This window comes from Chelonia mydas, chromosome 23 (genome assembly GCF_015237465.2).
Source record: "Chelonia mydas isolate rCheMyd1 chromosome 23, rCheMyd1.pri.v2, whole genome shotgun sequence".
NCBI classification, from domain to species: domain Eukaryota; kingdom Metazoa; phylum Chordata; order Testudines; family Cheloniidae; genus Chelonia; species Chelonia mydas.
The window spans coordinates 10918178-10990266 of NC_051263.2; the positions used below are offsets into that span (position 1 = coordinate 10918178).

General features: G+C 45.4%; 1 protein-coding gene and 1 long non-coding RNA gene across 2 annotated transcripts; one reads left to right on the forward strand and one right to left on the reverse strand.

Moving 5' to 3' along the window:
• Positions 1-13986: 13986 nt before the first annotated feature.
• On the reverse strand, positions 13987-47193 carry LOC102936554 (butyrophilin subfamily 3 member A1). Its single transcript, XM_043534771.1, has 11 exons — positions 47038-47193; positions 39686-39794; positions 35292-35639; positions 33783-34058; positions 32166-32267; positions 30697-30753; positions 27486-27512; positions 25658-25684; positions 20417-20437; positions 18773-18799; positions 13987-18089 (listed from the first exon to the last, which is right to left on the reverse strand). Exons 2-11 carry the CDS (start codon positions 39753-39755, stop codon positions 16993-16995), a joined length of 2052 nt encoding a protein of 683 aa, XP_043390706.1. The 5' UTR covers positions 39756-39794; positions 47038-47193; the 3' UTR covers positions 13987-16992.
• A 1274-nt stretch (positions 47194-48467) lies between these two features.
• Positions 48468-52765, forward strand: LOC119564913. Its single transcript, XR_005223692.2, has 3 exons — positions 48468-48811; positions 49938-49999; positions 52303-52765. It is a non-coding gene; the product is annotated as an uncharacterized LOC119564913 (long non-coding RNA).
• Positions 52766-72089: the final 19324 nt, after the last annotated feature.

Genomic DNA, 72089 nt, shown 5'->3' on the forward strand with positions numbered 1-72089 from the left:
ATCACTGGAGGTGTCACTTTCTTTTCCTGAGGTTGTATCTAGGTTCCCTTTTGGAGCTTGAAATGGGATTGTTGTCATGGTCACACTGGTTGTTTTCGGGAACTGGATCTGCCGGTTGGAAATCCCCAGCATCTGGGTCCAGAGGTGGCATTGTTTTCTTGCAGTGGGAGGCATGAATGCAGCTGACGAGTCCCTTACACTTGACTGGCCATACCTAGGAAGCCGTGCATTTGTTTCTTAGTGGTTCATTTAGGGACTTGGAGGATGGCTCGTATTTGCGCAGAGGACAAGCATCTCTCTCCAGATGAAATAGCATGTCCAAAATAATGGACTTTGGGCAGACAGAACTGCAGTTTAGACTTGGAGGCATTATGACCTTTCTCGGCTTGAGCGTGTAATAACGTAAGGGAATCAGTTTTAGAGGCCTTTAGAGACTGTCATGCCAATAGCAGGCCGTCTACATACTGGACCAGAGTGGACCCCATTTTGAATTCAACATCATCCAGATCCCTTTTGAGGATCTGTGAGACCAAGGTGGGCAATCTGGTGTAACCCTGGGGTAACCTGGTCCAAGTGTATTGACACCCTTGGTAGGTGAAAGCGAACAGATATTGACTATCTTTGTGTACAGGGATAGAGAAGAAAGCCCAGCAGAGGTCGACAACCATGAAATAAATGGCAGAGGGAGGAATATAGGAGAGAATAATAGCAGGGTTCGGGACAACTGGGTAGGTAGGGAGAACAGCAGCATTGACAGCACGGAGATCCTGGACAAAGCGCCAAGTCTGCTTGCCAGGTTTCCTTACAGGTAAAATGGTGGTGTTACATTCATTGACTGTAGGAATAATAACTCCTTGTCGAATTAGGGAGGTAACTACTTCGCGGATTCCCTCCTCGGCCTCCCTTGAGAGAGGGTATTGCTGAACTCTAGGAAGGGGCTTTGTCGGATCTAGGCAACTTTGAACTGGTTGGCACCCTACCTGGTTGGTATGTTCGGCCCACAAACAGGGAGGAACCTTGGCCAGCAATTCCTGTTGCAACAACAAAGGGCTGGGGTTGGTCTCCTTTTCTGGGGTGCCTAACTGCAGGACTGCCAGGACCTCATTTTGACTGCGGTCAGGGACATCCAAATACACACTGTCTGGGGTGCAATAAATTGTACAGGTTAATTTGCACAGCAAGTCTCTTCCCAGAATGTTAACAGGTGAGCAGGGGCTGAGGAGGAAAGCATTGTGCTTAGACAGAGGACCAATAGAAACAGTCAGAGGTGAGGAGACGGGATGGGGACTAGGAGTGTTGCTCACTCCCACTGCATTTACTATTTCTGAGGTTACTGGGAGGGAAGGGAAATCGCCCGCGCGTACAGTAGACCTCAAGACACCGGTATCTAGCAGGCAAGAGGTAGGGGTGCCATTTATTATACAGTTTACATATGGTCCTGTTTGGTTCAAAGGAACAAGAGAAGCGATGATGTCACCCGTCTCCTGGCTATCCTAATGGCTTTGAGGGCATAAGAGAACAGGGGAAGAATATTGCAATGAAAGGGCAGGGTCAATTGACCGGTCAGGGCAATTGGGACAATTGTTTTTCCAATGGCCCACCTGTCCACAATTGTAACAGGAGTCATTACTTTAGCCTCTGGGCAGAGAGACAGTGAGGACCTCTGTTGGGTCTCCCTCCTCTTCCTCTTAATGGGCAGTTGCTGTGGGGTTTTTGTATATTCTGGATCTGGAGGGTCATTAATTTAGTTTCGATGTCATCCTTTTTCTTTTCTAACTGACGGTAATAATGCTGGTTGGCTGCTAGAATTTTGTCTGGGTTTTTTCCTTCCCAATCCACGGTACCAATTTTTAATTGGTCTTCTAATCGTGGGTTGAGTCCTTGGACAAAGGCAGCCACAACGGCTTGTTTAGCATCTTGCTCTGCATTATCTATGCCAGAATATCTCTCGAAAACCTGCTTAAGGCGCTGCATATAATCGGAAGGGTTTTCTCCTTTAATTTGTTTACAAGCATTAATTTTAGTTCAATCTGCCTTTTTTGGGCAGATTTTTAGGACCGCATCCAACAGATTGTTCCTGTCTGAGTTTAAGTCCCGATTATGGCCTTGGTTGTCAATGGGCCAATTTGCCTCACATAAGAAGCGATTTAATGTTTCCCTGGACAGGACTGCTCTCAGGAGTTGATTTAAATCTGCCCAGTTAGGGTTGTAACAGTTTATGACTGTTCTTAATTCTTCTTGGAATTTGACAGGGTCTTCTTTATTTTTGGGAATCTTTCAACCAAATTATACAAATCTGTGGGAGACCAAGGGGCATGTACAGCCACCAGGGTCGCCTGGCCTGACTCATTTAAACCTGGACCTGGAAGTTGGCACAAGGGAAATGTTGTCTCATGATGGGGAGACAGAGACAGAGGGCTGAACATGGGGGCCCCTGGGATAGTAACTTCTGTAGTCTAGTATTCTTTGCCGGTGGTCCAGATGAATTTTCCGGCAGTCCGTCTAATCAGTTAAATAGGTATCGGACCGAGTCTGTGGGACCCAAGGGTGACTCAGGGGAAGGGGGTGAAGTAGATGCCAATATCGGTGTTACTACTTGGGGTAGGGGTCCCTGGATAGTGGAGTCAGCCTCCAGACTGTAGCCTGGTGGAGGCGTGCGGGGTCTACTGGCCCCTCTATTTGTTCTGCCCTGAGTGGATGGACCTGCGCTAACGATCTCCCTATCCGGTTCACCCTGGGTGGACGATGCTGCACCCGACTGTCTAGGTGATGTAGGGGCAGCCAGTTGCCTACATTCTAAGTACAAATCTATAAGATCTACTGATGGGGCCGAGGGTTTTTTTTGGAGAGGCCTTAAAGGATAAAGGGATATCTGCTGGCCAGCTGGGGTTTGGGGAAGAGTTAATTTCTCCTTTGCCTCTTTTAATTGCTTTTTAAATTTCTCCTGGGAGTCCTTGAGACTCCTCATTTGAGATTCACGGCGCTGTTTTTCTGTTCCCCCATACCAATCGAAATATGCATCAAACTGACCTTGTCCGACATTATTGACAAGATGTGCGCCTCTGAGGTGCACAATCTTGTCAAGGTTGAAACTTCCATCTAAGGGAAACTGTAATTTCAGATCATCCCTGGTATACCAATTCCATTTCTTTAGAAACTTGCAAGTGAAAGGACTATAATTTGCGTACATGTAGTATGCCAGTGTGCCTTTTGGAGGGACAGTGATCCTTTTTGACTCACTGGCCCCCATTTTAGCTGGCGAGTGTGGGAATCCCCTTTTGGACCTCTTGGCTCCCAGAATCCCTATGCATCTTTCACTCGTCACACTCACACAGGGAAGGTTTTGTTTAGGGCCTCCACGACTGTCTTACAGCCTCCCTTCAGCAAAGAGTGTCAGCTGGCACCGCATACTCTGTTGCTTCAGGCTAGGTGATCAGACCAGTCAGTGGCTCATAACCAGAGGTAGGGGAGGAAAGAGGGTACAGAAACAAACTGTCCAAGGATGGAAGGGATGGGATCACACACTCCTAGACCCAGACAGGCCCCTTGCTGGTCATGCCATGCAGAGGGAAACTGCTGAGGTCAGGGCATTTATCGCAATGCCCACTAGATGGGGTCACAGGGCTTGCTTTAGAGGCACCTCTGACTTCGCAGGGCACTCTGGGCGTCTTCTTGTGACTCACACGCACACCGGCCTACCGACCTTCACTTGCACACTGGCACATGGAACCAGGTCTATCCACGACCTGCCCAGGTCTATTCATGACCTGCCCAGCCACACTCAGTGGCTTTTCCCGGGGAAACCAAACCTGGATGGGACTCTAACCCACCCCAAGGGTGTCAGGCGTGTCTGGCAGCAAAAGTCTGGACAAAGCGTACAACTCACCCCCAGACCAGAGCCTACGGGCGGTCCTCCACCAGAAACCCAATATAGAGATTTCAAAAGGTCTCTTACCTTTTCGGATGGACCTGGTGTCTGGTGGGGAACAGCTCGCGGTCCTCCGGCTCTCGGGGGTCACCATCTATCCGGGTCACGGCACCAAGAATTGTCATGGAAAAATCACCAAGCATTGTGTTTCGTTCAGAACAAGCCTGAAAGCCAGATTTATTCAAGCATGTGCATACAGGAGCTGCTCTGCCGTAAACAGAAATACAGGAGCTTATATTGCTGAAAACCACAGTTTGTCAAACCCACTTCCTTCAACAGCATTTTCCTTATTTGGCATATAGTGCAAACTTCAACAGTAGCTTTGCCTTATTTGGAATTTAGCAAATACAAGCTTTTCCTGTTATTGACAGGTGTTTTCTTTGTGGTTAACATTTTTTCTAACTTCTAGTGGTTATGGTTACATTTCTTAAGACGTGCTGTTTGCAATCGACCCTCAATGGAATTTTCCACACTCTCTTCTTATGCTTCATATACACAGTTAGCTTGACCAAAGTTTTAGGCCTAGAAGTTTAGGCCTACTAGATTTTCCTTTACAAGTGTCTAGGGGCTCTGATCGCAGCTGGGATCTTAAGGCCCTATCATAATTGAAATAATCATTTATTAGAATTTCATAAATAAAACATAATTAAGCAGGAAATCATTGCTGCATAATGTGTCAGACTTCCAGGGTCTTGTGCTGCTTTCAAAGCACAGTGTATAATTGCTTATCATGCCATGGGAATATACATCAGAATTGTCATCTGTAACAAAGGTCACATTTATAACATTTTTGTTAACACTGTTGCTCGAGAAATCTTGTTCTCCGGAGCTTTGAAAAGTTTATTTGTCCCCTTACCATAGTTGCCATAGATATGGCGCTCACACCTGAGTGCCATAGCTACGTTGTCCTAACTTTTAAGTTTAAACTAGACCACAGACAGTGTTTGCAAGCCCACCCAGAGAAAAGGATATTTGGACACACATGGCCTCTTTCCAGGCAACGTAGACATGCAGGCAGGGCAGGCAGGCATTTGCCAAGAGTTAGCCTAAATTGTTTCTTCAACAGGAAGTTAACAATCCATTGCACCTACCTGAGTGCCCGTCCTCCAGGGATGAGACAAGTGCTGCTGTTTCACACCAGGTCTGTGTGTCTGTCTGTCAGACAGCTCCTGGCTTTCAGCTGCCTTGCTGTACCCTGCCTCGTCAGCCCCTTCCTGGCCAATGCCACACAGCTCATCTTCATCCACTGCTGCAGCTTCCTCCTCCTCTCCAGGGCCTGAAGTACCCCTAATGTTGTAGGAGAGGTGTGTGTGTGTGTGGGGGGGGCATAGCATGAACATAGCATCCAGCTCAGTACACAGGACATGTGGGTGGCTCCAGACGTCATGATGTTCTTCATAACCTCGTGCTAGCACTGCCTCAGCTCCTTCCCCATTGCCTGGCATTGGCCCTCGTCACATCTATCTCTGTCCCTGCGGGGTCACTACAGCTGGGCTTGCACACGCCCCTCACCCCACAGCCTCAGGGGATTGAGCACCTCCCTCTTGGGCCACACGGCAGGAGACCACGTTGCAGCTGGTCTGTCAGTGCTTGGGAACAGGTGTCGGAACAGAACGGACATAGCGGCAAAGAACATGCTGGGTATTTAAAAACTCAGCTTTCCAGCACTTGTGACCCCCGGGCAGTGAAGTCCCAAGGTGTTACCAGCCAGGTCACCGCTGACAGGTCACTGCATTGTGGGACTGCAGCTGGAGGACGTTCAACAGGAGATGTGGGGTGTGTGACGAATGTGGGAGTTGTCTGTACTGTTTTTATAAGTGATCTGTATGACTCTGTACCTGTCGCCATGGGATTGACACCTAGTGGGTACCGAAGAGTTAACATGCTGCTCCTGGGGCAGAGCAGGAGACATGAGGAGTGTGTGTCACGTAGCTGTCTAGGGTGGTATGAATGGGTCACTGGGGACTGCCTGAAACTGACCCGTATCAATGGAGGGTCCAGAAAGACAATGGGAACCCCAACACTGAACAATTGACATCCCAGGTGAGCTCAGCAGGGCTCTGCAGAAGGAGAACAGTGGACTGGAAGGTGACAGGGTCTGTGTTAAGAACTGGCCTGACTGAGACACATGAGCTCCCCCGGGGTGGAAAGACAAAGAGAAAGATCCAAAAAGGACTCTCTGGGTGGAGCCCTGGCACTGGCCAGTCTGACTCTGTCTTAGACTCTGCTTCTCTGCGCTCACCTAACCCATGCATAATCCGGTCGGCTAATAAACCCTACTCTGTTTTGTCAGTGCTGCCTGGTGTCGCTGCAAATGCTGCCTGGGGTGCATTGATCCCTGAAGAGTGTAAAAGTCTCTAGACAGGAGTCTGGCTCCGTTGGACTCACTGGGCAGAGCTCAAGGTGTGAAGCAGGAGGGCTAGAGGCAGAGGCAGAGGCTCAGTCTCGGAAGCACTGAGGGCACGCAGCCTACCCTGAAGGAAGAGTGGGACCCCTTGGGGGTCTGCCACATGGAAGGGGTTCCTCCAAGGGGCTGTTCAAAAGCCAGGGAATAGCACAGATCCAACGGATGCATGTCGGGGGCAAACAATCTAAAAAGTTTTAAAATGGAGCGTGGTAAGTTTTTGAGTGTGATGGTGTGACAGGGTTACCTGCCTTGGCAGGGGACTGGACTCAATGACTCTGGAGGTCCCTGCCAATTCTGTGTCCTGTGACTTCTTATTCCAATACATGTCCATCTACCACTGCCACTCCACCAGTTCTCCTTTTCCCCTTCTGTGCGCTGAACTAAGGCAGCCAGTCTGATTAGGTTCTGAGACCTGAATCCAAACATGAGGAGGCTTTCACTCACTGCCATTGCAATTCCCCTCAGGGTCCCTGGCCCCGTCCTCCCCACCCCTCCCTGCCAGTCCTCCTCCCCCAGTCCCCTCCAGTCTGGCTGAGGCAGAGCGGTGGCTCCTTTTTCCCAGCTGCAGATGATCTGTGCAAACACCAAGAGCAGCAGGACCAGGATGCAGCAGAGAATTCAGACTCTGACAGACAGAGCGAGCCCTGGGCCACGGGAGGGAACAGGGTGAGGGGTTTGCACGGGCTCCATGGGGCTGAGAGTGGTGGGAAATGTACAGTACACAGGAGTGAAACCCTATAACCTGTGGGTGGATGCTGCTCACCTCCCGCCCTGGGGAAAGAAGGGGGCGGCAGTAGAGTGGGATTGAAATGCAAACTAGAGAACATACAGGTTTCAGAGTAGCAGCCGTGTTAGTCTGTATCCACAAAAAGAAAATGAGGACTTGTGGCACCTTAGAGACTAACAAATTTATTTGAGAACACACAGTGATTCCTGCAAACTCCTGGCTGAGCCATCAGAGGGCATCTCAACTGCAGCTGCAGGCTGGACACAGCTCACCAGTCCTAGCAATCACTGCAGCCTTCTCATGCCTCTGGTATCACATTTTCTTTCTGTTTCTCATCTTCTTCCTGCTTTGAATCTTTGTATTTCTGTCACACACTAAGGCCAAATTCTGCATTTAGACGGCTATGGGGCCAGCATGACTCCATTAACTTCCATGGAGCTACTCCAGATTGACATCAGCATGAATCCAGAGTGCAGTAGGGTGCTCTGTTCACTTTTGCAAACACCTGTTTACGTAACACAATGCCTGGCAAACACTTTGAAAGAGCAGGTGTCTGTTAAAGATTTCACACTCATGTAAAAAGCTCCCAATCCAGCAAATACAGGGAAATCAAGATCTGGCAATTCCTGATATTTCTAGGGTAAAAAGCCAGAAAAAAAACCCTTAATGTAAATAGGTTTCAGAGGGGTAGCCATGTTAGTCTGTATCAGAAAGTTTATGCCCAAATAAATTTGTTAGTCTCTAAGGTGCCACAGGACTCCTCATTGTTTTTCCTTAATGTAAACAAACAAACAAACCTTTCATACACTATTATATGTAGTCAGAGAATATTTTTTTCCTGCAGAATTAAAATACAATTAAAATGAAAAAAAAACTTGATGAAAATTTCTATGGCAAAAATTAGAATTTTTAGTGAAAATTTGAAACTAAAAGGTTTTGGCTGACACCCCCCCCCCCCACCCAAAAAAAAAGGCTGGGGGGAAAGGGGAGAAGATGCAGTGACTCTCAGGAGTTTGCTCTTTGTGTCCCCATTCTTCTTTGTGGGCTGGACTACATCTATTATAACGCATCATGGTCCCTCCTGTTTGAGGATAAGCTATGCAACCTGGCATCACTAACCATGGTGCAGATACTTTTTGCGTAGAACTTCATTTAGTTGAAAATCTAATCTTCTGTTGAAAAACTGTTTTGATGGATAATTTTCAATTAGTCCTATAGCCCATAATGGAACAAAAAAGGGCACGAGCATGAACCCCATTATTTTGACCCTAATCGGCTCAACTTTAATGGTCCTCTGATCCTACAGACATTGAAGTGAATGCGAGTTTTGCTGTTTTACTTCGTTCATTGAATTCAGGCGCAGGTCCAATGTAAGATTATGTTTTGTTTTCCATATTTACAGCATTAAACTTCTAGACGTGGAGTGAACAGAAATATTCACTCATTTGTGTCATACAGTCCCTGTTCCCTAACCCCTTGAGGCTAAGCCGCTCTGCTTACCTGCCAATTCAGGCTATGTCTACACTACAAACTAGGGGTATTCCCCAACTTCTGTACACTTACTCATAGCAGCTCCGTGAGAGCTGGCCTGCGTAGTGACAGCGGTGTAGTTGTGATAGACTAGGCAGTGGCAACATGGCTTAGCTGTACCGAATACAATCACTTCTGATATCAGAGGGTAGCTTCTTGGCAGCCATAGTTGCTGCTCTTGCAACTGCAGCTATGTTACTATTTATACTCACGCTGCCTTTCACAGAGTAGCGCGATTATGTGTGTGCGAGTTTGGGAATCACACCCCTGGCTCGCAGTGTAGATATAGCCTCAGATATTGGGGGCACTTGGAACAGATTTTTCTTCTAGTTATTTTGTCCCTATGCTGCTACTGGCAGAAAAATGCCGGGGACCACCACCTCATGCGATTTGGTGTAAGTGATGTGTAAATTTGTTTTTCTTTGTCTGGACAGAAACCCTCTCCCCACTCTTAGGGAAGATAATGCCTGTCATTGGGGTGTCTGCAGGCACTGCACATGTCCACATGACTGTGTCCACTTTGTGAGCAGACAGCACAGACAGAAACCTCCGTGGGGTCAGGGAGATCTGTTATTAAATATTTGTTCCCCATGTAGGAACTTTAGATAGTAATCAAATCATCCCTGAAATTTCTCTTTGTTAAACAGATTAAGCTCCTTCAGTCTATCACTAAAAGGCAGGTTTTCTAATCCTTCTCTCATTCTTGTGGCACTTCTGTGACCCCCTCTCCAATTTGTCAACATCCTTCTTGAATTGTGGGGACCAGAATGGGACACAGGATTCCAGTAGTGGTCACACAGTGCCAAATACAGACGTAAAATATCCTCTCTGCTCCTACTCAAGGTTCTCCTGTTCATGCATCCCAAGATTGCATTAGCTCTTCTGGCCACAGCATCACACTGCGAGCTCATATTCAGCTGATTATCCACTATGACCCCCAAACCTTTTTCAGAGTCGCTTCTTCCCAAGAAAGAGTTCCATGTACTGTATGTATGAGCTGCATTCTTTGTTCCTAGATGGACATATTTGCATTTAGCCATATTAAAACACATATTGTTTTCTTCTGTCCAGCTTATCAAGAGATCCAGATCATTCTCAATCAGTGACATGTCTTCTTCATTATTTTCCATTCCCCTCATTTTTGTGTCATCTGCAAACTTTGTCTGCAATGCAATGTTATCTGCAACGCCCAGTGCCGCGCTAGCGGTCTGTGCTGCACAGAACACGGCAGTGGCTCAGTAAGGGACATATTGCTCTCGCAGTCAGACCCCAGTGCCCAGAGCGATGCTAGGGGGCCCGTTACAGTAATAGTCACTAATTAGTGTGTATTATGCAAGACGAAAGTCCTTGCCAGGAGCTGTCTGTGGTGGCCAGGGATTGGTGCATAAACAGAGGAAATGGCAAACAATGTCAAGATGGTCAGCAAATGTAACCCATGCCCCCAAAAGCGCTGTTACATCTTTGGCAGTGTCCAACTACCCCATGGCAGTTAATCCAAATAGACTATGCAGAACTCTTTATGGGATGTATGTTTGTTGTTGTTTACAGGAGATGTCCATTCTAAATTGTCAGAAGCATTCTGTGTGGATTTGACTAGTTCAGTGCAGACAGTGGAGGTGTTAGGGTTCTTGATTTCAAGGATGGGAGTCCCTGAACACATTGCAAAAGTGACTTTCCATTCACATCTGAAGAGTACAAAATATTTGTCAAAACAAATAGTATCAAACATGTCACATCAGCTCCTTCCCACCCTGTCAGAAATTGATCTGGGGAAAGGTTTATCCAGGTGATCAAGCAAGTGATTTCTGCCATGGTTCTGGCTAAAGGCAGTTTATAGAAAACTGGAAATCGTCTGTTGGCATATAGGAATACAATCTACGCAATGTTATTGATGAGGTGTGATATAATGCTCACCTGAACTCATTAATGCCTGATCTACTGACTGATGTTTGAAAGCAACAGTGTGCTCACATGGCCACAGCCAGTCACAGCCAACTGTATAGTTTTTACTATAGGAGAAAATATCTTAGTAAAAAATTATCAAGATAATTCAAGGACCGCTGAGGTGATTATGACACAGACAGGCCCCTCTGCCTTATCGGGCGGACGTAGCACCAAACACATCATGGAGATTGGAGAAGACACATAGACCAGCTTTTGTGCCCAAGTTCAGCAAGAAGTTTCAGTTTCATAGACTTTAAGGCCAGAAGGACCATTAATCCATCTAAACTGACCTCCTGTACATCACAGGTCTTTAAATTTGACCCAGAGACCTCTGTACTGAGCCAAAAGACTTTAGCTAATCCTTTAGCCTTTCAGTCCTCATTGAGTTCCACAGGCAGAGAAGAGGAGAGATGCCCAAAGACCTCTGCAATGGCAGGGAATTGATTAGGTGAGATATGTACAGATAATACCGGCAAGAGACCCATGCCACATGCAGCAGAGGAAGGTGAAATCCCCCCAGTCTGACCTGGGGGGGAATTCCTTCTTGACCCCAAATCTGGTGACCCTGAGCATGTGAAAAAGACATACCAACCACGTGTCTAGAAAGAGGACCAGTCCAGTGTCCCATCTGCAGTAGTGGCCAATCTCTGATGCTTGAGAGGAAGAAAAAAACAAGGAAACAAAAAATTTCCCCAATAAAACAAAAATCCAGAACACTCTGACCAATTGTGCATTAGGGAAAAAAAATCCTTCCTGACCCCTGCAGGTGATTGTCTGAAGCCTTGAAGCCTGAAATTAGATAATAGTAATTCTCATAATGAGAGCTGCAGTGTTTTGAGTATGTTGAAGGCACTGCAGAGCTTCCTGTTCTCCCCATGACAGAAAGGGATGAATTCCAAGACCAGATGGAACCACGACGACCATGCTACATACAGAGGCTGCAGAATAACTTCTCTCAGAAGCAGGATTACAATGTATATTTTCGGTACATATTTTAGAAAGACTCCAAGCGATGGTGAATCCACCTCCCCGGGAAGCTGTTCCAATGTTTAATCACACCTAGTGCTAGTAAATTGCATCTTATTTGATGGCTGAGTTTCTAGCTTCAACTTCCAGCCATGGGATTGTGGTCTGCAGTTATCAGCAGGGTTGAAAAGCTCCCCACTCTCAGATCTTTTTTCTATGTGTCAGGACCTAGACATAGTGGCCAAGTCATTTCTCAACCTTCTCTTCGATAAGCAGAATAGGATGAGCTCTTTGAGACTCACATAGTAAGTCTTGTTTTCCTGGATTTTTATGGCCCCCTCCCTTGACCTCTCTCGAGTATTTCCACATCCTTCCTGAAGTATGGGCACCAGAACTGGACACTGCATTCTAGCAGCAGTATTTTCAAGGCTGTGTACCAAGGCAAAATACCTACTTCTGTTTGATATTCCCCTTTATATACATCCATGGGTTCCATTGTCTCTTTCTGTCACAGCATTGCATTGAGAACTCAGGCTGAGGTGGTTACCTATGGCAGTTCTACACCAGTGATCCCAGTTGAAAACAACAAGCCTACAGTACAGTCACAGACAGTGGCTGGTGATAGCAGATGGGAGCCTCATGGCCCTTTTCCTAATACAAGTGACCCTCAGGCCACAGTGCAGGGAGTTGTTGCAGACACAGCTACTCTAGAAAGTGCAGACTTGTCCCAGATCCTGCTGTGATACCCACGAGATGTTATCCGGAGAGAAGTCATAAATCACCTCTCCGACTTAATGAGCAACATGTTGTATATTACTAATCATAGTTTTGATAGCAATACATTTCTAATTTTTTGTATGGCCTTTCATGCTAAATGAATATGTGGTCTATAGGAATTGGGTAATATCCATGTCTTCTTTTCCTGTCACCACCAGAACCCTGTCAGGACAGCAGTGGACATAGGTAGGTAGGTTTATGGAACCCATCTAAGTCCCTGTGATTTCTGCCTTGTGTAGACAGCAAAGACCCAGCACTAACCTATTTTAAAATTCTAGTCTAGACAAGGCTGTGTGACTTTAAAATGCGTTAAACCAGTCAAGATAAAGCCTGGGCTTCCCCCTAGGGTCAACCCCTACCAACTAACATGTTAGAATATAAATTGCCCTGTCTGTACTGGGGTTTTAACATGTGTTAGCTAACAGGGTTTAAAAACCGTACACCTTATAGCCTAGTGAAGTCAAAGCTAGAGTGGGGAATTTTTTTGAAAGTAAGTTTGAATTTAATTTTTGTTTGAAACATATATAGATTTTGTACCTCAGTTTTGGTTTTAAAATAGCATGAAACTATAACCTGACCATGAGAATTATATTTTTATTAGAACAATGAAAATAAAAAAGGAAAACTTTACAAAACAAAGGCTTATTCTTCATATTTGCTATAGAAATAATAAAACCACCATATTAAACTTACCCTTTTGATTACAATAGCACCGTACAATAAAGGCATCATCATCTCCCCCTCACCATTTGCCTTTGTTTTCTCTTTAAATTATTCATTAATTCTTATTCCATTTATTTCCTTTTACACCTAGAAGTTGTTTGGTTTTGGAACATAGTTCTTTTTAAACATGTGTGATAGTACTAGGTTCCTGTAGGAAATATAAATATTTAAGTGCTGGAAAGGTCACTTTTGCAATGAGTATTAGTTACAAAGTACTTGTTCTTGCCACTGTCTTTGATAACATGTAATGAAAATACAATCAAAATCAAAATCAAAAAGGACACTTTTTCATGGTGTCCTCACTTTATCTGAGTTCCTCTTTGTGCTTTACATTCCCATCCTCACTCTCAGAGTTTGTGTCATGTTTCCATACACAAAGTGCAACACACGCACTAGCATTGTCAGTGTAAAATGAGCTTTTATTTGAGATTCAGGAAAACAAAGGAAGAAAGAACAAAAATAAGGTCTACAGATGACACAATGTGTGTGTGTGTTTTCTCTTATTGGCTACCACAACTCTCTACAAAACATCTGCTCAACTCTTAAAACATAAAGACACCAGGTAAAATTTTCAGAAGCACCTAAGAGACTTGGGAGCTGCAGTTCTTGTTTCACAAGTATCTTAGGAACTAAGGGATAGATTTTAAAAGATATCTAGGCATCTGAAAATGCAGATAGGCACAACAACAGGCTGGCTGGCCCTTTAAAGGTAGATGGGTTGAGCCATGCCTGCGATGGAGGTACCCTGGAAAGAAGGAGGAGCTGGAAAAAGCAAATCTGTATCTAGACAGATGGGGGTAAGGATCTAGCCTGGGAACAGATAAGGGGGAGGAATCCAGGGAATTTGCCCTGAGGGTCAGTGGCTTGAATGGAACCGGGCCTCCAGGGAGAAAGGCCTGGGAGGCAGCAGTTGGTGGGGGGAGAGCACGGAAGGATTCTCTATTGGGTGGCAGATCTGGTATTTATTGCTTTTAATTTGTGGGACATTCTTGGGTTTGGAACTGGGTTACTCTGGAAGAGGGGATAAACCTGAGTGTATCTCAGCTGGAGGACTAAGTTACCACACCAGCCCACCAGAGCCCTTGGGAGGTGGCAGGGGGAGTTACTGCAATGCTGGATTTTACTGTGGCAAGGAGGCACCTCCAGCATGGTGAGCCTGTTACAGGCACCTAGTAGGATTTTGAGAAGTGCTATGGGTGCAGAACTCTCACTGAAATCAATGAGTGTCAGGTACTTTTGAAAATCCCATGTACCTGTGTCTTTAGGTGTCTGAATATCTTTTAAAATATGGCCTTTTGTGCCTAGGGCACCTTTTGGAAATGGCTCCTAACTCCCCTAGGGCTATATTCACAAAGTTAGATACTTAACTGACACTTTAGGCATCTAAATCCCAGAATCAGGCCCCACTGGAATTTACAAAAGCCCCCGCTCAGCTGTCCCCAAACCATATAGGTGCCTAAACTCACACAGCACCTACATTTTTGAAGTAAAGGTTGCCTCCGTGCCTATGTTCCTGCCTCTGGGCAAGTGGACGCCCAAGCCCCAGAGTGATGTACAAATCAGGGAAAGACAGACTTTCCTCCACCTAACTTGCTTGTGGGCCTGATCCGGTGGGCATGCTCCGAGGCCACCTAACTCCACATAAAGTATAAGGGAGAGGAGGAGGAGCCACTCCCTTATAATTCTTAGCCCAGTGGTTTGGATACTGACTTTGGGTGTGGGAGATACCTGGTTTAAGTCCTCCCTCTGCCTGATAAGGAAAAAAGGATTTGAACTGGACTCTACCCCTTCTCAGGTGCATGCCCTAGTCGGTGGACTATGAGACTTTCTGTTTTCTTTTAATCTTTCCTGTTGAAGCTGTTCCAACTAAATCATTAAGGAGTCATTGGAACAAGATCCTTGGTCTGCCAGGTGAGTGCTCTAACCACCAGGTTAGAGAGTCATTCTCATGCTTGCACTCTCACTGGAACAACTTCAATAGGAGAGGCTGAGGAGCAAGCCACTGAGAATATCCTGTAGCTCAGTGATAAGGGCATACTTGTTCAAAGCCCTTCTCGTCATCAGGGACTGCGGGAACTGAACTTGGGTCTGCCACATCCCAGGTGAGTACCCTAACCACTAGGCTAACAGTTATGAGGGAAGGCCTCCTCCAGCACAAAGAAGAAATGCCTTAGATGCCTAATTCCAGGAGAGGATTCTCACCTGAGAAGGGCAAGCAGAGCTCAGGCCTCCTTCCAGGCCAGACTTAGGTGCGGAACTGCCTGAAGGGGAGGGGCAAGCTTAGCATACAACCCTCAGCTCAGCATCTTCAATTTAAGGTTACCATATTTCAGGTTCCCAAAAAGAGGACACTGAGAGGGGGAAGGGAGAGCCAAAGGGGGGGTACAGTTGTGGGAGCTGGAGGAGGTACCTGTGGCAGGGGTATTTACTGGAGTTGGAGGGCAGTGTTGCTCCCTGTCATGGTGGCAGGGGAGCTGGCACAAGGCCAGGATGCAGCTCCATCCATCAGTCAGCACCTCCCTGTGGGACCCCTTCCCCAGGGCTGGGATTGGGGGCCTGGGTGGGTGGGATCTGGTAGCTGTGGCTTGCTGGGAAATGGACCAATCAGCTGCAGATGCAGGGGAGGGACCAATCAGGAAGTGGACCAATCACTACTCTTTCTGAGCTGCAACGACTGCTCTGCAAAAATCCCGGACATTGCTTGTTATTTGAAAAATCCGCCCAGACACAGGATAAAGGCTCAAAAAAGAGTCAACATCTGGGAAAACCTGGATGTATGGCAACCTTACTCCAACTACCTAATTTAGGAGGCTTCCTGCCTAGTGTGCTGGCTTTTGTTCATTCCTTTTTTAGGTGCTTATCTCATCCCATGCATTGTACAGGGAACCTGGGCACCAAATTCAGGCTTTGTGACTCCCAGTGATTTTCTAGGTACTTAAAAGTTAGGTGTGCTAACACTGAGGGCTGGTCTGCACTAACGCTGTAAGTCGATCTAAGTTACGCTACTTCATTTATGTAACTTTGGGGTAAGGTACCATTCAGCATCAGACTCAGGCCAGTAATAAACAGTGTGTGCAGTCCAGATGAGTTACTGTTACTCAAGAGTTCTGTAACTGAAGTCGACATAACTTAAGTCGACTTACGGGATGTCTATACCACACTATGTTGACTGGAGACGCTAACTTCCACCTCTCTGGGAAGTAGAGTACAGACGCCAATGGGAGAGTGCTCTCCTATTGACTTAGTGTGTCTTCACCAGACCTGCTAAATCGACACTGCTGCATCGATCGGAGCAGTGCTGATTTAGCTGGTAGTGTAGACATGGGCTAAGAGTCCCAATGTAGAGGCCCACTTTCCCTGTAAAATATGGATGTGCCTTTGTACACTAACATTTGCAGATACAGTTACCACAACTGCAAGTGTAAATTAGCCATTTGCACATACATTTACCTATTTAAGGTGTCTAAGTAACCAAACAAGCATTGGCTCACCTCAACAGCATGTGCAGCAGTGGTCCTTGCACCTTTTCTCCCTCTCTGAAAAATATTGGCCCTATTTACTGAGTATGTAAATAGACCAAAAGTCAGGAAGTGCAAAAGGTAAAGTTCTCAGAGTAACAGTAACTCATCCATACTGCACACACTATTTATTACTGGCCTGAGTCTGATGCCTCTGTTCATGCTGCATGGTACCTTACCCTAGGATTAGTCTCACTGAAGTTAATGGAACTAAGAGGTTACTCCACATGAGTAAGGATATCAAAATTTGGTCCTATATACAGAGTGCCTCATTCTGTGATCCACTAACACAGGCAGGATCAGAGTATGTATGTCTGCAATATGTTAATGTTAATGGAAAAAACTTCCCTTCCCTAACTTCTGTGTATTTAAATTCCGAAAGTTAACAGTAGCATTGATGTAGTTCCCTCCAATTACAACATTCTTGTTTGAGTTTTAAAACAGCACTAATTGTTGTAGTTTCCATTTGAGTTCAGGGGGGAGAAAAGTCCTTAAATGTTTCTATTTCCCCACTTTTTCTTTCAGGCAAAGTTCTTCCCAAGGTTTCAGTGGTTGGGTCTGATTCCCCCATCATATTTCCTGGCCCTGGAATCCCTGGAACAAGTGAGTCGGTGACACAGATCACCTCTGGATTCAAGTCTTTGCCCACTCGGAAAAAATCTTTCAGGTGGAATTTTTGACCTCTGGCTTTTGGCTTTTCTTTTCCCCCTTCTGCTTTTGAGTGTGTTTCTAGATGTGTATGTTCTTGATCTGTTTTATCTTCTTTCCTCTTTGGGAACTGATTGATGGGCTGGAGCTTTGGAGTATTTTCTCTCACAAGTGACACAGTGCTGATTTCTTTCTCATCCCCATCTCCAGGGGCAGGGGAATCTCCAGAGGCTGGGGATGTTTCTCCTGATGCAGATGAACGTGTATTGTTTCCAGCTCCTTCCCCATCTTTGGGGGCAGGAGACTGTGCAGGGGCTGTGGTGTCTCCCTGACTATTCCCTAATTTCTGCAATAAATCCCAGTCACTGGGGGGGCAGATGCTGAGGGATTCCCCCTTGTCCCTCCCTGCAGAGTAACCAGGGCTGAGGAATGGGAACAATCTCTGAGAACATTCAACAGGAATCTCCACGATAAAGGCCATTCCACTGACACTATAAAACGAGAGACTCCCCACTCCTAGATTCAGATATACTCCAACCACTTTTGGCTTCACACCCCAGCCCTGGATCACAGTGTCTGCCTCCCTGGGGTGATACTGCCCCTCAGATCTCCTCAGAACCCAGCACTCCCCCTCAGGGGGTCTCTCCAGCTTCTCCTGTCTCACTGTGTCCCTCACAGACTCACTCAGCACCCCCAGCTCCCAGTCCAGGCTGTCCCCAACCTCCACCTCCCAGTACCACCTGCAAACCTCGCCCTCCCCACCACGATTTCTCCTGGCCACAAACCCCTCCCTCCCCACAGCAAGCAGGGACCCAGAGGGGGCAGCCAGCCCTGGGGATGGGGGGTCATGCTGGACTCTTCTGCCATCTTCAGACACGGTGAGTTCAGGATGTTTGCAATGTGTATCCAGGGTGACAGGAACTGGGACGAGAGAGCAAGATAACCTCATTAGCCACGTGTTGCTCAGGGAACCCCTGATCCCACAGGTGAGGCACCAGACCAACCCCATTAGCTACAGGTCAGTCAGGGACCCCCCAATCCCATAGCAGAGGGAACAGAATAGCCCCATTAGCCACAAGTGTGTCAGATCTCAGTATCAGAGGAAATCCTGAGGAGAAAAGGAATAGCTTCTAATACGAAAGCAAATATTTAGGTAACAATTTTCCTTGTTTTACTTGTGATAGGAAACTAGATTCCAGCCTTTGCTGCCTGAATCAAGATAGTGGCATCCCCACATTAGGGATATACTTGAAATATATTCTCTTTATTTTAGTGTATGAAAAACACTAGATCCGGGCTGAAGGAGCGGCACAGTTATAAATAGATCCCACTCATCTGATTAAAAAAGAACATAAATGTACAACTCATATTTGATTGATATACAAATACCAGCTTTTTGACTGTATGAGTCAAATATGTAAGAAAGAAAGAAAGAAAGAGACTCCCTCCAAATGTTAGTATCTGCTATTAGCATAGATCCTGCCTTCATATCCAGACCTTAAGTCTGTCAATTCTTCATTCATTATTGCCATCTCCTGCTCTCCCAAGGTCTGGAAAAATAGCCCTAATAAGGTGACACAGACTAATTACAGAGTTCAACTCACCCATGTAGCTCCGAGCCCTCCTGAAATCTGCAAAAGAAGTATTACCAAGTTAATGGAACTCAAGACGGTGAGAATTCATATTTGGCCAATTTTTTCAGTCCTTACTCAGGAAAAGTCCCATTGACTCCAGTGACAATACTTGCAAAGGTTAAGGGCTTCAGAACCAGCATATGATTAGACTAGTACTTTAGCTCTCATATTACACTTTTCATCTGTAGATCTCAAAGTGCTGTATAAAGGAAAGTGAATATTGTTACCGTGTGCCGCTGGAGTCTTGGAGGCAGGGGTGAAAGTAATATTAATTTTTTACTGGTACGGGGGCTGGCTCCGGCCCCCAGAAGGAGCAGGGCCCCAGGCAGAAGCGGCGGGGCCTCGGGCATAAGGGGTGGGGCTGGGGGTCAGCCTCCCCCAGCCAGCCCATCCACGCTGCCTGGCCCCGGCTGCCTGGGGCTCCGGCAGCCATTTAAAAGGGCCCGCGGTTCCGGCCACTGCAGCAGTAGCAGCAGCTGGGAGCCCCGGGCCCTTTTAAATTGCAGACCCCGGGGCAACTGCCTTTTCCCCCCCTTCCTCATCGGTGGCCCGGGGGGGCAAAAGAGGCAATGACATTAAAGCTCTGCCGCGGCAGCGCTTTAACGTGGGTTGCGTACAGGCCGGTACCAGCTTCTTACCAGTATGCGATACTAGCCTATACTGGCTCACTTTCACCCCTGCTTGGAGGCAAGACAACCATGGAGCTTGTTGGAATAAATGTGGGGACAGGGGGCTAAAATCTTTGTGTCTAACAGTAGGAACAACTCTTCAGCAGTGCAAAACAGCTGGACACAAAGGAGGAGACTAACACTGAATAGAACTGACAGGCCATGTGGCCAGGGGGTGAGTGTGGAACAAATGGTGTCTCCTCAGATGGAAACACAAAGGCTGAGGCCTATCAGAAGGCTGTTTGTTTAAGCAGCTGCAGTGAGTAAGCAGCAGCAGTTGTGTGTGACCCAGGTGAGGAAGCAGAGGCTGAGGGATAGCGGTTTCTTGGGTACAGGACTAGCTGGAGTGCCGGGCTTGGGATTTTGGAAAAGGCCTTCATGCTCTGTGTTCACACTCCTGTTCAGAGCAACAGCAGGACTTTTGTATATTTCTGTAATTAAATGGCTTACACCATGTATTACCTAGACTCTGGGTCACTGATCTCTTATGTAGCAGAACCACCCCACAAGGCCCTGAATGTCCACTCAGCCAATGTCATCGTCTGTGTTTCCCAGTGGGGAATCTGAAACCCAGAAACCGTGAGTGGCTTCCTAAAAGCCCCTCGGGAAGCTAGAGACAGACTCTTGACTCTCTAAGAGCCCTGTTTCCTGGGTCACTCTGTTGATAGCACTTCAGGACTGAGAGAACATATTGCTTCTGCTCAGAGTAGGATATTTGTCTACGTAAGCCATGCCCACTCGGTATGTCACTCTGTCTCACTCTAGTGCTGGCTAAGCACGTAGAACTTGATAAGCCTGTGACAGGTTTGGTTAAGGAGCTAGGTCGTTAAGCTTGGGCAGCAGAGGCTGTTGCATGAAACTCCAGGATCAAATCCTGGTGCTGCTGACCCCCTGGGCGTCAAAGTTATATATAAAAAGACATGAAGCAAAAAGTGTCTTGACTTACCTAGTTCTGTGACTGCTCTGCCTGAAATGGAAAGATCTGGTATTATTTACTTTTATTAGAGCAAAGGGCTGAGTTTACTGGATGATTCCATAAGTGTAGGAAAAATACTAACATAATTCAGTTTTCATACAGCACATATAGAGATTTTTGAACTGAGGGATAGATTGTCCCTGCCCATGGAAAATATCAAAGGAGTGGGCAAGGGGCAAAGTCTGATTGAAACATGTTACAGGGCAAAACAAAAGGAAAAGCTATGATAGCTTTATTTATATAGTTAATGTTTCAGTCCTTGCTGTAGCTCATCTCCACTGGCTGCTCAGAGTCTTGGTATCATAGATGTAGTCCAAGGAGAGATGGGTTATTGGTAAGAGCACAGGTGAGGGACCCAGATTTCCAAAATAAATGCAGTTTATTCACTGGGTTTTACAGCTTTATCTGTTATTAAACAAATCATTAGTTTCCCCAAAGTGGCTGGAGCTCAGAAGAGCAACACTGCTTTTTGTTTTCCCATTTGAACCTCTGGAGTCTGACAGTCTCCCCTAAATTCTGCTCCTCTCCAAGGGGAGGAGGAAAGTGGCATCTTTCCCTGAATTTTCGGTGGCTGTGCTGGGAGCTGGGCTATTTCCCAGATTATTTTTCTGTTAAGAGAGAGGGACCTTCCTCCACTAGGTGAACTGGGGAGAATCTACCAAATTTAGACAAATCCCCCAGGGTAATAGTGGTAAAAGCAATGCCTTCAGCTCAGAAAATGTAAAATTTACTCAGTAGCTAATTTCACCCATGACAATATTTACTGCTCTTTTCCTCAGAGCCAGGCTTATTGTAAATTAGTTTATCATAAATGGACAGATAAAGGGGCAGAAGATATTTTGTATTTCTTTTTAATTTAATGATGGGTGCCATAGTTATATGCAAGTTACATAAAATATTCAGTACAAATATCAATATCATTATTGCAATGGTGAGATTGAGAAATCAGGCATTTAAAAGTCAGGAAATGCGGAATTAAACCCAGAGGCTAAACCTTTGCTCTTCTTCTGGTGCTCTAGCTTTAAAATATGGACTCCCTTTCATAGAATCATAGAATCATAGAATATCAGGGTTGCAAGGGACCTCAGGAGGTCATCTTGTCCAACCCCCTGCTCAAAGCAGGACCAATCCCCAACCAAATCATCCCAGACAGGGCTTTGTCAAGCCTGACCTTAAAAAACTTCTAAGGAAGGAGATTCCACCACCTCCCTAGGTAACGCATTCCAGTGTTTCACCACCCTCCTAGTGAAAAAGTTTTTCCTAATATCCAACCTAAACCTCCCCCACTGCAACTTGAGACCATTACTCCTTGTTCTGTCATCTGCTACCACTGAGAATAGTCTAGGTCCATCCTCTTTGGAACCCCCTTTCAGGTAGTTGAAAGCAGCTATCAAATCCCCCCTCATTCTTCTCTTCTGCAGGCTAAACAATCCCAGTTCCCTCAGCCTCTCCTCATAAGTCATGTGTTCCAGCCCGCTAATCATTTTTGTTGCCCTCCGCTGGAAGTTTGCCAAGTTTTTCCACATCCTTCTTGTAGTGTGGGGCCCAAAACGGGACACAGTACTCCAGATGAGGCCTCACCAATGTTGAATAGAGAGGAACGATCACGTCCCTCGATCTGTTGGCAATGCCCCTACTTATACATCCCCAAATGCCATTGGCCTTCTTGGCAACAAGGGCACACTGTTGACTCATATCCAGCTTCTCGTCCACTGTCACCCCTAGGTCCTTTTCTGCAGAACTGCTGCCAAGCCATTCGGTCCCTAGTCTGTAGCGGTGCATGGGATTCTTCCATCCTAAGTGCAGGACTCTGCATTTGTCCTTGTTGAACCTCATCAGATTTCTTTTGGCCCAATCCTGTAATTTGTCTAGGGCCCTCTGTATCCTATCCCTAACCTCCAGCGTATCTACCTCTCCTCCCAGTTTAGTGTCATCTGCATGACACTTTTATATAATTATAAAGTATTTATCAATTAATTATGTGCATTTTAACACAAATGGGAATTTTCTACATACAGCAAATTAGAGTACAGTGTGATAAAATTGGGATGGACAGCTGTAAGACGGTGATGGAAGGCAGTTGTATTAGCCCTAGAACGATAAAGGCCCTTTTTCCCTATAAACTGAGAACTGGTTACTCCAGGTGAACTAGGGACATCTGAGTCCAATTAAGGGCTGCTTGAGACCTTTAAACATGTCTCTTCTGGTGAGAGAGGAGGAGGAGAGACAAACAGGGAAGAATTAGTAGGGGAAGAAAAAGTGGATGGGAACCTGGGAGGCAGTGACCATGAGATGGTCGAGTTCAGGATCCTGACATAAGGAAAAAAGGAGAGCAGCAGAATACGGACCCTGGACTTCAGAAAAGCAGACTTTGACTCCCTCAGGGAACTGATGGGCAGGATCCCCTGGGAGAATAACATGAGGGGGAAAGGAGTCCAGGAGAGCTGGCTTTATTTTAAAGAATCCTTATTGAAGTTGCAGGAACAAACCATCCCAATGTGTAGAAAGAATAGTAAATATGGCAGGCGACCAGCTTGGCTTAACAGTGAAATCCTTACTGATCTTAAACAGAAAAAAGAAGCTTACAAGAAGTGGAAGATTGGACAAATGACCAGGGAGGAGTATAAAGATATTGCTAGAGCAAGCAGGGGTGTAATCAGGAAGGCCAAGGCACAATTGGAATTGCAGCTAGCAAGAGATGTTAAGAGTAACAAGAAGGATTTCTTCAGGTATGTTAGCAACAAGAAGAAGGTCAAGGAAAGTGTGGGCCTCTTACTGAATGGGGAAGGCAACCTAGTGACAGAGGATGTGGAAAAAGCTAATGTACTCAATGCTTTTTTTGCCTCTGTCTTAATGAACAAGGTCAGCTCCCAGACTACTGCACTGGGCAGCACAGCATGGGGAGGAGGTGACCAGCCCTCTGTGGAGAAAGAAGTGGTTCGGGACTATTTAGAAAAGCTAGACGAGCACAAGTCCATGGGGCCGGATGCACTGCATCCGAGAGTGCTAAAGGAGTTGGCGGACGCGATAGCAGAGCCATTGGCCATTATCTTCTAAAACTCCTGATGATCGGGGGAGGTCCCGGACGACTGGAAAAAGGCTAATAAGGTGCCAATCTTTTAAAAAGGGAAGAAGGAGGATCCAGGGAACTAAAGGCCAGTCAGCCTCACCTCAGTCCCTGGAAAAATCATGGAGCAGGTCCTCAAGGAATCAATTTTGAAGCACTTGGAGGAGAGGAAAGTGATCAGGAACAGTCAGCATGAATTCACCAAGGGCAAGTCATACCTGACTAACCTATTTGCCTTCTGTGATGAGATAATTGGCTCTGTTGATGAGGGGAAAGCAGTGGATGTGTTATTCCTTGACTTTAGCAAAGCTTTTGATACAGTCTCCCACAGTATTCTTGCCAGCAAGTTAAAGAAGTATGGGCTGGATGAATGGACTGTAAGGTGGATAGAAAGCTGGCTAGATCGTTGGGCTCAACGGGCAGTGATCAATGGCTCCATGTCTAGTTGGCAGCTGTTATCAAGTGGAGTGCCCCAAGGGTCGGTCGTGGGGCCAGTTTTGTTCAATATCTTCATTAATGATCTGGAGGATGGCGTGGATTGCACCCTCAGCAAGTTTGCAGATGATAATAAACTGGGAGGAGTGGAAGATATGCTGAAGGGTAGGGATAGGCTACAGAGGGATTGGGCCAAAAGAAATGTGAAGAGGTTCAACAAGGACAAGTGCAGAGTCCTGCACTTAGGACGGAAGAATCACATGCACCGCTACAGACCAGGGACCGAGTGGCTAGGCAGAAAAGGACCTAGGGGTTACAGTGGACGAGAAGCTGGATATGAGTCAACAGTGTGCCCTTGTTGCCAAGAAGGCTAATGGCATTTTGGGCCTTATAAGTAGCATTGCCAGCAGATCGAGGGATGTGATCATTCCCCTCCATTCGACATTGGTGAGGCCTCATCTGGAGTACTGTGTCCAGTTTGGGGCCCCACACTACAGGAAGGATGTGGACAAATTGGAGACAGTCCAGCAGAGGGCAACAAAAATGATTAGGGGACTGGAACACATGACTTATGAGAAGAGGCTGAGGGGACTGGGATTATTTAGTCTGCAGAAGAGAAGAATGAGGGGGGATTTGATAGCTGCTTTCAACTACCTGAAAGGGGGTTCCAAAGAGGATGGATCTGGACTGTTCTAAGTGGTACCAGATGACAGAACAAGGAGTAATGGTCTCAAGTTGCAGTGGGGGAGATTTAGGTTGGATATTAAGAAAAACTTTTTCACTAGGAGGGTGGTGAAACACTGGAATGCGTTACCTAGGGAGGTGGTGGAATCTCCTTCCTTAGAAGTTTTTAAGGTCAGGCTTGACAAAGCCCTGTCTGGGATGATTTGGTTGGGGATTGGTCCTGCTTTGAGCAGGGGGTTGGACTAGATGACCTCCTGAGGTCCCTTCCAACCCTGATATTCTATGATTCTGTGATTCTAAGTTGCTGCAGGGCTAAGGGCAACGAGGAGAAAGGCTTCTCCAGGGTGGGAGGCTGCTCTTCTCCCCACAGGGGAAGCTATCTACCTGATTGCCTGTTTATGGGAAAGAGTGGTACCAAGGACCAATAACAAGGCCCCCTTTCTCCCCCACCAGTGAGGGAGTAGGAAAAGGCATTCTCCTTTGTATTGTATTGCGAATTTCTTTTGTTTGGTGGAGGAGCACTCCTTGGGCCTTCCCTGAGGCCTACCTGGAAGATAGTGAGAAATAACCCCCCCCAAAAAACCCTGTGGAGTGGGGCTGATTTATTCCAGCCACCTCTCCCACAACTACCAGAGGGTATGCGCTCAGTCCGCTGAGGTGAAGGAGGTGCCTTGCCACAACAGTGAATATAATCTTTAAACATAGCTTGATGCTGAGGGGTTACTAAACCAAGTCTGAAGAAACTCAGTTCAGTAGGTTTAATGTTATGATTATTTACAATCACCAAGCTGAAACTTTTCTATTAGTTTTTAGATCAAACATGGAGAGTAAGGATATCCCCTAGAAGATAGACTGTTAGCAAGCATACTGAATAAACTTATCTGTTGATACTATGTATTACTCACTGTTTCATATAATATCCCTAGAATTCCTTTATATACCGGTCTTTCCAAATTATCCATAATTCAGTCTACATTGTACAATTACAGCTGCTTATTTATTCTGTACCATAAAATGAGCCCTACCAAGTCGTTCCTTCAGCTCCTGACACTCTGTAAAAAGGAAAACGAAAAAAAAAAATTGATTACCAATTTAATATTTTAAAACAGAAATTTCAGCTCATGCTGAGAAATACATACACTGTGAATCTGTGGATAGAAAAAGGGAAGACTAATGTTCTCTATAAATGTGCTAAACAATGAATTTTTACATCTAAGTGCTGGTCTATTTTACAGAGTTAGGTCGATCCTGCTATGTCACTCAGGTATATGAAAAATTCACATCCCTGACAGACAGAGTTAAGCTGACTTAAGCCTCAGTGTAGACAGCACTAGGCTGACAGAAGCATTCTTCCATTGACCTAGCTGCTGCCTTTTGGAGAGGTGGATTTACTACAGCGGTGGAAGAATCCATTCCGCTGCTGTAGCATTTCTAGTGTAGATGTAGCTTTATATGGGGCAGATCTACACTGGAGGGATTTGCTGGTATAGCAATATCAATGAGGAGAGTGATATGTTTGCATTATTAAGACAGCAAAAGTCCCAGTTATTCTAGCAAAAAAAATGTAGCTTATACTGGTTCAGCAAGTAAAATAAGTTATACCGGCAAAAGCACTTTTTTGCCAATATAACTGCATCTACACTAACATAGCTATCCCATAAAAATATCAGACACCTAGCCACCAGATTGCTATACTGGCAAAACTTTTTCTAATGCAGATAAGGCCATGACCTGTTTACATTTAAAAGTTTGAACACTGCCTAATTCTTTCACTTAGGGAATTGTTTGTTTCCTCCCCCCCGCCCCCACCGCCCCTCAAAGTGGAATGTATTTGTAGCGCTGACTTCCCAGATGAACTAGTCTGTGATAGGAAAGGCAAAGTGGATTTAGTTGAAAAGAAAGATTTGCAATTAATCTCTGATAGTGTGGAGGTGCTTTTGAGAGACTACAGTTAAAACACAGTAGTAATAATAATAATAATGAACAGTGTTAGATGTTTGGTCTCCCCTGTCATGTGCTTTTCTTTGCTCTTCCAAACTGCAGGTGGCTTTTTACACTAATGATACTTATCTATGTGAAATCAACCCAGTGTAGAGGGCCCACATAATGCCTGTACACCACTTAAGTCACTTAAGTTCCACTTAAGTCCTATTTTGAGTGTCATGTAGGTCTTGTGTTGGCTCTCCGCATAGGAGGGAACGAACTTCACCCGTCTGGCTTTATAAACAAATCCTCACAAAACTCCTTGGAAGCAGATGAGTAGTATTATCACTATTTAGAGATCATAGAATATCAGGGTTGGAAGGGACCTCAGGAGGTCATCTAGTCCAAGGTACAGTAAAACAAGGGCACACTGTTGACTCATATCCAGCTTCTCGTCCACTGTAACCCCTAGGTCCTTTTCTGCAGATCTGCTGCCGAGCCATTCGGTCCCTAGTCTGTAGCGGTGCATGGGATTCTTCCGTCCTAAGTGCAGGACTCTGCACTTGTCCTTGTTGAACCTCATCAGATTTCTTTTGGCCCAATCCTCTAATTTGTCTAGGGCCCTCTGTATCCTATCCCTACCCTCCAGTGTAACTACCTCTCCTCCCAGTTTAGTGTCAAGATGGGGGATGGGGAGATGGGGAAGCTGAGGCAGGAAGGGTAAGTGACTTGTGTAAGGTCTCACCGGAAGTTAATGGGAGAGGCAGGATTACAGCCCTGGCTCTCCCGGCATCTACTCCAGAGCCCCATGTGCTATGTTGCCCTGTCTGTGATACATGTCACAGTATTTATGTCTCACAGTTTCTAATTAATCATAGTATGAAAATCCATATCTGAAATTTTCGGCCCTGACAGTAATTTTTACTGTACCTGATTCCAATGCCTTCCTCTCAGTGTCTGTATGGGAGAGAATGACATGTTAATATACAGGTTTCAGAGTAACAGCCGTGTTAGTCTGTATTCGCAAAAAGAAAAGGAGTACTTGTGGCACCTTAGAGACTAACCAATTTATTTGAGCATAAGCTTTCGTGAGCTACAGCTCACTTCATCGGATGCATACTGTGGAAACTGCAGAAGACATTATATACACAGAGACCATGAAACAATACCTCCTCCCACCCCACTCTCCTGCTGGTAATAGCTTATCTAAAGTGATCACTCTCCTTAGAGTGATCTCTCCTTAGAGTGATCACTTTAGATAAGCTATTACTAGCAGGAGAGTGGGGTGGGAGGAGGTATTGTTTCATGGTCTCTGTGTATATAATGTCTTCTGCAGTTTCCACAATATGCATCCGATGAAGTGAGCTGTAGCTCACGAAAGCTTATGCTCAAATAAATTGGTTAGTCTCTAAGGTGCCACAAGTACTCCTTTTCTTTATGTTAATATACAAATATGTAATGATTTGTAATATACAATTGATGCAAAACACCTCACAGCATGTTCTTGGAGGTTATGTCTGATAGGAAAATAACGAGTTACATCACTAATCGCTCTGACTCTGTTTCTCTCTCTCTGAATGCTGTCTTCCTGTGGGTAAACAAACAATACGTGGTTTTGAAGGAGCTGTCTGGAGCCCCTGCATTTTCATACTGACACAGCTCCCGGAGGGAATTCTCTTGCAGGCGCCAAACCCAGTTGGGCCCACTAAGGAAACACAAATTGTAAACAGGGGTGCTGTGGCCTGAGGACTTTGTCTGTGAGTGGGAGAATCACGGGAGTCCACCCTGAGAGGAGTGAAGGCACCAGGCCTGTCATTTGAAAAGGTAAAGCCAAGAGAGCTTCTAGAGCAGGGATCTCAAACTCAGATTACCACGAGGGCCATATGAGGACTAGTTCATTGGTCTGAGGGCTGCATCACTGACACACCCCTCCCCGCTGACTCTGGCCCCACCCCCACTCCACCCCTTCCATGAGGTCCCACCTCTTCCCACCCCTTCCGCGCCCCTATTCCAACCCCTTCCCCAAATCCTCACCCCAGCCCTGCCTCTTCTCCCCCTCCTCCCCAGAGCACATGGCTCCCTGCTCCTCCCCACCCCCTCCTGGAAAGAACTAAGCGCTGCCAAACAGCTGTTTGGTGGCAGGAAGCACCTGGAGGTAGGCAGAGGAGCGGGGACATGGCGTGCTGGGATGGTGGTGGGGGAGGGGAGCTTGGAGGCTGCAGAAAATAACTGGGGCGGGCGGGGGGCACGGGGAGCTTGGCGGGCTGCAGCAAATAGCTCTGCAAGCCGCGTGTTTGAGACCCCTGTTCTAGAGCAGGGGCAGGCAAACGTTTTGGCCTGAGGGCCACATCAGGTTTCCGAAACATCCATGTGTGGCCCAGCCCCCGCCCCTTATCCGACCCCCCCCTCCGCTTCTCACCCCCTGATGGCCCCCCTGGGACTCCTGCCCCATCCAACCACCCCTTCTCCCTCTCCCCTGACCGCCCCCCGCCGCCCCATTCAACCCCCCCTCTCCTTCCTGACTGCCCAGGACCCCTGCCTTCATTCAACCCCCCGTTCCCCACCCTCTGACCACCCCAACCCCTATCCATACACCCGCCCCCTGACCACCACCCTTAACTCCGCTGCCCTCTATCCAACCCCCCTGCTCCCTGCCCCCTTACCGCGCTGCCTGGACCACCGGTGGCTGGCGGCGCTATAGCCGCACTGCCCAGCGCACCAGGACAGGCAGCCGTGCCACCCGGCTGGAGCCTGCCACGCCACCGCGCAGCACAGAGCACCGGGTCAGGCAAGACCTCGCAGCCCTGCTGCGCAGAGCAGTGCGCCTGCGGCACTGTGAGCTGAGGCTGTGGGGGAGGGGGAACAGCAGGGCAGGTGCCGAGGGCTAGCCTCCCGGGCCAGGATTTCAGGGGCTGGGCAGGACAGTCCCATGGGCCAGAAGTGGCCCGCGGGCCTTAGTTTGCCCATCTCTGTTCTAGAGGGACCAGAGGAGCAGCTACCCTGTAACTGTGGAATCCTTGTCTCTTTCAGTCCATTTAAATCTATCTCAAGCTTCCTGCTTCCAAACTATACCCCTCATTTTGGCTCTTTGTTCCACATTTAGGGCTAAACCCTGGACCAATGGTGGGAAAAGCTGAGCTCTGTGGCCTAGCCTGACCCTGTGGCTAGGGAGCACAGCTGGATCCTGAAGGGTAATAATAATAATACCTAGCTCTTATCTAGTGTGTTTCATCTTTTGATCCCAAATCACTTTACAAGGGAGGGGAGTGTCATTGTCCCGATTTTACACTTGGGGAAACTGAGGCACAGAGCAGCACTGTGACATGCCCAAGGTCAGTCATTAAACCAGTGGCACAGATAAGAACAGAATTGCAGTTGCTCATGTCTTACACCACACTGTACCAGACTGCCTCAGGGGAAGCAGCAATTATTATGTACTGACTGTGGGTGACATCCTTGCTCATTGAGGTCAGTGTCAAAAGTACCACCAAACTCAATGGGGCCAAGATTACACCATATATGTCCACTGAACTATGTCCCTTTCCCAGGGGTGGGATTCATTATCCTGCCCCTTTGTATCTCTGGGGATACTGCTCAGGGACCCAGAGCATGGTCGCACCTCTCTGATTTCATATTTGGGGTGGTGCACTACGGCAAATAAAGCTTTACAGGATCGGCCCCTGAAATAGATTTAACAAAGCAAGGGGTGAAAATAGGTGGGGATACGGAAAGAGGAGGAAATACCATTTAAAGAGTGTGAGATGAGCTTATTTTACACATGCTCCTTGAGATCAGTGCAATGACTGACACGCTGTCTTCTGGCTTAGTGACATTTATTTGATGCCGTAAGACATTTAAGGTAAGCTGTCAGGCTGTACAGATCTTACCCTATATCATGTAATCAGCAATGGAGACAGATTTCTCAAGAAGAAATAGTCATTAGATTCCACTGATGAGCGAAATAGATATTAAAAATAAATTATCTTGTTTAATAACTTTATTAAATGTTTTAAGTTATGATAGGAGATCAAGTGTCATACATATAAAAATCATGCAAGAAAAATTCATTACAGTTAAAACAGAGATGTCAAAACTGAGTATTAACACATCGAGGATAACTTAAGAAAGAGAAATACATTACCCATTAGGAATAAAGTCTCTTCTTTTGATGTTTTTTTCTTAGACCTCTTCTGCTTGACTATAAGATTAAGAATCAAAGTTTTTGGTGTGCTGAGCAAATTGTTGTGGTGCCAAAGAGATACAATAAAACAAATGTTCACCAAAGTGCTTGTGTTATTCAAGTAGAAAATACGATTAGTACAGTGCACATTTGATATACTATTTGTGGTTGGCAGAAGGAAGAATTTAAATACAGAGGAAGCTGAAGGGTTAAAGAGAAGGGAAGGAACAAGAAACATAAAATGCTTCATGAACAATTTGAGACTTGTGGAAATAGGCATCACTTATGTATATTCTAATTTTATTGAACCAGTGTGAGAAATAGAAGTGGGGGAGGGGGCACAAGGCCCCACCCCTGTGGCCCCACCTCCGTTCCTCCTCTTTCCCCTGAGGCCCTGACCCCGGCCAGGCTGGAGCCAGAGCTGGACCATGGTAAGAGCCGCGCAAGGAACCCAGGCCACTGTGGGGAGCCCCGGACCCTCCACTTACCCTGGGTGGGGAACTGGGGGGCCCAAGAGCAGTCCCTGGCTTGTGTCTGCACCCACCAGGGCACACCAGCTAGGGCAGGTGGAGGTTTCTGGGGCTCCCCACAGCAGCCTGGTTCTGGCTTCTGCCCTGGATAGGGGACAGGGACTCATGGTGGGGGAAGAGGAGGAGCAGAGGTGTAGCCACTGAGAGGGGCCGGCACTGGGAAGACCCTGGCACTGCAGGCAGGGACTGTGAAGTGCAGCCCTTGTCTGCGCTGCCCCGTGCCTGCCCAAGGCTTGCAGTTTGGGGAGGCAACAGTGCTCCCTGCCCCCCAAACTATGCTCATGTTAAAAAGTGGATGGACTTGGCTGTTAAAAAATGTATGCTGTATTTCCAGTCTGAAATTGTGTATCTTGAACATCCAGTTGTTCAGTTTTGTTGTGCCTTTATCTGCTAGATTGAAGAGCCTGTTATCAAATATTTGTTCCCCACGTAAGTTATAAAATGTGTGATCACGTCACCGCTTCACCTTCTCTTTGGTAAACTAAACAGGTTGAGCTCCTGGAGTCTATCAATCTATAGAATATTTTCTAATCCTCTAATTATTCTTGTGGCACTTCCAACATTGTTTCCAGTTTACCAACATCCTTCTTGAACTGAGGGCACCAGAACTGAACACAGTGTAGGATTCCAGCAGCACTCGCACCAGTTCCAAAAATATAGGTAAAATAACTTCCTACTCCTATTCAAAATACTAGAACAGAGCATTTTAAAACAATTCTTCTTCTGGAATTAGATGTTAATCAGAGATGAACAAACATTAAAAAAGCCAACCCAACTCTGAAGTCTTTGAGCACCAATAAACATTGTCATTCAATTTAGTTTGATGTTTGTGTTTCAGTTGATTATAATTTTATTATTATTATTTCCCCCTTTGTGGATGGACTTTAAACATGCACTTACCTTTATATCCGAAAAAGGCACAGGCACCAATCGCAAGAAGATTGAAAGTAAATAACAGCCAGAATGCAGCCAGCCATGGAGAAACATGAGGGAAAATATCACCTTTGAAAACAATATATAAAAAAGGTCACCCTGGAACCATGCCATCTCTTCCCCATACTTAGGAACAATGAGTCAGGCTCCATGGAGGTGTGAAGTACAGGAGTTGACTGGTTTTGCAGTACAGAGTATCAGCTAGATCTGCAACTGGTGTAAATTGTCATTGATTTACACCATCTGATAATCTAGCTCTTGAGTAAGAAAGAGCCAGATTGAATATCCCAAATTCATTCCTGCTCTTATACTGCTTGTTTTCTGTAGACCATCTTCTCACACCTTCCTCACAGTGAACTGTATCCTACCCTTTCAAACCAATGGGACTAATTTCAGATCAATGTACTATTCAGTGTCAGTGAGATCACCATAATGTGTTCCTGGGTCCTTAGCAATTTTGGGCAATGATAAAGACACTGGACCAAATTTCCAGCTGATGTAAATTGGTGCCGCTCCATTGGAGTCAATGGGCCAGATCCTCAGCTAGTGTAATGAGCATAGCTTTACTGAAGGCAGTAGAACTACTGCCATTTACACCATCAGAGGATTTGGCCCACTGATTCTAGATTTTACATGCCAAGATCAAGAAAATCACTTTCAGACACTGCCCTGAATGATCAATGAACATCCCGGCACATTCTTCAGAGGTAACATTAATCCCAGGATATGTGGGCCGTTCAAGACCTCTTGGACTTACGTAGGACTAATGTAGTTCATAAACTTTGTTTCAGCCTTCTGCACTGGGGGAATTGTTCCTCAGTATAGTGTTTTCTGACATATTGGACTGGCTGTTATTTCACACCAGTTTGGAGTCTGAAGCTGTCCAATCTCCATTGCTGGTATAGTGCACACAAATGAGTGGGCATCAGATTTAGAGAGAGGTGCCTTGTGGGAATAAAAATTAGAAGTTGGTCTCTTACTGCTGCTAAACAACTGGTTAATTTATCCAAGTTCTAATGAGTCATCAGAACAGTGAGACAGATGGTGAGTTGAGACAACTGATAATTAGTAATAATCATCTCTAGCTCTTATATAGTGTATTTTATCAGTGGACCTCAAAAGAGAGCAATATCATTATCCCCATTTTACAAATGGGGAAACTGAGGCACAGGGAGGGGAAGTGACTTGCCCAAGGTCTCCCTGCAGGCCAGTGGCGAAGCTGGGAACAGAACCCACCTCTCCTTAGTCCCAGTCCAGTGCTTTGTCCACAAAGTCACACGGCAGCCAAAATCTACCTCTTTTCCGGTTGCCTTTTCCACCCAGTTTACCCTTTTATATGTTTCTTCCTGTTCTAATCCTACCCTGTGAGCTCTCTGGGGCAGAGACTGTCTAGTTTAGTTATTTGTACAGCATCTAACACAATGGGGCCCTTCTAACAGTATTAGGGCAGTATCCTTTTGAGTTATGTGAGAAGCTGTGTTCTGCCACATTCTTATATCGATAATACGGATACTAGAGCCTGATGGGACATGACTCTGGGCAGAGAAGCAGCTCCAAGGTTAAAGCATGATGCACAGGGCTCACCTGAGAGGAGAATGACAGATTTCTGTTCTGTTTTCAGTAGGCTGTTCTGGATAACACAGCTGATTTCTCCAGTTTCCTCTCCCAGGACGGTGACGTGACTCAGAATACTGAACAGAAGTTCATGATCCTGCTCTGTTTTGGTCACAGGCTGCAGATCCTGCCCATTCTTTGTAACCCAGTGGAGTTCAGGGCTAGGGAACCACCCTGTTGACCTGCAGGCTAGTTCAATCCCCTGGTCCTGGGGACCCAGCACGTCGATGGACACGGAAGCAACAGCTAAAACAAGATGAGAAAGATTAGGAAGGGACTATCCTCAGGGAAACAGCATTGTCCCTTTGTTATGGATTTATTTTAGGACACTGTCCCAGTTTCTGTGTTTTTGTTACTGGAGTTCAAATAAATTCTTCACCTGCTCCTCCTGGGAATTCCAGATAATGACGAGTCTCCACAATAAATAGCAAGTTGTATGGCTGCCTGACCTCCAAAATGTCACATGCTAATGCCAATTCTCAGGCCAGGTCTACCCTCAAAATTTAGGTTGACCCAGCTTCATTGCTTGGGGGGGGGTGAAAAATCCACACCCTTGAGTGGTGCAGTTAAGCTGCTTTAACCCCAATATAGACAGCACTAGGTTGATGCAAGAATTCTTCTGTCAACCTAGCTATCGCCTCTCGGGGAGATGGATTCACTACAGTGATGGGAGAACCCCTCCTGTCGCTGTAGTGTGAGTCTACACTGAAGCACAGACAATCCCTTAGACAGGGATCTCAGAGGACTGGGTCTGTTTCTCCGCTCCCTCGTCCCTGCACTTGGGGCAAGGATGGAAGAGAGAAAGGGCTTTAAGCCACCTTCACTCTCTCTGTATTCTGGGGCCAGGTAAGGCCTGCCCAGCCCCCTGGTGTAAGTTAGAGCAGCTGGTCCCCATGGGCCCTGGTAAGCAGAGGGCATCCATGGTGCATTGTGCGCTGCCCAGGTGCCTAGCACATCCCAATCTGCCCTTCTGTTGGAGGCTGGGTGCTGAGTGGGTGCAAAGCCATTAAGCCAGCTAGAGACCTGCCCAGGGCCTATTCTCAAGGGGCCATTTCTGCCCATTTTAAGACCCCTTTACACTGACAGTGCAGCATACGAAGTCCTTGGTGTGACTGAAAATCAGGTCCAGTGTTTCATATTCCGTGTGTTTGGGGTTCAGTTGCTCCATACAGGCACAGTTTAGAGTAAGGGGCTGGCGGGGAGTTGTCCTACCCCAGAGCTCCTAGGTGTACATAGCCTGCTACATGCAGCTTGCAGCCCCTTGCAGAGCTGAGCAGTTCCACGGGCTGGTTCATGTGGGGCTGAGGTCGGTCTGCCTCCTGCTCAGCACCCTCAGGGCACTGGGAGGGACAGGGACTGGAGTTCTGCCTGGCCTTTATACACTTCACAGAGCGGGACAAGGCTCCTTGTGCCCTCTCCTCACTGCACATCTGCATCGTGGACAGGCAAAATCTGATCCTGCCCAATGAAATCACCAACCTGCAATTTTAAGCTCAGTTGCAGCATCAGCGCTCCACTCATTAGACTTCACAATGCAGCTGTAAGTTCCCCCATCGGCTGGTCGGACGTTCTTCAGCTTTAAAGACACAGACCCAGAGGTGAATCCATCCTTCAACAGCATGGTCCGGCCCTGGTAGTTCGGCCCTGGCACATCCTGGCCTGGCTGGCCTCTGTATTCATGGACAGTCTCTATAAGTACCTGGATGATTTTCTTCCACTGCACTTCCATATTGTTTGGCTGTGTCCCAGTGGAGATCTGGCAGGGTAAGACCACATCCTGGCCGACAATGCCAGTGACAGTTGGGGATGAGCTGACTTCAAAACTCTCTGAAAGAAGCAAACCTAAATGAGGGAGAGTCCACACTGCAACTGGAGGAGGGATTGCAGCTCAGTTGGCATTCCAGTGCTAGCTTGAATCGAGCTAGCATGGGTAAAAAGAGCAATGAACACACGGTGGCATGGGATTTGGATGTATAAACCCACCCTGAACTCTGGGTACATATTCACATTCCTAACTCACACAGGGGTTCATGCAGCTGTGTCTTCAATGGTATTTTTAACCAAGCTAGCTAGATTCAAGCTTCCTACCTGAGCTCAATCAGTCTTCCAACTGCAGTGTAATTGTACCCTGAGGGTTTGCCTAGAACAAAACTGAGGGTGTCTGTAATAGACATGAATTCCAAGCAGTGGGACAGGAATTTATCTTCATAAATTTAAGAGTGGAAATACTCTGCAAATACGCAATTGAATGCTTTTGTTATTGTTTATTAAGGATCTAAGATCATTCTTATTGTGGGGGAAGCAAAAGTGGACGGGAATCTGGGAGGCAGTGACCATGAGTTGGTTGAGTTCAGGATCCTGACACAGGGAAGAAAGGTAAGCAGCAGGATACGGACCCTGGACTTCAGGAAAGCAGACTTCGACTCCCTCAGGGAACAAATGGCCAGGATCCCCTGGGGGACTAACATGAAGGGGAAAGGAGTCCAGGAGAGCTGGCTGTATTTCAAGGAATCCCTGTTGAGGTTACAGGGACAAACCATCCCCATGAGTCGAAAGAATAGTAAATATGGCAGGCGACCAGCTTGGCTTAATGGTGAAATCCTAGCGGATCTTAAACATAAAAAAGAAGCTTACAAGAAGTGGAAGGTTGGACATATGACCAGGGAAGAGTATAAAAATATTGCTCGGGCATGTAGGAAAGATATCAGGAGGGCCAAATCGCACCTGGAGCTGCAGCTAGCAAGAGATGTCAAGAGTAACAAGAAGGGTTTCTTCAGGTATGCTGGCAACAAGAAGAAAACCAAGGAAAGTGTGGGCCTCTTACTGAATGAGGGAGGCAATCTAGTGACAGAGGATGTGGAAAAAGCTAATGTGCTCAATGCTTTTTTTGCCTCTGTCTTCACTAACAAGGACAGCTCCCAGACTGCTGCGCTGGGCATCACAACATGGGGAGTAGATGGCCAGCCCTCTGTGGAGAAAGAGGTGGTTAGGGACTATTTAGAAAAGCTGGACGTGCACAAGTCCATGGGGCCGGATGAGTTGCATCCGAGAGTGCTAAAGGAATTGGCGGATATGATTGCAGAGCCATTGGCCGTTATCTTTGAAAACTCGTGGCGAACGGGGGAAGTCCCGGATGACTGGAAAAAGGCTAATGTAGTGCCAATCTTTAAAAAAGGGAAGAAGGAGGATCCTGGGAACTACAGGCCAGTCAGCCTCACCTCAGTCCCCGGAAAAATCATGGAGCAGGTCCTCAAGGAATCAATCCTGAAGCACTTACATGAGAGGAAAGTGATCAGGAACAGTCAGCATGGATTCACCAGGGGAAGGTCATGCCTGACTAATCTAATCGCCTTTTATGATGAGATTACTGGTTCTGTGGATGAAGGGAAAGCAGTGGATGTATTGTTCTTGACTTTAGCAAAGCTTTTGACACGGTCTCCCACAGTATTCTTGTCAGCAAGTTAAGGAAGTATGGGCTGGATGAATGCACTATAAGGTGGGTAGAAAGCTGGCTAGATTGTCGGGCTCAATGGGTAGTGATCAATGGCTCCATGTCTAGTTGGCAGCCGGTGTCAAGTGGAGTGCCCCAGGGGTCGGTCCTGGGGCCGGTTTTGTTCAATATCTTCATAAATGATCTGGAGGATGGTGTGGATAGCACTCTCAGCAAATTTGCGGATGATACTAAACTGGGAGGAGTGGTAGATACGCTGGAGGGGAGGGATAGGATACAGAAGGACCTAGACAAATTGGAGGATTGGGCCAAAAGAAATCTGATGAGGTTCAATAAGGATAAGTGCAGGGTCCTACACTTAGGATGGAAGAATCCAATGCACCGCTACACACTAGGGACCGAATGGCTAGGCAGCAGTTCTGCGGAAAAGGACCTAGGGGTGACAGTGGACGAGAAGCTGGATATGAGTCAGCAGTGTGCCCTTGTTGCCAAGAAGACCAATGGCATTTTGGGATGTATAAGTAGGGGCATAGCGAGCAGATCGAGGGACGTGATCGTTCCCCTCTATTCGACACTGGTGAGGCCTCATCTGGAGTACTGTGTCCAGTTTTGGGCCCCACACTACAAGAAGGACGTGGATAAATTGGAGAGAGTCCAGCGAAGGGCAACAAAAATGATTAGGGGTCTAGAGCACATGACTTATGAGGAGAGGCTGAGGGAGCTGGGATTGTTTAGTCTGCAGAAGAGAAGAATGAGGGGGGATTTGATAGCTGCTTTCAACTACCTGAAAGGGGGTTCCAAAGAGGATGGCTCTAGACTGTTCTCAATGGTAGCAGATGACAGGACAAGGAGTAATGGTCTCAAGTTGCAATGGGGGAGGTTTAGATTGGATATTAGGAAAAACTTTTTCACTAAGAGGGTGGTGAAACACTGGAATGCGTTACCTAGGGAGGTGGTAGAATCTCCTTCCTTAGAGGTTTTTAAGGTCAGGCTTGACAAAGCCCTGGCTGGGATGATTTAACTGGGAATTGGTCCTGCTTCGAGCAGGGGGTTGGACTAGATGACCTTCTGGGGTCCCTTCCAACCCTGATATTCTATGATTCTATGATTCTATGATGTCATTTCCATTAGTGCTGTGTATCCAGTTTAAAACTGGGATAAGCTCAACCAAGCCATATTGTGTGTGTGGCGGGGGTGGGGGTGTTTTTGTCTATACAAGGGTTTTGCACTGGTCATCTTTCCCCGATGGCTAGAATTGGAGCAGATCCCCAGAGCAGACCAATCATACATCTCCACCTTGTACTGACTGCAGGTCCATAATGAACTGAGCATCTCACTGGAGAAACCGGGTGTCAAGGTTCCTTCCCCACTCTGAACTCTAGGGTACAGATGTGGGGACCTGCATGAAAAAAACCCTAAGCTTATTTTTACAAGCTTAGGTTAAAACTTCCCCAAGGTATAAACTATTTTACCTTTTGCCCCTGGACTTTATTGCTGCCACCACCAAGCGTCTAACAAAATATAACCGGGAAAGAGCCCACTTGGAAACATCTTTCCCCCCAAAATCCCCACAAGCCCTACACCCCCTTTTCTGGGGAAGGCTTGATAAAAATCCTCACCAATTTGCATAGGTGAACACAGACCAAACCCTTGGATCTTAAGAACAAGGAAAAAGCAATCAGGTTCTTAAAAGAAGAACTTTAATTGAAGAAAAAGTAAAAGAATCACCTCTGTAAAGTCAGGATGGCAAATACCTTACAGGGTAATCAGATTCAGAACATAGAGAATCCCTCTAGGCAAAACCATAAGTTACAAAAAGACACAAAAACGGGAATATACATTCCATTCAGCACAACTTATTTTATCAGCCATTTAAACAAAACAGAATCTAACACATATCTAGCTAGATTGCTTATTAACCCTTTACAGGAGTTCTGACCTGCATTCCTGCTCTGGTCCTGGCAAAAACAACACACAGACAGAGAGAACCCTTTGTTTCTCCCCGCTCCAGCTTTGAAAGTATCTTTTCTCTTCATTGGTCATTTTGGTCAGGTGCCAGCGAGGTTGTCTTAGCTTCTTAACCCTTTACAGGTGAAAGGGTTTTTCCTCTGGCCAGGAGGGATTTAAAAGTGTTTACCCCTCCCTTTATATTTATGACACCGGGGCTAACAAAGAGCCTGAAACTGGCAATGTGCTGAGAACCTGCTGTGAGATGCCAAGCTCAGTAGGAGCTGAGAGCACCCAGATGCTTCCAGGACCAGATCCCCAAATGCCTCCTGAATCGCCTGTTTGTGTCTCAGTAACACAAACAGAAACATTTTCTCTGCTGAAACACAGATACCAGCAGGGGTTTCGTGCAGTTTTAGGGTCTTTCTCTCCAGGGATTTTGTGCTGCGAAGTGTTTTACCGACAATGCTATTACCTGAAAAGGGAATCGCTGCTAGGAGTGTGGCACAGAACAAGCAGCTGGAGAGCTGTCCCCGTAGCTCCATGCCTCTGGTAGCTCATGTGGGAAGAGTCACGGAGCTGATCTGAAATGAGAGCAGCAATCAAAATAGACACAGATGCTCAGAAATACAAGACACCTGATTTCTCGTTATTCACTCTTGAAATACACCAGGCTGTTCCTTCCCTTTCCCTGTGTCACTGTACGTTGCAGGGAAAGCTGAACAATATGTGAGGGTGTCACTATGTGTAGCCAGTGTGAGGGTGAGTGTATGGGGTAGATCACATGAGAATCTTTGCTGTGGTGGAAGGGACACTCACTGTCATAGTCCTAGTGCTCCGGGAGGGCAAGGCCATGTGATTCCAGCACCACTGCTGTCCAAGTGTGGCACAGCGCCTGCCCTCTCCAGGGCTGCTGGAGGCACTGACTCTCCCTGAGGCACAATGGGCCAGAGACGCAGGGTGTGTCTAGGCTGCAGGCATTGCCTGTGAGCTCTTTAATCTCGCTAGTTCGAGTCCTCGAGCAGTGAAGCTGCAGCAGCACAAGCTTCAATCCAGGCTGTACAAACCAAGGAGCCCAGAACCCTGGATAATTACTCCCAACCAGTGCTGCCGTAGCTTCGCTGCTCCAGGGCCTGTGCTAGTGAGATTAAAGCTAGCTCAGGCCTGTCCCCTTGAGCTGCAGTCACAGCCAGTGACTGCACATAGCCATACGCTTAGCTGCACCCTGTTCCGACTGGACGTACTTTGGTGATGTGGCAGTTGGGAGAACAAAGGAGTCAGTTGCAACTCCCTAATTCTGGGACCAGTTCTATGTCAGCTCTGGGGCTGCTCCTAGCTATGGCCCCAAAGGGCCATTACATCAGATCAGTTTAACCGGAGTTCTGTCATGCTCAAGACATGGCAGTTCATGCCCCTGTGCCATACAGTGCAGGAACTGGGGTGGCATGCAGGCCAGCAACACAAGCTCTAAGCCAGAGGATTTACTTCCCTACAGAGAGGAAATTCTCAGCTAGGGATATCCAGCAGTTTTCCTGCCCCTTTTCATTCATCAGAGTCTGCAGGATTTCTGTTACCATGGGCTGTGCCTTAGGGTATGTCTACACTGCAATAAAAAGCCCTGCAGCACGGTGATGGCTGGGGTTGGGTTCTGGGGCTATAGATTTCAGTGTAGACGTTTGGGATCAGGCTGGAGCCCAGGCTCTGAAACCCCGCGAAGGGGGTGGTTTTCAGACCCCCAGGCTCCAACCTGAGCCTGAATGTCCACACTGCAATTTTTAGCCCCGCAGGCAGAGCCCAGCAATCCCAAGTTAGTTGACCCAGGCTCTGAGACATGATGCTGCAGGTTTTTTATTGTAATATAGACATACCCTTAAAGACACAAGTCACTAAAAAAAAAAAATCTACATAACCCATCAGCCCAAAAGGGCTTGTCTACATGGGGGCTGTGTGTGGCTGTCTGAGGAAGATCGTACTGCTCAGCTCAGCCTTCTTTTTCCATGGACACTGTGGGCTTGACTCATGTGGGTTGGTATCCTACACTGTGAACAGTCCTATTGAACTCAGTGGCCAAGAGTTTCTAAACTGAGTATTGATTTTGGGTGTCCAGCTTGAGAGACTTTAAGAAGGCCTGATATTCAGAGTGGGGCTCCTCAGCTCTTTCTGAAATTCAGGCCCTTCAAGGTCTCTCAAATTGGGCACCCAACATGACTAGTCCATTTTGAACCTCTTGGCTAGGGAGAGTACTGGTAGAGCGCTTCCTCATAAACAGAATTATTTTTCTGAGTCAACATAATGATATACTGAAAATGTGAGAGCACCTGTTATAGGCACCAGTTCAGCAAAGTACCCACAGAAGTCCTTTTTAAGTTCAGCATGTGCTTTTCTGAAAAATGATGGTTTGCTGAATTGGAGTCATTGTAAAGGCACATGGCTCTTCAAGCCATCACCCTAGTCAGGAGAGAAAGGCAGAAAGCAAAATACAGTGAGGTTCTTATCATGCATTGAAAACTGTATTAAAAGAATTCTCAGGGTTTTCCTGGTCCTGCTTGCAGGCAGCGGGTTCTGTATGGAAGCATGGGATCAGAGTCAGTGTGCAACCAGCCAGCCTCGGCTAAGGTTGGGTGAGTTGTGCCTCTCTGTTTTTTAAGAGAGCAGCCTGCTTTCTCGCTCTCTGTTTTTGGTTCTTGTGTGTTGTCCTTCGGAATTCTAAGCAATAAAGTCATGTATGCTGCAACCTTCCAGAAAAAAAGTATGTATATTTTTATCTGGCTCCTGGTATATATGTTTTATCTGGCTCCTGGTATATATGATGTGAACTTGACAGTTCTTCAAGTGAAGCAGTTTCCATTTGAAATAATATGTGAAAACTTTCAGTCCATTTCACTGCAATGTGCTGCAGAGAGGGGCTTTTGAGGGGAATCAGAGTTCTTAGATGGGAGCTTTATGTTCTGCTGGCTGTGTAATTGTATTTTTTTTTTTTTTTTTTTGTAATTTATGGCCAGGATGCCGAGATCCTTGGATAGGCACCAGTTTTATTTATTTTTATTTTATTTTATTTTATTTTGGTCCCTTGAAATTACTTATGCTAAACAGTCCGTTCCATTTTGTATTAATTTGTGCCATTCATTACGTTTTCCAGATCTGATGAAGAGCTCTGTGTAAGCTCAAAAGTGTTTATCTCTCACCAAGAGAAGTTGGTCTAATACAAGATGTTTCTTCACCCACATTGGCTCTCATATCCTTGGCTAGGCACATATTTATTTTATTTTATTGGAAAACATGGAAAACATAATCCCAACTATACATATAAAATGATGGGGTCTAAATTAGCTGTTACCTCTCAAAAAAGAGATCTTGGAGTCATTGTGGATGGTTCTCTGAAAACATCCACTCAATGTACAGCAGCAGTCAAAAAAGCTACAGAATGTTGGGAATCATTAAAAAAGGGATAGATAATAAGACAGAAAATATCATATTGCCTCTATATAAATCTATGGTACGCCCAGATCTTGACTATTGTGTGCAGATGTGGTCGCCCCGCCTCAAAAATGATATATTGGAATTGGAAAAGGGCAACAAAAATTATTAGGGGCATGGAACAGCTTTGATATGAGGAAAGATTAATAAGACTGGAACTTTTCAGCTTGGAAAAGAGACGACTAAGGGGGGATATGATAGAGGTCTATAAAATCATGACTGGTGTAGAGAAAGTAGATAAGGAAGTGTTGTTTACTCCTTCTCATAACACAAGAACTAGGTGTTACCAAATGAAATTAATAGGCAGCAAGTTTAAAACAAGCAAAAGGAAGTATTTCTTCACACAACGCACAGTCAACCTGTGGAACTCTTTGCCAGAGGATGTTGTGAAGGCCAAGACTATAACAGGGTTAAAAAAGAACAAGATAAATTCATGAAGGATAGGTCCCTTAATGGCTATTGGCCAGGATGGGCAGGAAGACAGGATACTGGGCTAGATGAACCTTTGATCTGACCCAGTATGGCCATTCTTATGTTCCTATGTTCTTATTTTAATTTAAAGCTAAATTTAAAACAAACAAACAAAAACTTGTCCCTTTACAAAGCAGTAGCAGAATTCATTTAAAACCCCAGACATGTAAGTAGATCAAGAAATGTCCAGGAACCTAGCTGCATATAGACTGAGGGTTAGGTTGGCATAGCTACGGCACTTAGGGGTGTGGATTTAGCTGTGACAGTCTGAGTAAATTTCCTAGACCTGAAGAAGACCTCTGGGTAAGATGAAAAACTTGTCTTTCTCTTTCTGGATTTTTCACATCCCTGAGCACAGTTGCCATATCAACCTAAATTTTAAATGTAGACCAAGCCAGAAACACAAAGTCATGTCGACATAGAGACACTTGGGAAAAATAATCTGACTGAATTTTTTAAGTGGAATAGTTAACTCACATTAAATCCCAATGTAGATGCTCTTATTCAGAATTCAAATGGCTTTAATGTTACCTTAATTTGGTTTAATTAAGGCCACATTAATTCTGAATGAGAGCATCCACATCTGAGTTTAATACAGTTTAACTAATTCACCTTCCTTCACCCCGTTAGTTAGTTCAGAATAGTTTCCCTGCGTGTCTGTATATGTGCAAGCCAAAGAAGAGCGCTCTGACCACACAGAACCATAATAGCCCACTGGGGGAGGTTACTATGTGATATCTTCTAAGGGGAATATTGTGTTGGGGGTTATCCATCAATGACTGTAAAGTACTAGCCATTTGCACCTTTCACCATAAGAATATGCACTGTTTCTTTCTTAGTCAGACAAAACAAACAAACATAATTTAGCCCCAAGTCTGGCCTCACTCATTTCTGAATAACACCATGACATCGGTTCTCTGTAACTCAAACAGTTAGTATGGAAGAGCAGATAGCACATTTGTTGAGTTTATCTGTATCGGTTGTTTATTCTGGAGTGTCTTTGAAATTTAGTTTTGTTAATATCCAACCTATGTGTTAATTTTTCCCAAAATATTTCAAGGTCTATTATTTTTAAGAAGCAAAGCATTTTCCACTCACACTGTTTTTACACCAGCCTAACAACATTGGTGATGGAGTTTCTCCTGGTAAATGAGAGTTAGAATCAGGCCATGAAGCAGTAAAAGGTACAAGGCCATATTCCCCCTTTAGCTACAACTGTTCAACTTAAGCAAAGTCAGTGGGTTTGGATAGTTTTAAATGAAGGCAGATTTTGGCCCACAGCATCCATATTACAACCAGTCTCTATACCTTGTTTCCCAGGTGACAGCAGTGACCAGAAATGCCTTCTTTCGTCTTTGGCTGGTCAAGAGATTGTGGGTAAAATTTTCAAAAGCATTTCAGTGATTTTATCCAAAGTTCCTCATAAATATTAATTTCACCAAATAGTTTGATAAGCTCTATCTATATGAAGATCTGCATGGAGTTGCTACCCAGCTAGTAATTATGACATGACAAAATATGAAACTATACAGGATGTGTAAGCTTCAATGCTTCTGAGACTTGAGGTGGAAGGTCAAGGGGGGATTTTAATGTGTCTATGGCCTTGTCTTCACTTGGGAAAAGGTTTGTTATAGTGCAGTTAACTAACATTTTAAAACTCTAGAGTAGACAAGGCGGTTGGGTTTATCTTGACTGGCTAATACTACAACTGCCATGTCTATGCTTAGGATTCTACTACTTGTTAATTAACATGTGTTAGAAACCTTTTTCCTAGTGTAGACATGATCTGAATGACTTAGAAGCATGTTTCCTTGATTATTTAATGGGACTTGATCTCCCAGCTCAAATAGATGTTTTTGAAAATCCCAACCAATTATTAATGAACTGATCCTGATTTTACAAATATAGAAAGTTTTTAAAGAAAAGAATTTCTGCTGGAGGGATAGCTCAGTGGTTTGAGCATTGGCCTGCTAAACCCAGGGTTTTGAGTTCAATCCTTAAGAGGGCCATTTAGGGATCTGGAGCAAAAATTGGGGATTGGTCCTGCTTTGAGCAGGGGGTTGGACTAGATGACCTCCTGAGGTCCCTTCCAAGCCTGATATTCTATGAAGAATAATAAATAATATGATGAGGGCTCCAATGTTCTCATGATGATGAAAATAGTGAATTTTGGATATGACTTTTCAGCTAAATAATGATTTGTTCTAAAATATAACTTTTGAAATCTGTGAACACTCTCAGGAATATCTGGAAGCTGTCCTAACAAATAACATAATCCCATGAGTGACAGCAAACGGAGCACAGTGCTTTTATCCACAGAAATATTTAGGAAGATTTTTTATTTTAAATATTGGACCGCTACATATTATTACAACACAATCTTTTCGAGACAATCAGACAGAGACCAGTAATTAGTAATAATAATAATAACAATAATAAAATAAATAAATTAAATAAAAACAACAAAGATTTGATTTAATAGAACACCAACCAGCGGAAGATTTCAAGCACTTTAAAATGGTGGATACATTTTATCATTCTTATTTTCCATCTGGTGGCAATAAAGGCTGAAACTGTTAATATGTGACTTGCCTGAAGTCAATAAATGAATCATCAGAAGAGATGGACTATAACCTCTGCACAGAGGTGGATGAAGATATTTGAGGCCCTGGGCACAAAGAACATTTGGGCCCCCCACATCCTCCCCTGCCATGGGGCTCCACCCCCTGCTCCTTCTTTTCCCCCCAAGGCCTTGCCACCTGGCCTGGCTGGAAGCTGGGCTGTGGTAAGAGCTGCCCAGAGAGCTTGGGCCACTGTCAGGAGCCCTGGACCCCCCACCTGCTCTGAGAAGGGCACCCTGGCGGTAGGGACATAGGCCAGGAGCTTCTCTTGGGCCTCCCGAACTCCCACCCAGGGCAGGTGGAGGGTCAGGGTCTCCCCACAGCTATGCAGGTTCCCTGGGTGACTCTTACCACAGCCTACGGCAGTGGTCCCCAAACTGTGGGGCATGCCCCCCTGGGAGACACAAAGAAACATTCAGGGGCATGGCGGGGGCCATCTCTGCACTGCGGGGGAGCTTGGGCCAACTCCAGGTGGGAGGAAGGGCATGGGGCTCTGGCCAGCTCTTTTTTGCCAACCCTCCAGGATTGGCCTGGAGTCTCCAGGAATTAAAGATTAAACATTAATTAAAGATTATGTCATGTGATAAAATCTCCAGCCAAATACATCCAGCCAAAATTGGCAACCCTAGCCAGCTCCATGTCACATGGGGGAGGGGGACCTTCGGGCCAACTCTGCTCAGTGCGGGGAGGGGGGTGGGGCTTGAGCCCACTCCGCGTCATGTGAGGGGTAAGGGAGAGGGGCTCAGGCAAGCAGCTCTGCCAGCTCTGCATGGGGGCAAGGGGAATAGGCTCACCCTACCACAGGCTCCATCTTCTGGCAGGGCCAAGGGACAGGCCCTCATGGGGAAGAGGAGGAACAGGACATAGGGAGTGGCGGGGAGGAGGACCAGAGGGCGGGGCCAGAGTTCTGGTGCTCTTGCGGGGCCCCCAAATTGTCCAGGGCCCATGTGGTAATCCACCACTGCCTCTGCATCCTATACTCTAGCCTCCTGTTCTATTTGCTAGTAAACCCTCAGACAGATCAACCAACCAAGTAAAAAAGGAAAATGTCAAGAAGAAGAGGTGACACATTTGTTCAAAGAATCATAATTTATCTTCCATTCTTCCCACTGCGAACTCAGCTATAGATTCCAGCCACCGTTTTCCTCAATGTGCTCCCCAAGCCAATGAGTGTGAACGGTCAGAACTCCCCTTACGTTAATGCAGCCCCACCCATCAATACAAGCGGAGGATTTGGAATTAAAACAGAGGCTCTTACCTTTTTTCAGAAAATTAAACTGGACCACAATCTGGAAGGTTCTCCATCCCTCAGTGCCAGATGCGGGGGCTCCAGTGTTAATAAAACCAAGGCTTTAAAATGGGATTTGACAGCGTGCCTGCGGGGAATGGATTGCACACTTTGAATACACTGAACAAAGGGACTGAACTCTGACCAAGGAAAGTGAAAGCAAAAAGAGTAGGTTAAATATTAACTCTCCTGTTGTTCTACCTGAAGTGTTTGTGTCTTTTCCAGGAAAGGTCGCCCAGAACCCTAAAGCTATATCAGTGCTTAGATGGGGATGAATTTTGTGTCTCTAGCAAACACACATTTCACAAACCACATTAAAACATCCTCGATACTGGAGGTTACATACAGATGTGGAAATACCAGGCTGGGCAATACTGAAGAGAATTGAAATTCACCCCATCTCTATCAAAAACAGATCGATAAATTAGAGGGAGATAATCTCCTCCCATCCCTAAGAATCTCCACAGAGTTTGATGAGGTCTGGACACTCTGGATAGCCAGCAAAGAAGGTCCATATACGTTCAAAAAGTATAGTGGGGAAACATGGACTGGAATATGGAAAGCAATAGCAGAGGGCAATAAGGGTAGAATATTGAAATGAATGGATATGGCAGTGAGTTGGCTTAGACAGTATGCCATGAAATTGGCAGGGCAATTCATAGAAGACACAAAACAATTAGAAGAAGAAATAGAGCACTGGAAAGCACAGGGACAGAATAGAAAATGAGGAGCCGCAAAAAAGAGAAGTGCCATCCCCCACTGTAAATCTTGTCTGGCAACAGCAGACTTCGGGTAATTGTACGGTGCCTGAAGAATGAGGACCGAAATGGAAAAATGTGGCCTGATCAAAATTAAAAGATGGAACATGGAATGATTGGAATGGTTGCTGGAATGGGGACATTGGGAATGACCCAGACCAAGAGCCACCAAGCAATCCATTGGCAGGGGGTGCCATACTGCCACCATCACTGTATGATGGGAGCCAGGTTCTGGTAAAACCTAAACCGAGACCTAGGCTGGTGCCTGTCAGAATGGGAGAAATAAGTGCACAGGAGGGAGAAGTAGCAAACAATCTTTTCACTAGATTGGTAAATCAGATGAAGGAGAAAATGGAGCAGTTAACAGAGCATATTAGCAGGCAGGAGGTGTGACTTGATTGCAGGGGAGTGGATAAAAAAGAATTTCAATGTCAAAAGCAAAGAATGAGCAGGTTAAAACCCAGAATTGATGCATTAACTCATGGAGTTGCTCAGAAATGGTTAACTGCAGCAGTAAAGGGCACTCCCGCAATCCATTTGGCATGCAGACAAAAGCAAGGGACACTGGGGGAACAAATTCATGTTTTGCAAGAGCAGGTAACAACTTCCACTCTCCTCTCAGAGCCAGGATAAACACCACGGGTGTGGGTTCCCAATCTCCTGCTTTAACCCATGAAGCCCCACGCCTAACTCAGAGCTAATAATGAAATCTTTTTCAAATGTTTTTACATACTGCTTAAGTTTTCCTTTATATCCTCTCTCAATTTGCTAACTGGCTGCTGCTGCCTATAGCTTCAGATGGCCTGACAGAGTTAATTAATCTCTTGACTCATGTCTCCCTCCCTTTCTAGGTTACTTTCTCCCTACACACACCTCTCTTCACTTCTGCCCTCTCTTTGTTTTAAAAGTTAAAAGTTATACTTGTTACACAAATCTCCATCGCAGAAAAAGACAAAGCAACGACAAACAAGCAAAGAGAAAGCCAGGTAAAAGCTTTAGTTTAAATAAGTCCAGTAAATTAATTATGGACTTGGAACAGCTAGAAATACTCCTAACTTTCTTGAAGATATAGTTGACAAGCAATAGAGATGTTAAGTCTTCTTCTCATTCTAGCCATTAATTAATATATGAAACATGGGTATTTTTTATTTTCATATAGTGGCATTTTTAAAATAAAAGTAATATAAAGTGATGGAAACTGCCTTAAGTTAACTAAATTAATACAACAAAGTGGGCAGATAACTTAAGATGAATTTGTATCAATTCTTTTAAAAAGTTTTAAATAAAAAGGTAATAACTCACTTATTTAAATATTTAACTCTTTTGTTTACCTGCCTGTTTTCTAACTTTAATAACTTAGCTCTTAATGCCTTATCTTGTATAGTTATAAATACAATTCTGGTACCATTCATCTTTAATTGAAAGTTTGTCCTGTATGTCCTGTATGTTGTCTTGTGTCATATATTGTGTGTTTCATGTGACTACCTTTTTCTTAAATTTTGTTGCAAGAAAAGTCAATTTTATCCTTTTTTAAAAATATAAGTGGTAACACTATTTCAATGTTATGGTTGAGGTGTAATCATAATATTATTAATAACCAATTTTTTTGCAAAAGCCGAAGTTATAAATATGTGTACATATATTTTTACCCCAACGAATAATGCAATTGCAAACAAAAATAATTCTCTTTTATTAATCAAAGATTTTTTATTCAAAGGAAAAAAAATGTAAGGGGATCCTCAACATTAATGAAAAAGTAATATTAACAAAATGTCAATTTCTTGTTTGGGTTTTTATAAACTTGTTTTCCCCTTTATAAAATATTAAAATATAGTAATAAGTATGTTATAGCAAAAATGTTAAAAATATAACAATATGTACTATGGTTATGTTGAAAAATGTTAATGCTAAACAATTTCAACAGGTTTCCACCTTTGTCTCCCAAACACAACCACGTGTCATGAAAGTTTAATACCCTCAAAGAGTTTGCATAGACTTTATGTTAGGTTAAAGGGAAGTAGTAGTTATTAAAATTGGTACTTCCAAATAGTTAACAAATTAACTCTAAAAAGCTTGGGTAACATTTTTATTACTACCTCTTTTGAAAAACAGAGTGCTCAGCAGGGGAAAGAAATACACCTTGTCAGAGAAGACTGTGGACATCTATTTTCGCAGTAAGTCACTATATTTAGTATAAAAAAATAAGTAATGCACATGTTAAGGGAGCAAAAACTGCAAAAGCATTTGAAGCAGGTATATATGTGCTAAAGAATTGGGAAAATCAGAACAAAAGCATAGCCTGTGTTATAGAAAACTTGGTCCTTATTACATTGTAAAAAAATTAAGTTAACCTGTGTATTAAATTTGGGTTACTTTAAAACAAGAGAAATATAAAACAAACAATTCAATTATGTTAACTAACTTCAGCTGCATAGGGGGTGCATCCCACAGACCAAAGACACCAATAGATATCAACACACAGTGAAGGAACCCCTGGGCATCCGGAAAAGAAAAATGAAGTGCTTTATATATAACAGCCTGGTCATTTACACCTCAGTCTACCATACATGCACCACTGAGTATTCAATCATCTACAAAGACATTATAGGTTTCAGAGTAACAGCCGTGTTAGTCTGTATTCGTAAAAAGAAAAGGAGTACTTGTGGCACCTTAGAGATAACCAGTTTATTTGAGCATGAGCTTTCGTGAGCTACAGCTCACTTGAAGTGAGCTGTAGCTCACGAAAGCTCATGCTCAAATAAACTGGTTATCTCTAAGGTGCCACAAGTACTCCTTTTCTTTTTACGAAAGACATTATAGAAACCATTAGCTGTGCCAGGGTCTAACTGTTACTTAAACTGTAAATTATTGAGCAAAGTAAATTCATGTGCCTGTGGTTTTACATCTTTGTCACTGAAATATTAATGAATTTGGCTACTGTGTAAAAGCAACTTTCCTATTGCTGTACACATCTTTGTTATTTAATACACTAGCATTTTATCAGGAATGTGCACAAGACTCAAGGGCTGGGCAAAAGACTATTCCGTAGTCTGGGCAAAAGACTATTCCGTAGTCTGGGCAAAAGGCTATTCCGTAGTCTGGTATCTCTCAAAATAGGAGACTCCAAACTCTAGATGAAATTTCTGGGTATATTGCAAGATTATCTGAATCTGGAGACCTATTTGGAACAGGGTAATATGGAAAATATATATATATAAATGTAACAAAACATTAAATATTTTGACCACCAGGTGGTGGAAACTGTCTCTGAACCTGTAATTCACGGTATTAGGGGTCTGGCTACTGAAGAACCAGTATACCGTTTACAAAGTGCATGACATTGCTAAAGTGTTTAACCAAATACAAGTCAAAATTAACAAACTAATTGCAGCAAACAATATGAAGGCAAGAAAAAAACAAACTGGTAAATAAATTAGTTGTACCACTTATGAGAGTTACATAATAACTGCAATAACCAACTCATTAGAAGAAAAGGAGGACTTGTGGCACCTTAGAGACTAACAAATTTATTTGAGCATAAGCATTTGTGAGCTACAGCTCACTTCGTCGGATGCATTCAGTGGAAAATACAGTGGGGAGATTTATATACATAGAGAACATGAAACAATGGGTGTTATCATACACACTGTAACCAGAGTGATCACTTAAGGTGAGCTATTAACAGCGGGGGTGGGGTGGGGGGGGAACCTTTTGTAGTGATAATCAAGGTGGGCCATTTCCAGCAGTTGACAAGAACGTCTGAGGAACAGTGGCACGTGGGGGAGGGGGGATAAACCTGGGGAAATAGTTTTACTTTGTGTAATGACCCATCCACTCCCAGTCTGATTTGTGTCCATTTATTCTTTTATGTAGAGACAAACTGGACAGTCCCTCTACATAAAAGAATAAATGGACACAAATTAGACTTCAAGAATTATAACATTCAAAAACCAGTTGGAGAACACTTCAGCCTCTCTGGTCACTCGATTTCTGATCTAAAAGTGACTATTCTTCAACAAAAAAACTTCGAAAACAGACTCCAACGAGAGACTGCTGAATTGGAATTAATTTGCAAATTGGATACAATTAACTTAGGCTTGAATAGAGACTGGGAGTGGATGGGTCATTACACAAAGTATATATATGAAATAAAAAACTTCCTTGGAAGTTTTTAAGGTCAGGCTTGACAAAGCCTTGGCTGGGATGATTTGATTGGGGATTGGTCCTGCTTTGAGCAGGGGGTTGGACTAGATGACCTCCTGAGGTCCCTTCCAACCCTGATATTCTATGATTCTATGAAATATATATGAATATTGTATAGACGAATTCCCCGTTAGTACTAGTCATAATTTTGGGGTCAGTAACACTGCACCCTAACTAAGGCACATGTTGTTCAAAACAGTCTTGTTCAGCGTCTGGTTACCAATATTGAATTTTGACGTAGAAATAGTTGATAAATTTGTTCCTGTCCATTCAGTAGGTCACCTGGAAGACAGCATCTACAAAAAACGACTGGATCTACATCAACTACTGGTGTATTATGGAGCAATGCAAACCGAAAGAGCATCACACCATGGCTTGTTCTGCCAGAAATGTTGTTGACTCTGCAACTTATTGTGTGTCCACAATGATTCAGGCCAATCCAATGGAATAGCGAAGCTAGCCGCTCCTGTCTCCTGCCCAGTGAAACTTACCAGATGGTAACAATCAGCAGAAAGGATAACTTATAACATGGATGGACAGTACTGTGTGGTAACTAATTACAAGAAATTTATATATGAAGACCTCATTTGTGATGTCACTACTCCAAATTTCTGTTATACTCCTCATATACATAGCACTGTGGGACACACTCATAATGCCTATCCCAGTATTTCAGAGCAACTCTAAGACTACACCTCTCAACTAAAGTCCCAGACCTAACATTGCCAGGCCCAGTATATGGGACTAAAACTATTGATGGAAGGAAACTGTGCACAGGTTGTACGAGGGAATGTTCAGACCAAAGGACAGCTGGGGCATGAATGTGTGGATAACACAAGGTGGCCATATAACAGTGGTTAGCCCACTGGGTCATGTTCAGTCCATGCATGATGGTGTTCTGGGATAATGGGTAAATCTCCCCCCATAAAAAAAGACAAAAAGTAGGGGAATGTAATAGACAGAGAGCCTGGGGCCTGGTGCAAGACCTGCGGCTTGAACCACAGTCAGCAACGCCAGGCCATGCTATGAGCAAAGACCAGGCCCTATCATAGAGCAGTCGCTTGCTGACAAGTTCACTGTCCGCTATATGAACTTGGCAAAGCTACTATTAGCATTGCTAAAACACAGGCACTCGTAAGAAGTACTAGTCACTAGATATTAACATAAATATGTTTCAGGAGTCTAGCACAGATACACCCCGACCTTGCACAAGATAAGATGGTTTGACAGAATAATGAATAGGGATGTTTTGTCCGAAACATCATGAACAAGGTACAAGGGGAGGTAACAAAGAGATGTCATGAGGCATGTAAGTTGTTTGTTTCACCCCAGAAATGTCATAGAATCATAGAATCATAGAATATCAGGGTTGGAAGGGATCTCAGGAGGTCATCTAGTCCAACCCCCTCCTCAAAGCAGGACCAATCCCCAATCAAATCATCCCAGCCAGGGCTTTGTCAAGCCTGACCTTAAAAACTTCCAAGGAAGGAGATTCTACCACCTCCCTAGGTAACACATTCCAGTGTTTCACCACCCTCCTAGTGAAAAAGTTTTTCCTAATATCCAACCTAAACCTCCCCCACTGCAACTTGAGACCATTACTCCTTGTTCTGTCATCTGCTATCACTGAGAATAGTCTAGAACCATCCTCTCTGGAACCACCTCTCAGGTAGTTGAAAGCAGCTATCAAATCCCCCCTCATTCTTCTCTTCTGCAGACTAAACAATCCCAGTTCCCTCAGCCTCTCCTCATAAGTCATGTGTTCCAGACCCCTAATCATTTTTGTTGCCCTTCGCTGGACTCTCTCCAATTTATCCACGTCCTTCTTGTAGTGCGGGGCCCAAAACTGGACACAGTACTCCAGATGAGGCCTCACCAATGTCGAATAGAGGGGAACGATCACGTCCCTCGATCTGCTCGCTATGCCCCTACTTGTAAATCCCAAAATGCCATTGGCCTTCTTGGCAACAAGGGCACACTGCTGACTCATATCCAGCTTCTCGTCCACTGTAACCCCTAGGTCCTTTTCCGCAGAACTGCTGCCTAGCCATTCGGTCCCTAGTCTGTAGCTGTGCATTGGGTTCTTCCATCCTAAGTGCAGGACCCTGCACTTATCCTTATTGAACCTCATCAGGTTTCTTTTGGCCCAATCCTCCAATTTGTCTAGGTCCCTCTGTATCCTATCCCTACCCTCCAGCGTATCTACCACTCCTCCCAGTTTAGTATCATCCGCAAATTTGCTGAGATTGCAATCCACACCATCCTCCAGATCATTTATGAAGATATTGAACAAAACCGGCCCCAGGACCGACCCCTGGGGCACTCCACTTGACACCGGCTGCCAACTAGACATGGAGCCATTGATCACTACCCGTTGAGCCCGACAATCAAGCCAACTTTCTACCCACCTTATAGTGCATTCATCCAGCCCATACTTCTTTAACTTTCTGACAAGAATACTGTGGGAGACCGTGTCAAAAGCTTTGCTAAAGTCAAGAAACAATACATCCACTGCTTTCCCTTCATCCACAGAACCAGTAATCTCATCATAGAAGGCGATTAGATTAGTCAGGCATGACCTACCCTTGGTGAATCCATGCTGACTGTTCCTGATCCTGATCGATTCTTTGTACTGGCTTAGGGGATGACTTTACACTGAATGTGCTGGTACATTCATGAGCATACATGCAGGATGCCCATGCAGTGTATGGAACGCTGATAAAGTGCTTTTTAGATAGTAAAGCTGGCCGAGCCTTTTTGCCACCGAGCCAAGCCTGTGGTCTTTCTGGGTAGCACTGTTGAGGTTTGCTGAAACAACTCTCTGTGCAGGACTGGGATAGCATAGAGAGAACACACATGGATACCAGCTGACAACACAATTCAAATTGTGAGCTGAGTGTAACAGATGCAGTGATGCAAGTGATGTATGTGGACAGCTTGAAATGAGATTTGATGGGGGCAAACTGTCCCCATTCACCTCAGTGCGTTGTTATCTCTGAAACCTAGTGACAGTCATTTAAATGTCATCATTGTTAACTATTTCACTGCTGGTCAAAGCAAACAGGAAAGAAATAGGCTCATCTTGATTGTAGTCTGTAAATACCTACACATGGAGAAGATATTTGTATGGGGGCCCTTTCACCTTGCAGATAAAGGCAGAACAAGATCCAATTATGAGAAATTGAAGTTAGCAAAATTCAACCTGGAATAAAGTGCAAATTTTAAAAAACGAGAGTAATTAACCATTGGAACAACTTCCCCGAGGATATGGTAAATTCTCCCTCCTCCGGAGTCTTTAAAGCAGGACTGGACTTCTTTCAGACAGATTGGTTCTAGTTCAGCTACAAGTTCTTGGGCTCAGTGCAGGAATCAGTGGGTGAAACCCTCGGGCTTGTGTAAGGCAGGTGTTGAGACTAGATGATCATAATGGCTGTGCTTGCAAAGAAAACACTCACAGTGAGACCCGAGTCTTAACGATGCACCAATATACGGTGCCATGCTGGGGAAACAGGCCCAGCACTATTTCTCACATGCTCCGGTAAGGCTAAGCTGCGCCTTGTGAGCCCAGCCCTAAGTAAGTTCTGGTCTACACCAAAAATGTAGATTGACCTAACTTCGTTACTCAGCGGTGTGAAAAATTCACACCCCTGTGCAATGTAGTTAAGCAACCATAAGCCCCAGTGTAGACACTGCTAGGTTGATGGAAGAACTCTTGCATGGACCTAGCTGTCACCTCTCAGAGAGGTGGATTTGCTACGATGGAAGAACCCCTCCGTCATTGTAGCAAGTGTCTACACTACAGCTTTGCTGCTGTAGCTCTTGTAGCATAGACAACCATAAGTGATGAGCCAGAGTTACCCATGACCACAGGCATGGGCGGCATGTGAGTGCCCCCTAGGGGAGACTACCCATGTGGCCCTGCCCCCCACCTCCCCTTCCGCCTCAGCCCTGTGTGCCCACCCCCCCCCCCCCCCCCCACACGCACACTGCAAGAGAATCATAGAATCATAGAATCATAGAATATCAGGGTTGGAAGGGACCTCAGGAGGTCATCTAGTCCAACCCCCTGCTCAAAGCAGGACCAATCCCCAATCAAATCATCCCAGCCGAGGCTTTGTCAAGCCTGACCTTAAAAACTTCCAAGGAAGGAGATTCCACCACCTCCCTAGGTAACGCATTCCAGTGTTTCACCACCCTCCTAGTGAAAAAGTTTTTCCTAATATCCAACCTAAACCTCCCCCACTGCAACTTGAGACCATTACTCCTTGTCCTGTCCTCTTCTACCACTGAGAATAGTCTAGAACCATCCTCTCTGGAACCACCTCTCAGGTAGTTGAAAGCAGCTATCAAATCCCCCCTCATTCTTCTCTTCTGCAGACTAAACAATCCCAGTTCCCTCAGCCTCTCCTCATAAGTCATGTGTTCCAGACCCCTAATCATTTTTGTTGCCCTTCGCTGGACTCTCTCCAATTTATCCACGTCCTTCTTGTAGTGCGGGGCCCAAAACTGGACACAGTACTCCAGATGAGGCCTCACCAATGTCGAATAGAGGGGAACGATCACGTCCCTCGATCTGCTCGCTATGCCCCTACTTGTAAATCCCAAAATGCCATTGGCCTTCTTGGCAACAAGGGCACACTGCTGACTCATATCCAGCTTCTCGTCCACTGTAACCCCTAGGTCCTTTTCCGCAGAACTGCTGCCTAGCCATTCGGTCCCTAGTCTGTAGCTGTGCATTGGGTTCTTCCATCCTAAGTGCAGGACCCTGCACTTATCCTTATTGAACCTCATCAGGTTTCTTTTGGCCCAATCCTCCAATTTGTCTAGGTCCCTCTGTATCCTATCCCTACCCTCCAGCGTATCTACCACTCCTCCCAGTTTAGTATCATCCGCAAATTTGCTGAGATTGCAATCCACACCATCCTCCAGATCATTTATGAAGATATTGAACAAAACCGGCCCCAGGACCGACCCCTGGGGCACTCCACTTGACACCGGCTGCCAACTAGACATGGAGCCATTGATCACTACCCGTTGAGCCCGACAATCAAGCCAACTTTCTACCCACCTTATAGTGCATTCATCCAGCCCATACTTCTTTAACTTTCTGACAAGAATACTGTGGGAGACCGTGTCAAAAGCTTTGCTAAAGTCAAGAAACAATACATCCACTGCTTTCCCTTCATCCACAGAACCAGTAATCTCATCATAGAAGGCGATTAGATTAGTCAGGCATGACCTACCCTTGGTGAATCCATGCTGACTGTTCCTGATCCTGATCGATTCTTTGTACTGGCTTAGGGGATGACTTTACACTGAATGTGCTGGTACATTCATGAGCATACATGCAGGATGCCCATGCAGTGTATGGAACGCTGATAAAGTGCTTTTTAGATAGTAAAGCTGGCCGAGCCTTTTTGCCACCGAGCCAAGCCTGTGGTCTTTCTGGGTAGCACTGTTGAGGTTTGCTGAAACAACTCTCTGTGCAGGACTGGGATAGCATAGAGAGAACACACATGGATACCAGCTGACAACACAATTCAAATTGTGAGCTGAGTGTAACAGATGCAGTGATGCAAGTGATGTATGTGGACAGCTTGAAATGAGATTTGATGGGGGCAAACTGTCCCCATTCACCTCAGTGCGTTGTTATCTCTGAAACCTAGTGACAGTCATTTAAATGTCATCATTGTTAACTATTTCACTGCTGGTCAAAGCAAACAGGAAAGAAATAGGCTCATCTTGATTGTAGTCTGTAAATACCTACACATGGAGAAGATATTTGTATGGGGGCCCTTTCACCTTGCAGATAAAGGCAGAACAAGATCCAATTATGAGAAATTGAAGTTAGCAAAATTCAACCTGGAATAAAGTGCAAATTTTAAAAAACGAGAGTAATTAACCATTGGAACAACTTCCCCGAGGATATGGTAAATTCTCCCTCCTCCGGAGTCTTTAAAGCAGGACTGGACTTCTTTCAGACAGATTGGTTCTAGTTCAGCTACAAGTTCTTGGGCTCAGTGCAGGAATCAGTGGGTGAAACCCTCGGGCTTGTGTAAGGCAGGTGTTGAGACTAGATGATCATAATGGCTGTGCTTGCAAAGAAAACACTCACAGTGAGACCCGAGTCTTAACGATGCACCAATATACGGTGCCATGCTGGGGAAACAGGCCCAGCACTATTTCTCACATGCTCCGGTAAGGCTAAGCTGCGCCTTGTGAGCCCAGCCCTAAGTAAGTTCTGGTCTACACCAAAAATGTAGATTGACCTAACTTCGTTACTCAGCGGTGTGAAAAATTCACACCCCTGTGCAATGTAGTTAAGCAACCATAAGCCCCAGTGTAGACACTGCTAGGTTGATGGAAGAACTCTTGCATGGACCTAGCTGTCACCTCTCAGAGAGGTGGATTTGCTACGATGGAAGAACCCCTCCGTCATTGTAGCAAGTGTCTACACTACAGCTTTGCTGCTGTAGCTCTTGTAGCATAGACAACCATAAGTGATGAGCCAGAGTTACCCATGACCACAGGCATGGGCGGCATGTGAGTGCCCCCTAGGGGAGACTACCCATGTGGCCCTGCCCCCTACCTCCCCTTCCGCCTCAGCCCTGAGTGCCCACCCCCCCCCCCCCCCCCCCCCACACGCACACTGCAAGAGAATCATAGAATCATAGAATCATAGAATATCAGGGTTGGAAGGGACCTCAGGAGGTCATCTAGTCCAACCCCCTGCTCAAAGCAGGACCAATCCCCAATCAAATCATCCCAGCCGAGGCTTTGTCAAGCCTGACCTTAAAAACTTCCAAGGAAGGAGATTCCACCACCTCCCTAGGTAACGCATTCCAGTGTTTCACCACCCTCCTAGTGAAAAAGTTTTTCCTAATATCCAACCTAAACCTCCCCCACTGCAACTTGAGACCATTACTCCTTGTCCTGTCCTCTTCTACCACTGAGAATAGTCTAGAACCATCCTCTCTGGAACCACCTCTCAGGTAGTTGAAAGCAGCTATCAAATCCCCCCTCATTCTTCTCTTCTGCAGACTAAACAATCCCAGTTCCCTCAGCCTCTCCTCATAAGTCATGTGTTCCAGACCCCTAATCATTTTTGTTGCCCTTCGCTGGACTCTCTCCAATTTATCCACGTCCTTCTTGTAGTGTGGGGCCCAAAACTGGACACAGTACTCCAGATGAGGCCTCACCAATGTCGAATAGAGGGGAACGATCACGTCCCTCGATCTGCTCGCTATGCCCCTACTTATACATCCCAAAATGCCATTGGCCTTCTTGGCAACAAGGGCACACTGCTGACTCATATCCAGCTTCTCGTCCACTGTAACCCCTAGGTCCTTTTCCGCAGAACTGCTGCCGAGCCATTCGGTCCCTAGTCTGTAGCGGTGCATTGGGTTCTTCCGTCCTAAGTGCACTTATCCTTATTGAACCTTAACCTTATTGAATCCTTATTGAATCAGGTTTCTTTTGGCCCAATCCTCCAATTTGTCTAGGTCCCTCTGTATCCTATCCCTGCCCTCCAGCCTATCTACCACTCCTCCCAGTTTAGTATCATCCGCAAATTTGCTGAGAGTGCAATCCACACCATCCTCCAGATCATTTATGAAGATATTGAACAAAACCGGCCCCAGGACCGACCCCTGGGGAACTCCACTTGACACCGGCTGCCAACTAGACATGGAGCCATTGATCACTACCCGTTGAGCCCGACAGTCTAGCCAACTTTCTACCCAACTTATAGTGCATTCATCCAGCCCATACTTCTTTAACTTGCTGACAAGAATACTGTGGGAGACCGTGTCAAAAGCTTTGCTAAAGTCAAGAAACAATACATCCACTGCTTTCCCTTCATCCACAGAACCAGTAATCTCATCATAGAAGGTGATTAGATTAGTCAGGCATGACCTACCCTTGGTGAATCCATGCTGACTGTTCCTGATCACTTTCCTCTTGTGTAAGTGCTTCAAGATTGATTCCTTGAGGACCTGCTCCATGATTTTTCCGGGGACTGAGGTGAGGCTGACTGGCCTGTAGTTCCCAGGATCCTCCTTCTTCCCTTTTTTAAAGATTGGCACTACATTAGCCTTTTTCCAGTCGTCAGGGACTTCCCCCGTTCGCCACGAGTTTTCAAAGATAATGGCCAATGGCTCTGCAATCATATCCGCCAATTCCTTTAGCACTCTCGGATGCAACTCGTCCGGCCCCATAGACTTGTGCACGTCCAGCTTTTCTAAATAGTCCCTAACCACCTCTTTCTCCACAGAGGGCTGGCCATCTACTCCCCGTGTTGTGATGCCCAGTGCAGCAGTCTGGGAGCTGTCCTTGTTAGTGAAGACAGAGGCAAAAAAAGCATTGAGTACATTAGCTTTTTCCACATCCTCTGTCACTAGGTTGCCTCCCTCATTCAGTAAGGGGCCCACACTTTCCTTGGCTTTCTTCTTGTTGCCAACATACCTGAAGAAACCCTTCTTGTTACTCTTGACATCTCTTGCTAGCTGCAGCTCCAGGTGCGATTTGGCCCTCCTGATATCTTTCCTACATGCCCGAGCAACATTTTTATACTCTTCCCTGGTCATATGTCCAAACTTCCACTTCTTGTAAGGTTCTTTTTTATGTTTAAGATCCGCTAGGATTTCACCGTTAAGCCAAGCTGGTCGCCTGCCATATTTACTATTCTTTTGACTCATCGGGATGGTTTGTCCCTGTAACCTCAACAGGGATTCCTTGAAATACAGCCAGCTCTCCTGGACTCCTTTCCCCTTCATGTTAGTCCCCCAGGGGATCCTACCCATCCGCTCCCTGAGGGAGTCGAAGTCTGCTTTCCTGAAGTCCAGGGTCCCTATCCTGCTGCTTACCTTTCTTCCCTGCGTCAGGATCCTGAACTCAACCAACTCATGGTCACTGCCTCCCAGATTCCCGTCCACTTTTGCTTCCCCCACTAATTCTTCCCTGTTTGTGAGCAGCAGGTCAAGAAAAGCTCCCCCCCTAATTGGCTCGTCTAGCACTTGCACCAGAAAATTGTCCCCTACGCCAGAAGCCCTGGCCGAACCGCCCGGCGCCCCTGGCTGGCACTAGCACTGAGCCAGTGGGCCACCCCAGCACTGGCCGCCAGCCCAACACCCGCCCCCAGCGCCAGCCCGCTGACCTCAGGCTGGCAGCAGAGCTGAGCTCCCGCTGGCTTGGACACCAGCATGGGGAGAGTGCGGAGCATGAGTGGGGCCAGGGCTTGGTATAGGGGAAGTTTAACCTCCCTCAGCCTAATATATCATGCCCCCAGGAAGCTCACGGCCCCAGGATGCACCCAGGCTGCTAGGTCCATCTCAGAAACCCCAGGGCAGCCAGACAACTCCACTGGCCAGTTCTCACTGTGAAGTTTGAGACAGGGCCATGCCAGCCACTCCCCATGTCTTTGTATTGCACCTCACTTCCAGGGAGGGAGGGAAAGCAGGCTAGGGAGACAGGGCTGGAATCCAAACTGGTTCTAATTCAGCCCAGTATTTCCTCCCTTCCACTGCACATCTGTGTAATGACTGGGCAGAATCTGGCTCTAGGCAATGAAATCACTGTGATGCTAAAACATGTCAATGACACAGAGCAAGGGGCTCCCCAGTATCTAGCAGGGCACCTCAGCTGGCCTGACCAGCTTAGCGAACCCCAACTCACTGTTGTCATAATCTGTGTCTAAAAGGTGTGATGGAAGGTGCCATATACAAACTGGTTACACACTGATCCCAAGAATCATTGCACGGTGTGTGTATGGGGTGCATACAAAGAACTATGAATATGGGCTGGAATTGCGTTCTTGAAATGTGTTTGGCAAGCAATGCATCAACCCAGTCTGCCATAGACAAAGGAATGGGTATTTGTGCTTCTGACCAGCTGGGTTACCAGACAGAGACTATCAAGATGCAAATAACGTGAATAAAGCTATCAAACTATCAAGTGGGGGAGTAGACAGAATGGCATCTACACCCCAGCAGGCGAGAGAAACTTTTTCTGGGCTACTTTTCAAAGACTACATTGTAAAGGTTTACTGGACTGTAAAAAGAAGGGGAGAGAACCCCATGGTTATCCTTCCCCGGAGGAGTCAAAGATACCAAGTGCAATTGGTTCTGTGTTGGACCCTGGCTGAGGACTAGCCAGCTATGCTGGAAGAAGGTCTGTAGTGAGAAATAACAAAACATTCTTGAACAAAATATTCTTGTTTGTTCAGTTCGGTTTTAGTCTTAGAAGCATATTTATAAGTTTGTTTGTTTGTAACCATTTCTATCCCAGCAAGAACTAATGTGTAGAAGCAGAATCCAGACAAATTCTAATTAGAAATTAGGGGAAAAAATAATAATTACAGGGAGAGTGATTATTGGAACAAACTGCCCAGGGAACTGGTGGATTGTCCATCTCTTGAAGTCTTCAGATTGAGACTGGATGATTTCCTGGAAATTACTTTAGCCAAATACATGCTGTTGGGCTCAATTTGGGGTAACTGGGTGAAATTCTATGGTGGGTGCTATACAGGAGGTCAGACTAGATGATCTAATGGTCCCTTCTGGCCTTCAACTCCACGGGTATGTCTATGTATGTCTGCAGTTAAACACCAGCAGCTGTCCTGTGCCGGCTGACTCAGGCTCGCAGGACTTGGGGCTGTTAAATTATGGTGTACATGTTCTAGCTTGGGATGCAGACAGAGCTCTGGGACCCTCCCACTCTATAAGGTCCTAGAGCCCAGGCTCCAGCCTGAGCCCAGAAGTCTACCCTGCAATTAAACAGCCCCACAGCCCAAGGCCCACAAGCCTGAAACAACTGGCACAGGCCAGTGTGGGTTTTTAATTGCAGTGTAGACATACCCTATAAAAGACTTATGCCCCGTCCCAGTGAACTCTGTGCTTTGTCATTACAAATCACTGAAATGAACAAAGACAAATTAATTAATATGAACATTATTGATTTTAGTACTAACTCTTGCAAGAAAAAGCAGACACAGCTTATTCTTTGCCAGCTGATTGTGGTTTCACAATGATAGTGTGGAGTTACAATACATGACAGAGAGACAGATAATGTGACATGGTAATTCATATATGACATTTCTTGTGCTATTAACTGTTATTATTTATCATTATTAAGTACTTAATAATCCCAAGCAGGTCAGCACCCCATTGTGCTGGGCACTGTGCAAACACACGGTAAGAGACTGTCCGCGCCCCAAACATCTTACAGTCTATACAATTTAGTGATTTCAGTTGAATTTTTTACAGCTCAGACATTGATTTTGTTTGTGCCATCAAGATTTTCAGAAGACAGTGCCCCTGTGTAACTAAATACTCACTGGTTTATGCAACGGACTACAGCCTATTGCCCATACTCTCAGCATGGCTGTTATGCTCTCTCTTACAAGCATAGGGGGTCCTGGGAAAAAGGTGTGGAGACATCCTAGTCTGGCGACTGTCTCCAGCTAGTCTCGAGGCGAGCACCCGAGAATAGAAGGTGTGACACCCGTTGCAGTGGCACAGCATGCACCTGGCTCTCTCACCCATCTCCAGCCCTGGCGGCTCTCCCAGAACTAGCCCTGCTCTGCTGGTTCATGTGGAAGTGGGGCCGCATCCCTACTTTTGCCCCAATAGCAAATGTAGTGAGTGTGGGTAGAATACTTAAACAGTACATATTTCTTCCAAATAGTGCTCCCCTTCCGTTGAAACACATGAGTTCTTACTTAAAATAATGCCCATGCCCACACTGAGAGACAAGCTTCAGTAGGGACTGTCAAGGTTCCTTCCCCACTCTGAACTCTAGGGTACAGATGTGGGGACCTTCATGAAAAACCCCTAAGCTTATTTTTACCAGTTTCGTTTAAAACTTCCCCAAGGTACAAACTATTTTACCTTTTGCCCTTGGACCTTATTGCTGCCACCACCAAACATCTAACAAATATATAACAGGGAAAGAGCCCGCTTGGAAATGTCTTTCCCCCCAAAATCCTCCCAAACCCTACACCCCCTTTCCTGGGGAAGGCTTGATAAAAATCCTCACCAATTTGCATAGGTGAACACAGACCCAAACCCTTGGATCTTAAGAACAAGGAAAAAGCAATTAGGTTCTTAAAAGGAGAATTTTAATTGAAGAAAAAAGTAAAAGAATCACCTCTGTAAAATCAGGATGGTGAATACCTTACAGGGTAATCGGATTCAAAACACAGAGAATCCCTCTAGGCAAAACCTTAAGTTACAAAAAGACACAAAAACAGGGATATACATTCCATTCAGCACAGTTTATTTTATCAGCCATTTAACCAAAACAGAATCTAACGCATATCTAGTTAGATTACTTACTAAGTTCTAAGACTCCATTCCTTTTCTGTTCCCAGCAAAAGCATCACACAGACAGAGAGAAGCCTTTGTTTCTCCCCCCTTCCAGATTTGAAAGTATCTTGTCTCTTCATTGGTCATTGTGGTCAGGTGCCAGCGAGCTTATCCTAGCTTCTTAACCCTTTACAGGTGAAAGGGTTTTTCCTCTGGCCAGGAGGGATTTTAAAGGTGTTTACCCTTCCCTTTATATTTATGACAGGGACATAGCCAATAATTCCGCCCTTTGCTAACAACAGTGCTGAACAACAGAGGGGAGAATTATTGGCTACATCTCTAAAGCAAATTGACTCTCATAGTGAGCATGGACATATTTTAAGTAAACATTCATGTACTTCAAGGGAAGAGGAGCACTATATGTATAGAAAGTTAAACAATTTGACATTTCCAAGTTTCCATTTTGCAAGGCGCAAAATGGACCATTTTGGGTTTTTTTATTATATTTCTTGTGATCTGTTTTATACAATTTTAATGCAAATTCTTACTGAAGAGGTTATTAAAACCCAGTTTTTGAAATGTAGGATCAGATTTTCACCAGTAACTGTCAGTAAACATCAGTTTCACCATGCACAGGCAATGACAATATAGATTTCATTGATCATAATCCCAACTGACAGATTGGCAAAGTAAGAAAAATGCTGCTTGACATTTTATTAGAGTTTGATTTAAGGATATTTACTTGGTAGATTTTGACAAGTGATGTTAACAATTTGTGTTGTAGTGTTTACAAAACTGTACCTTTTTGAATCTCACCATCTACTATCATTAAATATTTTCCTGCAACTGTGAAAATTTAAATCAATTTTAAAAAATGCTTTAAAAGGAACATCGATATTATCTGTCAAAACTATAAAAAATAAAATTTGAATTCTGACAAGCCTATGTATTGAGGACCGTGTTGAAATTGCAAGCTATGACTTTCAGAGCTGAGGAGGAAGCGGGTGGATCTTGGTCCTGCATGGAAGCTATGTGGCTCTGTTGGCCAGTATGTAATCAGAGTCATTCTGGGAAAAGCCATCCTAGAGCAGGTGGGTCTCTCTGCCTTAGGGAGCAGCCTGCTTTATCTCTCTCTGTGTTTGGTTACTGCATGTTAAGATTCTGGATTGTAAGAAATAAAGTTGTGTTATGTTGCAAACTTCCAGCAGGAGTTTGTATGTTTCTTATCTAACTTCCCTGCTTGTATGCCATAAAACGTAATGACAAAGTCCCACAAATCCAAATACCAGCAAAGCCTCTTGACCCCAACTCTTGGCAGGGCCAGAACAAAACAAGCAAGCATTGGACTCTGCCTCCCTGCAGCTGCTTGTGGCAGCTGCTTGTGATCCACACATGTCCCTGGCTACCTGGACTTCCCCATGTGTGATGCTGCCAGGACAATGCCCCTGCTTCCCTGTTCCCTCAGTTACTACTGGCTTTATCGCCCTCTTTCTTCTCTTCCTGACACATCAATGCCATGACTGCAGGCCTTGCTCTGCAGCAGATCCCACAGCTTTTAATATTGGCTAACCTGTGTGGGCCAAAGGAGCAACAATACAGTCCTCCTGATTCCCCTTTCATACACAGTGGTGTAAATGAGAATTAACTCCCCTGACATCAATGGACTTAAACTGGTGTGAAGGATATTGGCTGTTTGGAAGCATCTTCCTGATGGACCATCCACAGCCACAGAAGACAAGAAAGACCACGGGAGGCCAGGGATGGCCGGAAATTGGCAAAACTGTAGGGTTACCATATTTGCTAAAGTAAAAACAGGACAACCAGGGGCTCCCCTGAGCCGTCTCCCCACACCTGCAGGCTTACCAGAGCCACCACTGCCCAGGGCTGACCCCCCCCCCAGCTCCTTGTCCTGTGCTGCTCACAGCTGGGACTGGGGCTGAGAGCCCAAGCCCCGTGCTGCCCATGGCTGGGGCTGACCCCTCCCCCCACCCGAGCTGTACGCCACCCCGGGCTGAATCTGACCTCCCAAGACGTGCTTCCCAGTACCTGGCATTGCTGCCCCCCCCCCAATGCTCCTCCGCACCCTGCTAGGGGGGCGCACCTAGCTTATTTTGTAAACTGGGCATTTGTTCGTTTGCTCTTGCCAACTGATTAGCTGGCAAAAGCAAATGGGAAAAAAACTCATTCTCAAAAGAGTAGGGATGGCTAGGACAGAGCTCAAAAAGGGGACTGTCCCAGCCAAAACGGGACATATGGTCACCCTAAAAAACTGTCCCATTAAGGTGACCTCAGAGCCATTTAGCTGTGAGTGAAGATCTAGCCAACTCCAGGTGGTGAAGGAACTGACAACACCGCTTCAGTGGAGGAGGCTACGCTGGGGCACATTTGGGCCAATTATCAGGCAGGCCAATAAAAAGACTTTGATAAGGTTTTTTAGAGGTATTTTTAAAAAAGAAACAGGCAGAAGCATCATGGTAATGTATGTGTTATTTAGGTGAACATATCGGGGGAGGAGTTTTCAGAGGCAAGAGTCACTGGGGAAACAGATGTGAATAAACAGAAATATCCACAAACAGCCAGCAGGCAGTGCCTAAGGCCAGCAGGCAGTGTCTAAGGCTATGTTTATTCTTAAAATGCTACAGCGGCACAGCTCCTGAGGTACTCCTGTCACTGTGGTTAATCCACCTCCTTGAGAGGCAGTAGCTAGGCTAACAGAAGAATTCTTCCATTGACCTAACGCTGTCTACACCAGGTCGGCTTAACTACGTCACTCAGGGGTGTGGCTTTTTCACACCCCTGGGAGAGATAGCAATCCAAACATAACTTTTCAGTGTAGACCATCCCTAAGAAATTTGATCATGTCAGAAATGTTCCCTCTCCTCATCTAATCTGAGATGAGGGGCTTCACCTGGGCAAACAGGAAAGCTGGAAACAACAGGAATCAATAAGCTAAGGACATCACAATCTCCCTATTCTCTCCATGCCATATTCAGGTACGAGAACATTTCTATGAGGCAGGAAAACAGGAAGCATCTTAAAAATTCTCCTCTCTTTCAGGATTTTTCTTTCCTGAGACACTTGCAGAGTCGGATAAGCAGTAGAGTGAATTACCTGCAGACAAAGAAAAAAAGCAGCATCTCTCTATTACAAATCCAAATGAGTCGTTATTATGAGTCCAGCTATCATCACTGCTCTTCCTTTTGTATGAACCTTTGAGAAGTAACTGCTAATGTATAATTACTGTAGGCCTTATCTCTCTGTCCTGAAGTTCTTCTTTGAAAAAATGTCTGGCGCTGGGGCTCCGGTGGGAGACAAGCATCTGAACACCTAGGGTGAGGCAGTTATGCACATGCCCCTTGGCAGAAACGTCAGTGCTGAGAGAACTTTTGAAAATTCAGGAGCTGCGTGAGTTTAGGTGTCTACAGGATTAGGGGGCAGCCAAGTGAGGGTTCTATGGATCGCAGTGGACTCTAAAGCTGGGGCTATGAACCTAGATTTGGGAGAAAATGTCATTTTTCATCACAAAATCATTATGAGGGAAAAATTCTGACCATCTCTAGTCAGAAGACTATCAGCGGAGGGTCTTCAGCCCCAGGGGTCTGCCAGAGCCTATGCTTGGCTGGCTTTAGGGTGCTATGGAAGAAGAATCCATTCATTTTTTTCAAAATTCTTGGCCATCAAGTTTTTCAATTGGGTGAATTCTGTCTTCCAGCTGTTGGGGACAGCTGGAGGCAGAGTAAAGTTTGGCTCATTGTGGGTAATACTGGCACTTACATAGCAAGATGATGGGCATTAATTCATTTTAAAAACTGTATGAGAAGTTTGAATTCCTAAAACCAATCCATATGTGAATTAAAAAAGCACCATTTCAAAAAATAGCGATACGTTAAATGTTCGCTACACTGTAAAAAATATTTTGATCGATATTTTGATACTTATATAAAAAAATCTCCCAAGGGAGGAATAGATGGCAGTAGAAATTAAATGACGAACAGAAGCACATAGTGGGTCCCGCCCCCACCAAACAAACAAACAAACAAAGAAAAAACAAGCCAAAAAACAAGAATAAAAACAAAAAGCATTAAGAATAATACTTTCCCAAAAATACTCTTCCACGTAAGCAGTTGTGGAACCTACCCCAGAGCTGTTATGCAGTTCTTTATAGGGAGCGGAGGGAAGCAGGGTTTGTGCGATCGTCAATGGGAGGGGAGGCGGAGTCGGTGTGATCATGAATGAGAGGGGAATGTGTCCATCACACAATGTCTCTATTAAAAATGTTCCGCACTATGAACAACATCAGCCTGTTTTAAACTGCTGAGAAATGGAACGTTTTGAATTGGCTTTGTTGAAATGTAAGGAAAGCATCATGGTCTCTGCATGATGCTACGAGAAAAGTAGAACATGTCAGTTTCTTAGCTTTTTACATGTCTACTTGAAATAACAAACTGTTGAAATATAGTGTCATGATCTCTACCTTCCTCTCCGCTGTCGCGTCTCCCTTAAAATAAAACACAACATAGAGAAGGTGAGAATATTTAATGAGCACTGAAAATCCATGTCAAATATTCATTGCAGCACTTTCATATTGTTCCAGGAAATATCTTTTTGAAATTATATATGGAGCAGCATCTCAGCTGATGTGAACTGGGATTGCTATACTCACATCAGTAGTACTCCCTTGTTTTATACCTGCTGAGGACAGTGGCAGATAGGGTAATTTCCTGCAGAAACCACAGTGAGGGCAGGTCTACACTTAAAACGCTGGAGCGCTTCAGTGAAGCCGCTACCTATGCCGACAGGAGGACTTCTCCCATCGGTGTAGGTACTCCACTTCCCCAAGAGGAGGTAGCTATGGCGACATAGCACTGTCTACACAAGGGTTTAGGTCTGTTTAATGGAGTCACTCAGGTGTGGATTTTTCACACTGGGGAGCGACATAGTTATACCAGCCTAATTTCCAAATGTCGACCTGCCCTGAGTTCTGCTAAACTTCAGTATTTTAGGAGGTCAGTGTATTAAAAATGCAAATGTGTATGTATTATTGGAGGATGGTCTGGAACTTCTTTAAAGGGGAGACAGAACTCATGGAAGGCCTGGTGAGTGTTGTGAACTCCAAAGGACTCTTTTAAAACACTGGGCCAGACAAGACTGAACTTTGAGTTGAATGGGTTTCCTAGGGGGAGGGGAATGCAAATTACCCACCTCCAGACCCATCTTTTTGAAGCTACTCCTTGAGAAGCCCATTGTCTGGCTGATTACCCATTCACGGGCTCCACAGATCAAAGACACAAGACTGGATAAAGGAAAGTCTCAAATTCATGGGGGTTTGTCCGCAGCTCACTGCTGTTATAAATGTGCGACCACAGAAAAACCCACCGGGTGGGGTTTGTAGGACTGCTCCCCTACCAGAAACCTTGTTGGAGTTGGGGTGATGTCTGTTAAGCTTATTAGCATGCGTGTAGGTTCTTTTATTGTTTTAATGTTTTCTCTGTAATGCCCCATGAATGAATGTTCTTGGTTAGAAAGAGCTGGGTGGTAATTTAACTATGGCAATTACACTATTTATAGTCTCTGAGCAGAAGGCAAAGCAGGTCTGCTGAGGCAGTCTGACTTGCTGGGGAATTCAGAATGTAGGCAGGGAGCTGTGCAGCCTGGAAATACTCCAGTCATGAGAGAGAGAGAGAGATGATGGCTGGGGAGCTAGGAGCCTAGAGTGAGTCCTTTGCTGGACCATGAGGGGGAATACAGGTGAAGTTTCCCTGAACTGCGACATTTACAGTAACAAACACTTGTTCTGTGTCAACAGTTTGCATTTACCCTAGAAAATTCCCAAGGTCAGGTCCAGCCCAAGTGCAGTGTTGGGTGAGGAGCAGGACAGGCGCTCAGCAGAACTTAACCCTTAATTAGTGAGGGGGCTGCTACATGGTTCCCTGCGGCTCAGCACCCAGCATGCACCCAACATGTCCTGAGACCTTTTCACAATGTGCACCCGAGTTACTCCTCTCTATGAGCTGTCACAAGGCCTAAGAGGGAAGCAAAGAGCTAGGTATCTTGGGTGCGAGGTGCAGCCTGCAGGGCGGGTGCAAAGTGGGTATGCCCAGCATCACACAGGAACTCTGTGGCAGAGGCAGGGATAGAATACAATTATCCTAGGCAGTATTCAGTAATCTGTAATCCTTTCTCTTTCGGTCATCCCCTGTCTCGTTCACTCATCTCCCTCCAACTTTTGCAGCAGATGAGGACTGGGACCTGCAGACAACAGCATTACTCACTACACAACCCTGAATCACTGAGCACTCGGCAACAAATGAGGCAAGAGTCCCATGGAAAATAATAGGATCTTTTAAAGACTGTATCCTGATGCTTATGCACAAGAAGGCCAACTTATGTTTAACCAGGCAAATTTAAATCTCTCAGTTCCTAATTTTGTGTGCTTGATTTTGTAAAATTATTGTTCTTTTAATGCAGGTTTTGTGTGTGTAATTTCCTATTATTTTTTGAAAAATCAAACAAAAACAAAACCAGAAATTCCATCGTGTGGCATCACATACACACCCACTTGAGTCACGAGCAGGGTTGGAACCTCTAGATCCACCCACAATTGCACTTCTCCACCCCAGTCCACCTCCTCATCAGATCTGTCTCCCTTGCCGCCACTGGTTCCCTGTCCCAGTCTCCTTGCCCAGGTAGTCCCAGTTTTGCCCTCCCCAGCTCCTCATCCAATCAATTTCTCCCACCTCTGGCTCTCAATACTTTCCCCTGTTAACCTCCCCATCCCAATCCCCGATGTAATAGGCATGAAGAAAATAATATTGATTATATATGAAAATATTTACTATTGACTTACACTCAAATATGTTACATTTGTTACAAGGAATATAACCACTTGCCAAAAATTTACATCAATCTGTCCCCTGTATTACCTTTTGCAGCATCCCTTTTTCTGTTTTCTAAAAGCAAAGAAAGAGACACTATCTGAACACTACAAATAGTTTAGCAGTTACCTACTACTTACAACCCTAGAGCCCAAGGCTATGTCTACACTATGGACCTCATAGCAGCATGGCTGTACCTCTGCAGCTGTGCCACTGTAAGGTCTCCTGTGTCGCCGCTCTATGCCGGTGGGAGAGAGCTCTCCAGCCGGCATAATGAAACCTCCCTCAATGAGCAGTGGTAGCTATGTCGGGGGGAGAAGGTTTCCTGCCAACGTAGCGCTGTCCACACCAGCGCTTTTGTCGGTGAAACTTGTGTCAGTCAGGGGGGTGTTTTTTCACACCCGCACAGACAAAAGTTTTGCTGACAAAAGTGCTAATGTAGACAAAGCCTAAAACATGCACACATTTGGTAGTAAGAGGGAGGTTTTGTTTTTTTGTTTTTGATTACACAGGAACTCAATACTATCCAAAGGAATTCACCTGGGAAGGCAGGGAATTTGGTACAGGACAGATTCTAGGGGGCCAGGTTTGCAGTTGTTCACTGTTATCTCTTCTGTACCAATATAACAAAAGGCAACGTCGAGACAAAGAAAATAAGTGTGTGTCTAGGCTGGCTGCGAGCCCCTTTGCAACGACATAAAGTGTGTGAAATGGGTAATTACCCAGCTTGCCTTGGCACAAGTTTACAGGTCAAACGCTGCAGTCCTGACTTGGGGGAAATTCCCCTTGATATCAGTCTCAATAAGGATTGCAAGGGTTTGTCTTTGTATTAGTAAATCTGCTGTATGAATATGGCTCAGTTTGGAAAAGTAGAAGTAAGATTT

Excerpts from the sequence above, each read along its gene's own strand:
- LOC102936554 (XM_043534771.1), bottom strand. The coding sequence starts at position 39,755 with ATGGAGCTACGGGGACAGCTCTCCAGCTGCTTGTTCTGTGCCACACTC. Across the intron at positions 32,268-33,782 it reads ATCTGTCATTCTCCTCTCAG|GTGATATTTTCCCTCATGTT; the intron begins GTGAGCCCTGTG and ends TTGTTTTCAAAG. Across the intron at positions 18,090-18,772 it reads GAGGGCTCGGAGCTACATGG|TTCCTGTCACCCTGGATACA; the intron begins GTGAGTTGAACT and ends CTCTCGTCCCAG.